Source organism: Anolis sagrei, chromosome 1 (genome assembly GCF_037176765.1).
Source record: "Anolis sagrei isolate rAnoSag1 chromosome 1, rAnoSag1.mat, whole genome shotgun sequence".
Taxonomy (NCBI): domain Eukaryota; kingdom Metazoa; phylum Chordata; class Lepidosauria; order Squamata; family Dactyloidae; genus Anolis; species Anolis sagrei.
In genome coordinates, this window is record NC_090021.1 from 290,617,890 (window position 1) to 290,689,978 (window position 72,089).

General features: G+C 41.6%; 1 protein-coding gene across 2 annotated transcripts; it reads left to right on the forward strand.

The window, feature by feature from the left end:
• The first annotated feature begins 2,823 nt into the window (after positions 1 to 2,823).
• On the forward strand, positions 2,824 to 39,465 carry BMF (Bcl2 modifying factor). Of its 2 annotated transcripts, none has more exons than XM_060760330.2 (4): positions 2,824 to 3,004; positions 13,335 to 13,654; positions 18,557 to 18,720; positions 37,454 to 39,465. In XM_060760330.2, the coding sequence occupies exons 2-4, from the start codon at positions 13,339 to 13,341 to the stop codon at positions 37,553 to 37,555; spliced, it is 582 nt and encodes a 193-aa protein (XP_060616313.2). In that variant the 5' UTR covers positions 2,824 to 3,004; positions 13,335 to 13,338; the 3' UTR covers positions 37,556 to 39,465. The 2 variants fall into 2 exon arrangements, with proteins under 2 accessions (XP_060616313.2, XP_067318955.1); XM_067462854.1 differs by lacking the exon at positions 2,824 to 3,004 and adding an exon at positions 9,152 to 9,270.
• Positions 39,466 to 72,089: the final 32,624 nt, after the last annotated feature.

A 72,089-nucleotide genomic window follows, 5' to 3' on the forward strand; every position in this document is an offset into this window, starting at 1 on the left:
GATTATTAGAACTGGGCAACGGCAACCATTCATAAACTGGGAGGCAAAAACCCGCAAAACAGCGAGTCCGCAAAAAGCAAACCATGTAGTAGTGAGGGAACACTGTTTTCAAACTTTGTGTGGTTTGTTTGCTTTTGAAATACATTACAACTGTACCCTTGGTTCGCTCCTGATACAATAAATAAATAGCTGCATTGGTCCAGAAGGGGAGGGAGGATCCAGAATGTGCAAGAATAAAAATAAACAAATCAAGGGAAGATAGATTTATGAATGCCTAGTGGTTACTATATTTATTTTGAGTTCTGCACTTTACTCTGGCCCTCATATGGTCTACCTCAACATGTTTTATGACAGTATTCCCCCCCCCCCCCCCCATCTACTGGTTTGCTGCACTTTTCTTGCGCTGCTGTAAAATGTATTGCACTTATTGAATCTGTACCTCAGCTATGTTCTTTTTTCTCGGCCATATTGCTCTTTGTTGTTTATAATTGTGTCGTATTGTTTTTATCTGATGTTTATAATATTTAAGTGTTTTACTTGTGTGTTTTAATTGTAATTTTGGGGCTTGTCCCTTGTAAGCCACCCTGAGTCCCCTAGGGGAGATGGCTGGCGGGGTATAAAAATAAAGGTATTATTATTATTATTATTATTATTATTATTATTATTATTTGAAACACAACAAGATGAGTCTACAGCAGACACTCTGCTGGCTGTTGTATTGGATCACACATCGGACACTTCCCAAGTGTCTAGGACTGTGTGATATATTGGCAAATAATGCTTGCAGATCCCAGTAAGGTGGCCTTCCGCAGCTGGCAGATGGTAATTTTGTCAGCGCCGATTGTGTTTAAGAGCCGTCGCAAACTAGGTTCCTGCGGAAGAAAACCTTGCTAGCATGTCCCTGACGTCATGAGCCTGCGCCTCTCTCCCCGCCCCTTTCTCCGCCCCTTTCTCTTTGCCAGCGTGGTTTTTCCTTTGCTAGGGCAGCATTGCCCGCATTTTCTCTCAGTTGAATTCTGCCAACTGAGAGAGTACGCTGGCAATGCTGCCCTAGGAAAGGAAAAACCACGCTGGCAAAGAGAAAGGGGCGGAGAAAGGGGCGGGGCAAGAGGCGGAGTCTCGTGACGTCAGGGACATGCTAGCAAGGTTTTCTCCCGCAGGAACCTAGTTTGCGACGGCTCTAAGTGCAGGCCAAGGTCTTTAGGCACTGCACCCAGTGTGCCAATCACCACTGGGACCACCTTTACTGAGTTGTGCTAGAGTCTTTGCAGTTCAATCTTTAAATCCTCATATCATGTCAGCTTTTCCTGTTATTTCTCTGCAATCCTGCTGTCACCTGGGAATGTGACATTGATGATGCATACTTTGTTTTTTAACACGATTGTGAGGTTAGGAGTCTGTCTGAATTCGGAAGTCCCAGAGAAGTTTGGTGTGTTCATTCTCTGTAACTTTTTCCAGTTTGTGATCCCACCAGTTCTTTGTTGCAGGCAGATGGTATTTGTGGCACAAGTTCCAATGAATCATCTGAGCAATGGTGTTATGCCTCTGCTTGTAGTCTGTTTGCACAATCTTCTTACAGCATCTGAGGATGTGATCTATTGTTTCATCTGCTTCCTTGCAGAGTCTACATTTGGGATCTGTCATCGACTTTTCAATTCTGGCTTTGATGGCATTTGTTTTAATGGCTTGTTCTTGGGCTGTCAGAATCAGGCCCTCCATCTCCTTTTTCAAAGTTCTATTTGTGAGCCACAGCCATGTTTTTTCTTTGCCAATTTGGCTCGCAATTTTCCCCAGGAGAGCTTTCTTTTGCCAGTTTTCTCTTCTGCTCTGGATTGTGTTTTTACGGTATTCACGCTTTGTCTTTTGCACTTGAAGCAGTTTACTACTATTAACTTCCCTCAATGTTGGTTCTTGACTGCCTTTCACATAATCTGCCTGTGCTTGTTTCTCTTCTTCTACCATTTTTTTTCACTTGCAGAAGCCCTCTGCCTCCTGATTTTCTGGGCAGGTAAAGTCTGTCGACATCACTATGTGTAGAGGATTGTCATCTGTTTTCTTGTTTTTCTGTCCAGATTATCCAGCTCTTCTTGTGTTCCGTTCACAATTCCAGTAGTGTATCTAATGACGGGGATGGCCCAGGTGTTGATAGCATTGATCGTATTTCCATCATTTAATTTGCTCTTCAAAACCTTTCTGATTCTTTGGATATATTCTTTGCTGACCACATTTTTCACATGCCCATGCTTATTATTATTATTATTAATGACACAAAAGCACAGTATGTCACAGATCTATACGCTGGATTTCATATCACAAAATCACAAGTTGAACACTTCCCAAGCGTCTAGGATTGTGTGATATATTTTCAAATGATGCGTGCATCCAAATAAGGTGGCCTTTTGCAGTTGACAAATTGTGATTTTGTTGATGTTTATTGTTTCCAAATGCTGGCTGAGATCTTTTGGCACGGCACCCAGTGTGCCAATGACCACTGGGACCACCTCTACTGGTTTATGCCCGAGCCTTTGCAGTTCGATTATTATTATTATTATTTGGAAGTGTTGCAAGGCACCTTTTAAGATTTTTTTAAAAACTCCAAAAAAGTAACTTTTGCCAGCTCTGGTGAGGAGCAAGTTACCCTCAAACTCAGAAGAGAAAGCCTGAGCTGGAGAAAAAGACACAGCCCCAGCCCCGCCTGCTCTGCACTGGAAGGCTCTCTACAAACCAGCCACGTTGTTGTCAGCCTCGAATGTGCCTCCTGCTCCTGATTGGTCCGCTCCACCCGCGGCGTCACCAGCGGGGCGTGGCCTCCATCAGCTGTTTGGGTCATGCCAGGAAGCAAGTGGGGTTTGGAAACAATGCCGTGTGGCGCGAGCGGCAGCGGCGGCGCCTGAGGTTGCAGCCCGGGGACTTTCCGGCTCCCGCGCTTTTTCCCCCCTCCCGCAGCAAAGCAGGACATTTCGGAGCGGATTTCGCGGCGTTGGCGTTGAAACCGGGGCAGCAGGTCAGTGGGTCCTGGATCGCGGGTTTTTTTTAAGCTTATGCTTCGTCGCCTCGAGTCGTCAGAATAAAGGGAGGTATAGGTTGCTGTGAGTTTTCCGGGCTGTCTGGCCATATTCTAGAAGCATTCTCTCCTGGCATTTCGCTCACATCTATGGCAAGCATCCTCAGAGGGTGTGGGGTCTGTTAGAAACTAGGCAAATGGGGTTTATATATCTGTGGAATAATGTCCAGGGTGGGAGAAAGAACTCTTGTCTGTTGGAGGTAGGTGTGAATGTAGCAATTGGACACCTTGTTTAGCATTTAATGGCCTAGCAGTTTCAAAGTCTGGCTTCTTACTGCCTGGGGGATCCTTTGTTGGGAGGTGATTAGCTGGCCCTGATTGTTTCTGTGGGGGAGGGACTATACTTTTAAAAGTAAAGGGGATATACCTTTAAAGCAAAAAAGTGAATTAATCCCTGGCGTGTGTCCACTTGGTGCATTTGTACAGCTGCGGGTGCATCTACGCTGTAGTAGTATTCCAGTTTGACACCACTTGTGACAGCCAGGGCTCAATGCTATGGGATCCTGGGGAGTTGTGATGTTAAAAGGTCTTTATCCTTCTCTGCTGGCTGTCTCGCCAAGCTACAACTCTCAGGATTCCATCACATTGAGTCCTGGCAGTCAAATCTGCATTAATTCTACAGTGTAGATGCCCCTGAGAGGAAGCATTGGGGTTTTCTTGATCAGCAGGAATGATGAGATCATCTGCCATCCTGTTGCTTATCTGCAGTTCTCAGAGTAGTTGGGGGAAGGAAGGAAGGGATTTTCCTAGCAACAGTGTGTTGCTATCCCTTTGGAAGCACAAGGGCTCAGTCTTGACTAGGCAATTGAGATGAATACAATGTATTGTCAAAGGCTTTCATGGCTGGAATTACTGGGTTTCTGTGAATTTTCCGGGCTGTGTGGCCATGTTCCAGAAGCATTCTCTCCTGACGTTTTGCCAACATCTATGGCAGGCATCCTCAGAGTTGTGCGGTCTGTTGGAAACTGAACAAGGCAGGTTTATATATCTGTGGAAGGTTCAGGGTGGGAGAAATAACTCTTGTCTGTTGGAGGCAAGTGTGAAAGTTGCAATTCATCACCTTGATTAGCATTGAAAAGCTTTTTGAGGTCTGTTGGAAAGTAGGCAAGTGAGGTTTATATATCTTTCTCCCATCATGGACATTCCACAGATATAAAAGCCCCACTTGCCTAGTTTCCAACAGACCTCACAACCTCAGAGGATGCCTGCCTTAAATGTGGGCCAAACGCCAGGAGAGAATGCTTCTGGAACATGGCCATACAGCTCGGAAAACTCACAGCAACCCGAGATGCATACAGTTTACAGAAGGCCTATTTCTGACCCTTGGCAATCCAATCACTTGCTTATCTTGGGCTGAGAGGTTGTCCAAGGGGTTTGCATAGTTGAGTGGAGATTTGAACCCTGGTCTCCAGAGTCATGAGGTGCATCTACACTGTGGAATTGTTTCAATTTGACACAACTTGAACCACCAGTGCTGCATACTATGGAATCCTGGGAGTTGTAGTGTTACCAGGTCGTCGGCTTTTTCCAAAGAGGGCTGGAGCCTCGCCAAACTGTAAATCCCAGGATTCCATTGCATAGAGTCATGGCAGTCAAAATGGTGCCAAACTGCATTAATTCCACAGTATAGATCAGGCATAGGCAAACTTTGGCCCTCCAGGTGTTTTGGACTTCAACTCCCACAATTCCTAACAGCCGGTAGGTTGTTAGGAATTGTGGGAGTTGAAGTCCAAAACACCTGGAGGGCCAAAGTTTGCCCATGCCAGGTGTAGATGTGTTCACTATCTAATGCACAAACCATTACACCAAACTGACTTATTCTATGGATCAGTCCAGCTGGACTTCCTTGGAAGCTAGATCACTATAGCAAACACTTCTGAATTTATCTGGTGAATTTTACTCTTGCACTAGGAAACAACATCTTTATGAAATTAGGACCAAACTGAAAGAAAAGTGAAAACAGAAATTATTACCACTGCAGGTGAGGTTTAGAGAAAAGATGCCTTTAACAGCCGCTTGGCAGACAGAAACTCCTGGGGAAATTTAACTCATCCCTTGAATGTATATTTGAGATGTAGCCATTCTGGTTTTCTGGGCAGACCTTCCTTGTGGGATGGATTACTAGTGGTACCAATTGGCAGTTCAACTGAATGGCTCGTAATTGTTTTGGTTGGTGGGGAGGGGGGTTCCTGGCGTGCCCTGAAGAATAGATTTCAAGACATCATTCATTCTCTCAAGAACTTGGTTTGGTCCCTTGAGGCAGGTCAGTAGTAAACAGATTGGGTACTCTTCCCACAAAGCAATAGATTTAAGTGCTTGCCCAAAAGAATGGTTTTGAACCTGCTGATTTGAATTAGTATTAAGGATCAGCAAGGAGTCATTCACTTGGGAGGTTTGGCCACTAATGTGCTGTGAGACAAGTACTTAAAGGATCAAATGACTTCATATACCCATCTCTGCTGTAAGGTCAAGTCAGCTGGAGTGTTGCTTCTTTTTGTTTGTGTGTCTGGTTTTTAAGGATTTGTTTTGACCTCATCTCGAGCTGAAATAATGCATTTAAGGGGAAAGGTACCACTGAGTCTGCAGCGCTTAAATGTAAGACAGGAGGAGAAGGGGAGAGACAAAAGATTGGAGAAGTCCTTCATTTAGCCCAGCTTGCAGCTTTGTTTGTGTTTCCTATGGACCTCCCTCTATCCATTCTTACTGCTCCATTTTTAAGCAAGCCATGTATGTAGAGGTGCACCCCCCCCCTTTTTTTTTTGTTGGAGAAGGCTGGAGGCAGATGGAAGAATGTAGGCATTGTGTGGTTCCCAACAGGTGTTTCCAGGGAGAATGGACAGAAGTATTTTCACTTTATTGTGATTTATTGTAACTGTCATTATTATGTTGGAACGTGCCGGCAGAGGTGACTTCCTTCTTTCAAGAAGATATGGTTGTGGTTTGTTTTGCTTGTTTCAGCATTTCAGGTATTATTTACACAGGACTTCAGGCAGCCTATCTTATCCTGATTCTGGCTAGAGTGGGATTTGCTAAAAGTCATCTACTATCTAACAACATTATTTATTTATGTATTTATTTATTTATTTACTGCATTTGTATACTGCTGTTCTGATCCAGAGGTGACTCAAGACTGTTTCCATAGAGCAGGATTTCTCAACCTGGGAGTCATGATGGGGGGCTGGGGGGGAGGGTGTCTAAGACCCAGCGTTCACATTTGGGCATATTGAGTCTTCGTGCCAAGTTTGGTCCTGATCTATTATTGTTTGAATCCAGAGTGCTCTCTGGATGTAGGTGAACTACAACTCCAAAACTCAAGGTCAATGTTCACCAAACCCCTTCCAGTATTTCTGTTCATCATGGGAGTTCTGTGTGCCAAGTTTGGTTCCATTCCATCATTTGTGGAGTTCAGAATGCTCTTTGAATGTAGGTAAACTATAAATCCCAGCAACTACAATTCCCAAATGACAAAATCAAGCCTCCCCAACCTCACAAGTATTCAAATTTGGGCATTTGAGCCAAATTTGGTCCAGTGAATGAAAACACATCCTGCATATCACATATTTACATGACACTTCATAACAGTAGCAAAATTACAGTAATGAAGTAGCAACAAAAATATTTTTGTGGTTGGGGGTCACCAAAACAAGAGGAACTTTATTAAGGGGTTGTGGCATTAGGAAGGTTGAGAAACACTGCCATAGAGGAATATTTGTTTCTGCTGTAAATGCTCTCTGTAAGGATTTCCTGATTTTACAAAAGCCTTCCTCTTGAAAAAAACCTTGTTTATTTCCTGGTAAGGGATCTCAGACTTCTAGGGATAGCAGACCTCATAGCTGTGTCTGAAGCTTCATAGAGGAGGAGGCACTTGAACCTGTTTTTTATAGTAGCTGAGCCCAATGCAAAAAAAACCACACACTCTTAGCTGGGAGTGAGTCACAGTGAACTATGAACACAGTGGGACTTTCTTCAGAGTAAACATGCACAAGACAGTGCTGTAGGTAAATGTTTGGCGTGAGATCTGTGTCACTGAATGTGTTTCTATTGATCTCTACTAGCTTGTTGTTTATGGTCACTATGAGCGTATTTGAACTACATTACATCACACCAGGGTAACTGTGTTCAAAGAGATAGCTGTAATAACCTGTTTGGGCATAAAAAAGCATAAAGGAATCTAGTAGCGCTTTTGAGACCAACTGGGAAGAAGACATCTTTAGCATAGGCTTTCACAGCCACATCTGTTGTACTTGATATAGCAGACGGTTATTTAGGAAAGCTTATGCTAGAAATTTCTTCATACTACTTAATATCCAAGGTATGTCTGGATTCCTTGACATTTTTTATTTTATCCTGTACCATTATAGCCATTTGGCACTGGTCATGGCTACAATCACAGCATCCTGGAATTTGTAGTTTGGTGAGGCAGTTCAACTTGAGATCCCGAGGTTTTGCAGAAAGTGGAGTTGAAGTAGCATCAGACCATTATGTAGATTCACCTGAAATATATAGAGACTACCTCGAAGTCTGTAGCAGTGATTAAATGGACACTGGGTGCCTGTAGACCACAGATAAGGAAACTTTCTTGGCTAGTGGCTCGCATTCTAATTTGGGAAGGGTTGTGGGGCAGAGGGAGGTATTCCATAATAGGTACATCTTACTTACTTCGTTGGCCAAGTAGGATAGTCTTCCAGGATCAACATTCTGGTGGGTTCGCAGGTGACTGTGTCCATAGGTACATCACAGTGGTTCCCAACCTTTGGTTCTCCAGGTGTTTTGGACTTCAATTCTCACAATTCCTAACAGCTGGTAAAATGACTGGGATTTATGGGAGTTGAAGTCCAAAACAACTGGAGGACCAAAGGTTGGAAACCACTGATAGGGGCAAGGTGTGGATGTAGTTGAAAGCCAAATGAGTGAGATCAGATATTTTCTCACCAAACATACAAACACAGCTCAATTTGATACATGTGAACTCAGAAATAAGTCCCAGTCCCACTGTCATAACTTCGGTATTTAGAGGGTTCACCTTGTTAGATAACATGGGGCAAAGCTGGCAGCTTCCGTCCTGTTCCTTTGGTAATTCAGCATTTCACTGGTTGTGTGCTCCTATCATCTTCTGCCAGTTGTAACTTAGGCTTATCAAAATATGTAGCAAAATTAGAATCCCGAAGTATCAAGCTCTGAGTGCTCCTGCATCTCACAAAGTTTTTCAAAATACAAGAATCATGGAATGAGCTTATCTCTCCCAAGTAGATGCTGAAATACTGTCAAAGCAGAGCAGAGATGCTTTTTTGGACATCAGCTCCCACAATCCTCAAACTAGATTGGACAGTACTGGCTGAGGCTATGCTTCTTAAATTATCTGATATGGGGAACTGGCATTCCCTCCGCCCCCCGGTGTTCCAAGGATTGGCATCATATCTAAAACCACCTTCCTTTCCTGGAAATGGGTTGTGGACTAGCAGCTAATACAGTAGGCCCTTTACATTCACTGGGGTAGGGGGCACAGGAGCTCCACAAAAGTGGAAGAACCACAGCTAACCCCCCCCCCCCTATTTTTTTGAACCCAAGTGAAAATTGTTAATAATTTGTTATTATTGCCTTTTGTGCGACTGTCTTATTGTTGAATGTTTTGTATTAATTTATTGTTGTATTTTTATGACATTAAATGTTTACCTTTTATGCTGTGAGCCACCCTATGTCCCCTTGGGGAGATGGAGTGGGATAGAAATAAAGTTTTACTTACTTATTTCTCTAGTAATCCACTTCTTCCAGTATGATTTTGTGGTCAGCCTCTGTAGGAAGAAGCTACAGTACCTAGAAAAGTTTTCTTTCTAGGAATCTTTAGACTTTCCAGTGCAATTCTGTGGTCAATTTCTGGCAGAAACTGATTACAGTGTCATGGTGGAGGACCTTGATATTTCTGGAAAAAACATAATAATCAAAACCATGAATTATCAAATCCACAAAAGGTAAACCTGCAAAAGTGGAAGGCCAGCCGGACAATGCAAACAAGCAATGCCACATTACTGCTACATTGAGTAATACTGAGACAGGGATTGTGAGAACTAGCTCCCCCTCCCCCAAACAAGCTTTCCCATTGCTATGGTAGTTTCAGATGAGCCAAGAGCCATTGGACATGGCAGTAACCAGGACCAAGGAACGGATCTGAATCAAGAATGCAGGAAGACATCAAGATGTAATGTCTTGTAAGTGAAGTAAGGCTATATTGGAATAGGAAAGCCATTAGAGTTTGGGTTGTTGTAGGTTTTTCTGCCTTTATGGCCATGTTCTTGAAAAATTCTAGAATGCAGTTCAAGATACAGAGAAGTCTCCTAATAGCAACAAAGCAGCATCAAAAATGAAAAAATACAGCCAGAAAAACCTATAACAACCCAGTGATTCCAGCCATGAAAGCCTTCGACAATACCATTAGAGTTTGTCCCAGGGCCTAATAGTCTTTCACTTAAATTCAGTTGTTCACCACACGGAGGAGCTGCATATAGATCCAGAAAATCTTGACACATAAGCAGTGTTATTGATTTCTTACACAGCGAGTGTTTCCCAAAAATAATATCTCCTGTAGTCTTAAATGGAAGAGTTTTTTTCTACCACCTCGTCCTGCTGCAGATTTGAGAATGGTAGTGCTGAACATGTGTCTGTTAGGAGATCAATGTTCTTCTCCTTCAGTATAGTTAGGTACTGTCTGTATAACAAATCCTAGGCTCTGTAGGAGTTCAGAGGCTCCTACTATTTCTATTGCATTTCGGAGTTGTTCAAGACTTACCTGTTTCCTCTGATTGACTTTCACATTGAAAACAGAGTAAAACCATGTGGCCCAATTCTCAAGGGCAGGAAAAAATATCCCCTTAGAACAGTGGTTCTCACCCTGCGGGTCCCCAGGTGTTTTGGCCTACCACTCCCAGAAATCCCAGCCAGTTTACCAGCTGTTAGGATTTCTGGGAGTTGAAGTACAAAACATCTGTGGACCCACAGGTTGAGGACCACTGCCTTAGAAGCAATGTGTATATCCATATATTGTCCCACTATGACTGGGAGATAAGGCATGAGATGCTGGGCCAAGCCTGGGCCAGCAAAATATTATGACCTGGAATGTTTCAGTAAATTGGAGACATTCACTCTTAGTCTATCATATGAATCTTCCATCCTTTTCATCTCCTAACCACCAGTGCTGTAGATAGTGTGAATTCCCCCTCACCTTGGGAATCACAACTATTATAGCATAATATTGCACATGCATATTTTGCAAATGTTTTGCACCTATTTTCATTGCCTAAATCAGCCAGTGGGTCTCAAACTTGTTCTCACAAGTTGTTGGTCTTAATTTTCCCAAAGCCCTGGCCCACATGGCAAATCATCAGGGATTCAGAGAACTGACCTCCAATAACATTTGGGAACCCAAGTTTAAGAGCCACCATTTGAAGGCATCATCCTAGGCTGCTTTCCACTTTTGTTCTCCCAAAACATATGGAGACAGGGTTTCTTAATGAAAAGAACAGTGTTGTCTGTTGCCTGATCTTCACCTGGATTAAAAATCCTCTTCATGGTGAGATAAATCATAAATAATACACCTCTTGTAGATCTCTAAATATGACAAGTTCAGGCATGTTAGGACTGGTCCAACACTTTAGCTGTCTAAGGCAAAGGACTTGCTAGCATTTCTTCCTCCCTTTCCTCCTAGTTTTCCATGTGGGGGAGGGGGAGGGGGAGGACATGTTTTCCCTCACATATAAGGACAGAAAGATAGATAATGTAGCATATGGCTCTGTCCTCCAGCATTTTCCCATCACTTTGCATATGCCGGCTCACCTTTTCTTATGGCAAAGCCAGTCCTCTAGTGCGTTGCTGATGAAATGAACCAAAGAAGCCTAACAGGTTGTGTTATTTCAAACTTGGGACAGATGACTATTATATAGAATTGGTTCCAGATTTACAGCCATGTCTAATCAGAGGGGAGTTTCTCCAGTTTCAATGAGATTTAGTCCCAACTAAGTATTATCACAGGTTGCAATAGTCAAAGCCCTTGATAAATTAAAGCAGGTTGTATTGCGCAAACCTCAGCAAAATAGATGACCCAAAGATTGAATTTCACTTCCTTGTTTGGGGACTGGGATATACTTGACTGTGTCCTCAGCTTAAACTAGCTTTACAGAAAATAATGAGCGTTAACTGCTGCCTTTAAGGAGATACGAAAACCTGTTCTTGTAATCTGTGACCCGGTGATATGACTGGACAATTGTGGCTCATATCTTCAAGGATGTATGGGTATAATTACAAGAAGTAAATGAACCTTTTAAAATCTCTACCTGGTGGAGAGACAGGAAAGAAGGAATCCTATTGGTGACTTCCACTGTTATCAGTATCCATCCTTTTTCAGTGGTAGTGTAGAAAGGGACAGCAACAACAGTCATCGCCATCAGGAGCATTTACATCACACAGTTATAGAGCTATGATTCCACTTTAACTGCCATGATGGAGTCCTCGGTGGTGCAAAGGGTTAAACCTTTGTGCTGGCAGGGCTGAAGACTGACAGGTCATGGGTTTGAATCTGGGAAGAGAACAGATGAGCTCCCTCTATCAGCTCCAGCTCCCCATGCAGGAATGTGAGAGAAGCCTCCCATAAGGATGGTTGCCCAAGGTGTCCCCTGGGCAATGTCCTTGCAGATGGCCAATTCTCCCACATCAGAAGTGACTTGCAGTTTCTCAAGTCGCTCCTGACATGAAAAAAAACTTGCCATAATTGCAATTAAAGTTAGGTAAGGCATTACTGGGGAGCCCTCGGTGGTGCAGTGGGTTAAAGCGCTGAGCTGCTGAACTTGCTGACCAAAAGGTTGCAGGTTTGAGTCCGGAGAGCGGGGTGAGCTCCCGCTTTTAGCCCCAGCTTCTGCCCACCTAGCAGTTTCTGTTTTTTCCTCAGATCTTCATCAGCTATTTTACCCTCTTTCTAGATGGTCATCTAGCATTCCCAACAAGTAAAACTCCAGTGTCATCTTAAGTTTAACTTTAATAATATCTTCCAGCACCAGATGTCTTTGAGTCCAATATTTCTGGACCTTCCCGCAAGACCACCACATGTGATATACTCTCCTAACACATTTTTACTATTTGTTACAAATGCCCATATACATCCTAAAAAGTGTCTCTGGTTTTAAATACCATCATCTTATTTTTTTTTCCTTTCAGTTCACTAAAATAAACTTCAAACTCTTTCATCTACAGTCTCTACACCTTCTCTCGCTATTCCAACAGCACATATACTTTGAGCCCATTCAATCAGACATTTTTTTACTTTCACTAAAAGATGCTGTTAAAAACCCAGGATTCCATAGTGGAACCCTGGCAGTTAAAGTGGAATAATAGTGCTATAATTATGTAATTTGGAAGCCTTCCCCAGCGATTAAAGCTGCCCTATTGCCCCCTGAGCTGCTCAAACAGCTTTATTTCCTGGTGGCAATAGTAGCATCCTTGGTCACTTTTCCTGGGTTGCTGTGCCTACTCATCTTTCCATTGAAAGAACTCCAGGTCTGGTGCTATCAAAGGAAAGTGTTTAAGGTGGAATATTTGGACACTGTTCACATATGTTTTTCCAGCAATGATCTGGATTCTAAGAAGATCTTGAGGTTTTCTTTGGAACCCAAAATATCTTGACTCAGTCCTGTTTCAATTTCAGGAAGCTCAGTGGTATCTTATCCATTAAATCTTAGTATTCAGTTCTGTCTTTCAGATATGAGACTAGACTAATGCCTTCGAACATTTTTGTGATTGCAGAATCAGGAAATTGTTTGAGAACTCTGAGGCCCCTTCTACACTGCCATATAATCCAGATCATCTAAACAGATTTTCTGCTTTGAACTGGATTATATGAGTCTACACTGCCATAGCAGATAATCTGGATTTTGTCTGCCTGTGGAGAAGGGGCCTAAATTCCATAGATTAGAATCAAAGATCCTTGCCAGTTGACATGGTTGTGATGAGCTAGTTCGGTTTCTTTTCAGTTTAGATTCTAATATATTCGCTTCTTTTGAAGCTTTTAATTGTGTGTGTAATTGAATTTTATTCATGATACTTCCCTTCAACATTTGTCATTAAGCAGATCAATTGGACAGTATGACTTATTCTTTCTCATCACCCCCAGATCTTTTATGCAAGCTGATCTATGAAGAAGATGCAAGGAGAAAAGAAGCAGGGTCTCTTCTTGAAGCTACCATTCAATAAAAGCTTCATAATATGTGTGTGCCTGTTATTTTTGCAGTAAAATGGATCCTCCCACCTACTTGGATGATGACTTCTCCACTTTGGATGGGCTGGAGGATGATGTGTTCCATGCGGAAGACTGTGGACTCGCCAGTCAACCCAGTGAGATGACCTTTCCTGGCATTTTCACTCAGAGCAAATCCTACAACTGTCTTCTGGGGAGGTTCCAGCTCTTCCCACTTACACACTGTTGTGGCCCTGGCAGTAGGCAGGCTAAGCAGCAAGACAAAGCAACACAAACACTCAACCCATCCTCTTCCAGCCAGGATGTGATGTTACCTTGTGGTGTCACAGAAGAACCCCAGAGACTCTTCTATGGTAAGAATGCTCAAAGGCTACGTATTTCTTTGTTTGATGGCAAACAAACCTGTATCTTATGTATCTGTGGTAAGGAGTGGGGAAACTTCAGTCCACAGGTTTCATGTGTCCCCAACCTCATTTTGTGCACCTTCTAATGTGTCTATGTGCCTTCAAGTCACTTATCAATTTATGGAGACTCCATGAATTTCATAGGGTTTTCTTAGATGAGGGATACTCAGAGATGGGTTTTACAGTTCCTTCCTCTGAATTATATCTGACAGCACTTTGTATTCATTGATAGTTTCCCATCCAAGTACTAACCAAGACTGAGTGTGCTTAACTGTCAAAGTCATATGACTTACATGAATGACTTATGGTTCCTTACATGAAGAAACAATCTCATTTTTTACACTAGAGATTCCTTCAACTTTGTGGATTGTTATGGAATCAAATTGCTGCCAATTTGTAAGCCACCCCGAGTTGCCTTTGGGCTTGAGAAAGGCGAGATAGAAATATCATAAATAAATAAACTTTCAGCAGTGACTTTTTAGGACAGTGGAAAATTGCTGCCATCTAAGAATACAGTGATCAACTAACAGATATCAGTGTAAGAATATAAATACTGATAAATAATCTGACAAATACGATAGACAAAATAAGTACTTGAGAAACTTGAAAAAACTTATTAAATTCATGTGTGAGACATGTGAGCTTCTTTTTATAAAAATACAGTACAACCTCTCAATCAATGGAATTAGTATCAGTTTTTCATTTATCCATGCCTGATCAAACATGTCCCTTCTCAACATTTTCAAGGTCCTCCATTGTGACTCTAAAGTATTTTTCGGCACACATTCTTCATTGTCTGTAATTTTGTTTATTGCTATAAAGTCCAACAACTTCTCTCCCATGGATAAAGTAGTTGTGTTGCACTAAGCAATTCTTCCAGAGGCATTTTTCATTCTGCAGAAATGCACTCTCAATTAATCCTCCAAACCTGAGCCCATGAACTGTTAAGTCCCCAGTCCTCAAATTCCCCTTAAGCCTGCATAATACATTGATTCGCCTTTTCCTTACCCCACTGGCATTTACCCTAGATGGCTGAAATCTAAGCAAAAAATGAAAGTGGAAAGGATGTCACCTCCTGTTTGGTTGGAAATGCATCCTGCTGAGGGGCTGTTGGCGTAGAAATTGGCATATAAACAATTGCCTAGCCTTAATCTGTGACAATAGCAAGGGTCTCTGAAGTTTGTAGGCTGAATTACATTCTCATATCCAAAGGGAGGGAGGAGCATGAAGCAAACAGAAAGGACCAAACATATCACTATGTTTTAGCACAGTGGTTCTCAACCTGTGGGTCCCCAGGTGCTCTGACCGACAACTCCCAGAAATCCCAGACAGTTTACCTGCCATTAGGATTTCTGGGAGTTAAAGGCCAAAACATCTGGGAACCCACAGGTTGAGAACCACTAGTTTAACATGAAGTGTTTACTGCCTTAAATTTCATAGAATCATAAAGTGGGAAGGCCCATCTAGTCTAATGCTTTGCCATGAAAAACTAGCACACTTCATAAGAGATGCCCATCCAACCACTGTATAAAAGGCCTCCAAAGAAGGATAGTCCACCCCAACCAATGCCAAGTTCACTACAGTGGCATTAGAATTATATGAAAACTGTGTACGATAGCCAATAAACAACTAAATAATAATTATATAATAAGGAAAGTGGGATTGCAAACCTGGGATTTCTGAAGGGACTCTAGAAGGGCTGGGACTTGATTCTGTGGCTCTTCTGAAGAAACATGGTATACCCGAAGAATTTAAAAATCTTTATGGTCAGTAGTTCAATATGAAATATTAAATCAACTATACTAACAAATTCTCTCTTCAAAATTATGATTTTTTTTTTTTTTGCATTTTTGTTCTTTTAAATTATATGTTTCTCCTCTTGGAAAGCTTCAGCCAGGAACTATATATTTTAGGACTCTTTTGTGTCCCCCAAATCTATTCACCAGTACTGAATCCTGTTATATTAAAATATTGGCACAACTTTCAGGGGAAAATCACCCTCAGAAATGCAATCAAAGCTCCACAATGCATGCATACATACAAAACCCTTCTTTAGCAATCACAGATCCCCTCAGAACCCCCAACTCCTCTCAAATGCCTGGTTTTTCCATGTTTCCGCTCCAAAGTAGTGTCAGGAAATGACAGAATATCCCTTGCAGTTAGCATTTTGAAGGGGAAACAAGAGGAAAAAGCAAAGTATTTTGGCACACTTTGGTGGGGGTGCATCTCAATAAATAGTATGACTCTCATATCCAGGGCTTCATTTATCCACATCCAACAAAATGTCCCCTCTCTAGGCATTTTTCAGGTCCTCCAGTATGACCCTATAAAATTCTTGTGATATAAGTCCTTCAGTTCAATAAAGTTTATTATTGTCATTCATAGTTTTGCATATTCATGCAAAGTCTAGGAATATATGCTCCATGCATATGGGGGCATGCTGTAGTGGCTCAACTCCCTTCTAGAGACATGCATAAAATGTGTTCTGAAGAACAGTTTGTGTTTCTCTGCTCAGAAGTTTGTTCCACTGAGTTCAATTGAATTTTCCAGGTAAATGTGTATAGAATTTCAGTATGCAAAATATTTTGCTTTGTTTGCATACATCTTTTAAAAATTGTTATTATCTTTAATAGAAGGAGACAGAGCGCATGTTGACATAGACATCTTTCCCATAAAGAAAAGAGGCGATAATACATTTTAAAAATCATATGTCCAGTTGATTAGTTTTTTTGTTTTAAAAAATGGCAGTTTCTCCTATATATTCCCAACCCACTAAGCAAACATGAAGTTATTGAAGGCTTTCATGGTCAGAATCAATGGAGTGTTAAGTGGTTTCTGGGCTTTATGGCTGTGTTCTAGCAGCATCTGTGGCTGGATAATCTGAAGATGCCAGGCAAGGATGCAGACGAAATGTCATGAGAAAATGCTGCTAAAACAACTATACAGCTCAGAAACCATACAACACTCAAGTATGAAGTTGCACGGATAAATATAATCTTACAATTGGGGAGATTCAAACTCCAGTAGTTTAGTGGTTTGAATGTTGATCTACAACTTTGGAGGCCAGTGTTCAAATTCTTGCTCAGACATGACAACTCATGGGGTGACTATGGGCAAGTCACACACTCTCAACTACAGCCAGAAGCAAAGCCAGGCCCCTTCTGAACAAATCTTGCCAAGAAAACCCTATGATATACTTGCTTTATAGTCTCCATACATCAGAAATGACTTGAAGGTACACAGCAACCACAGCAATTCAAAGTCCAGTATTATTTCCATCATGATTATTTCTTGGTTCTTTACAGAACAGTGATGCAGCAGTCATGGAGTGGGTTTTGTGTTGTTCTAAGGCAGCAACATGCAATATCCATGGATCTGAGAGTAATTTTCCTTGTGGGGAGTTCAACTATCCTGATTTGGCAACTTTGGTCATCCCACCTTTTCATCTGCTTTTAAAACGTCCCAGTTTCTCTCTGTTCTTCCCACTTACCCTTAGTCCTCAACATACTTCCATTTCTACAAACTGGGTAAAAAAAAGTGCAAAGGTAGATCACCGTCAAATCACTCAGGAAGGGAAAGGGTCAGGACCTTGCTCTTTCCAGTAGACTCCAGCAAAAGCAGACTGCTATATTCTCTGCTAGCTTGAGTGTTCCCATTCCTTAATAACTTCTACCATTGTGGCCACTCTCTGATGTTGTTTGGCCTCTACACATGTCCCCATTTTCACCTTTAAATATTGGAGAGTATAACTGTTTCTATACTGTAGCACTGAATTTTTGCTGTTCGTATTTGTTGTGAACCGCTGTGAGTCACCTTCGGGCTGAGAACAGCAGTATATAAGTAAGGTAAATAAATAAATACTGGTGTTCTGGAAAGCCAGTAGTGTGCATTTTCTTTTTTGGGGGGAGGTGACTTTTAATTGCATTTCAATTTTAATACCAAGTATGCAGGATAAAAGGGCTGTGTTGGCACAGCAGGTTAAACTGGTAAGCTCCAGAACTTGCTGATCGGAAGGTCGGCGGTTCAAATCCGGGGAGATGAGTAACCTCCCGCTGTTAGCCCCAGCTTTTGCTAACCTAGCAGTTTGAAAACATTCAAATGTGAGTAAATCAATAGGTACCGCTTTGATAAGAGGACTCCATGCAGTCATGCCGGCCACATGATTTTGGAGGTGTCTATAGACAATGCCGACTCTTCAGCTTAGAAATGGAGATGAGCACACCCCCCCCCCCCCGAGTCAGATTCGACTTGACTTAACATCAAAGGGAAACCTTTACCTTTACTATGTAGGAAATATACATTTCAAGAGGACTTGCAGGTATATGAAATATGCCTTAAAGCGAGATATATTCTTCCTTCTTTTAAAAATATAGTCCACCCCATCACTAAATTTCATTTGCAAAATCAGTGTGACAGAAAAGGATAGGGGAGTTCATGAAACCTATGAGCTATGTGTTCTAAAACGATTTAAGGAGATAGTTTGACATTTTTTTCCATGCTGCAAAAAGGGAATGCTGCAGAAAAACCTCTTTCAACTTCCCACCTAAATTACACTGCTTTATCACCTGTCAGTGTGTAGAAAGCAAAATCTTGTACAACCTGTCAGGGAATTGGTATAACAGCTTCAGATGTCAGCTTGCTAAAGATAATTGGAAATTAGCTATGATCATTGCTCTGTTTAATTCAACTTTTTTTCCTCCAAGGTGTAAGTTAATAAGAATCAATGACTAGTTATCTTGGTTAACTCTTTGTCAAAGTATGCTATCTTATGTTGTGCTTTTTATGGCAAAAAGACTGTGTATTTCATACTAAGAGATTGTAAGTCCTTGATTCTTCTGTGAAATTTGACAGGGAATGCTGGGTACCGTTTACACGTCAGCCCAATTGGTTTCTCATTGAATCCACACTTCCAGGAGGAGCCTCAGGAGAGTCCACAAGAACTGCGTACTGAAGTTCAGATTGCACGGAAGTTGCAGTGCATTGCAGACCAGTTCCACAGGCTTCACCTACAGAGGGTAGGCTTTTTGGGGTAGTGTGGGGCGAGGGTGCGACAAGGGGGTTATTGTGCATTGGCTTGGGTGCCTTGCAAATACATTGGCTGATCAGCTGTTTTATCTTTTCCTTACACTATCTAACTAGCATTGCTTTGTATGTTATTTTTCATAATATACAGGGTTAGTCAAAATGCATAGGCCAATAAGCCATTCAATTGAATGGCTTATTGGCCTATGCATTTTGACTAACCCTGTACATTTGGGTAAAAACTGGGAAGTACTGGTGCTTTTTTAAAAACGTGTTTAATATAGAACCAATACTCTTTTTTATTCATTTTGCCTGCTTTACTTCTTTGTCTTATGATCACATAGTAGTGGGGAAGAAGGTGGGTTTCAATCAGAGGGAAGGGGAAATATATAGTACAGTATGATCACTATATTATATAGTACAGTATGATCACTATAGGGAGCTCCAGGTGGTGCAGCGGATTATACCACTGAGCTGCTGAACTTGCTGACCAAAAGGTGTGACTTCCCACTGTTAGCCCCAGCTTCTGCCAACCTAGCAGTTCAAAAACATGCCAATGTGAGTAGATCAATAGGTACTCCTTCTCCGGAAAGGTAATGGCGCTCCATGCAGACATGCCAGCCACATGACTTTGGAGGCATCTACAGACAATGCTGGCTCTTTGGCTTAGAAATGGAGATGAGCCCCCAAGAGTGAGACACGACTAGACTTAATGTCAGGGGAAGCCTTTACCTTTTATGATTGCTATATCTGCAGAACAAGTATCCATGGTGTTATTTCTCCATATCCAATTAAATATGCAATCTCTAGGCATTTTCTAGGTACTCCAGCATGGCTTTATGGCCTTCTTGGATCAGAAGCATTTCACTAGAGTTTGCTATTATCAGCAGTTTTATATATCTACACAAAGTCTGGGAATGTATCACCTACGGATACAAGGACTATACTATACATCAACATAAGTCAACCATATTTCCAAACCACATTTTCTTGAAATCGACAGCCATAAATTATCTATTCATGAATAGCTGAAGTAGTGGGATCTTCTGATGATTGAACAACAGATGGCCAACTTTGGAGCACAGCTATACCACAATTAACAAAATAGATGTATTCCTTGCCATTGTTTGTTTAACTAAAAATTGGGACCAGAGGCAGAAAAAACATGAAAAGAATAGGGATAAGTTCTGCACCGCAAAAAGAAGAATATTTCAATGTGGGTCAGCAAACTCTTTATCCAAAACTAACATTACACACATGCAAAATGAAACAATCAGATTAAACATTGCGTAAATAAACAAAAACACTTTGAATTTTCGAAAACCACTTGGAAGCTTCTTTCAAAGAGCACTCAGGAAGAACACTTTTTAAAAACCAGCTTCCACTTTTGTTATTGTTTCTATGTTGATGTAAAACTTAAAGATTTTGGCTTTTTAACATGTTAGGAGAGGTGGGTAGCTGGTGAGGTTCTGTTTTGCTGCTCAGTAAGGTATTTGGGAGATGATTACCATTGTCCTTGTCTGTTATAGGGTGGGAATGTACAGGGTGGGACAAAGAACTCTTTTCTGTTGGAGCTAGGTGTGAATGTTTCAACTGGTCCCCTTTGTCCCACTCTGTACATTCCACAGATATATAAACCCAATTTTCCTAGTTCCAACAGACCTCACAACCTCTGAAGGTGCTTGCCATAGATACAGGCGAAACGTCAGGAGAGAATGCCTCTAGAACATGGCCATACAGCCCGAAAAAACCTACAACAACGCAGTGATTCCAGCCATGAAAGCCTTTGACAATACAAGATCATTTTTGTCTCTGGCTTAAGGTTTATTGCATTGTTTACTGCAGCCATGGCACTGCAACACAACACTCAAAATGTGTAATTCTCCTTTCCTCCTTCCTCATCCAGGTAGTGCAAAAGTGAGGGGGGACTTTTAGTTAGAGTGCAAGGAGGAAGAGGGGTTTAAAAAGACTAAAAAAAAGAGATCTTCTTTATCAGGAGCTATATTAACTGAGATATGCCTATCCAGGCCATTTTGCAACAGTAAGGACACACAGAATCCACACTTGAGTTGTATTTCACAGGAATAGAAATTAAAAGAACAACATGCCTTTAAATGCCAATATTTTTATCTGGCATGCAATATATATGCTGTAATGAGATGACACACTGGAGCATGCGACACAGAGAAGCATTTTCTGAATTACATCACCCAACATGTAGTTGAGAAAAATAGTTTTTCTATAAAGCACAATGATGCCCGGCATATCCAAAACGTCGTTTTTTTTAATTAACCATATAAGGTTTCAGGTCTAGAGAACTTTTCAAATATGTCAGCCAATTGTTTAGCTCACCCTAACTCATACCGGTTAGTTGTATCATTTAATTTGGTGTCTCAGAAACAGCCCTACCCTTGGCTGAGAGGCTGGCCAATCACGGCAGGAGGAGGGCTTTTGGTAGGAGGATTCCCTGTCTGTTTCCAAAAAGGAAGAGAAGGATAGAGAGAGAGATCTTCAGCCTCCTCTGCCAAAGAGGTTCCTAGGATATCAGAAATATGTGTTTTCTGATGGTCTTTGGCGACCCCACTGAAAACCTCCTCGTAACCCCCCCCCCCGGGGTCCCGACCCCCAGGTTGAGAAATGCTGGTGTAGAGGCCAAACTGTAAAGTACTGAAGGTGTCGATTTTGTAGTCTGGGATGATGTGAGGACATCTTAGGAACAATATGTTTTCTGTGTTGTGAGGTTTTCTCCTCGTCCATGTGGAACATTCTCCAACAGATATTTTAGTGCTGTAACAAAAGTAAAAGAACCCCCAAAATTCCTTAGGGGAGAACCAGGACCACTAAAACCAGTTTTAAGACACTCCCCAGGGTCCTATCTTGACTTAGCTGAGAAGAATTACACACTGATACTTATCACTGCTGTGGGTCCTGCCTCATTTTGAAAGACGAGTATGTTGTGCCACGAGGCCAAGTGTTTGGTCAGAGGCCAGAGAGTTCTGCAACTTTCTCAAAAGGAAACCATTGCTTTTATGACTGAGAATGTATTTCGGGAAGATAAGCTCTTCAAAGCACAAAAGTTCTCTTGCCTCACTTTGGCTATTTCCAGCTGTACAGTAGTAACAGCACATGACTTTTTCAGGAAGCTGTTGTGGGTTTGGGTCATATGAGGAATGTGCCTGGTCAGTGGCTTCAGGGTGCTCTAGCTTATAGTGCTTTCTGAAACTTTCTGAGGTTTCTGTAGCAATTCTGTGTCCACTCTCAAGTTTTGTGTAGGATCAACACAGAATAAAGGACAGACAGGCACATTCACTGTAGATGTCATCCCATGTTTTACCAGAGGTCCAGATTTCAGTGGTCCCATTGCCCGTCAGTGGGGTCAATAATACCATGCAACACAGTTTTTGTTCCTGGGTTATAAATATTATTTCCTAATTGGTTCTATTATAAAAACATCAAAAAAGTTTGATAAACTGCACAATCTTTGTTTTTGTGGGACATCCTGCAGTACATTTTGCTATAGTTTTTCAGTGAATATCTCTCACCGAGTCTCAACCAATTCAACATATTATTATTATTATTATTATTATTATTATTATTTAGAACATTTGTATTCCGTCCTATTCTCGTCCTCTCAAGAGAGAATCAGGGCGGCTCCCAACAATCTAAAAACACCAATAAAATACACAATTACATAAAATGATAATAAATATACATTTAAAAACAATTCGTCAAGTTTAAAATGTGCTCCAAATCAGTCCAAAAGATGTGGCCCATACAATCTCATCTAAACCAATAAAATAAAAAAATAGTTTGTGGCAGCCACAAAAATGAAGTTTCTGGAGCATAACAATTACTTTCAAAGTAAGTACCACACATTTAAACAGGAAATAAAACTTTCAAATCAGGAGCAGATTTTTTCCCCAAATTTTGTTACACAGTGTAATGAGGGAACTCCCAGTGGTGCAGCAGGTTAAACTGCTGAGCTGCTGCACTTGCTGGCTGGAAGGTCAGCAGTTCGAATCCGGAGAGCGGGGTGAGGTCCCGTTGTTAGACCCAGTTTCTACCAACCTAGCAGTTCGAAAACATGCAAATGTGAGCATATCAATAGGTACTGCTCCAGTGGGAAGGTAACGGCACACCATGCTGTTATGCTAGCCACATGACCTTGGAGGCGTCTATGGACAACATCGGCTCTTTAGCTTAGAAAGGGAAATGAGCACCACCCACCCAGAGTCGGACACAACTAGACTGACCTTTACCTTTACCTTTTTAGTATAATGAGATCCAGTGTGGCATAGTAGACAACCAGGGGCCTATTCACATTACAGAATTATAGTGCTATTATTCCACTTTGACTGCCATGATTCTGTCCTATGGATATGCAATTTAGGGAGGGGCGTGTAAAATGCTCAGCCCAGAGAGCTTGGCCTCTCCTAGGATTCCATGGTGGGTCAAGTGAAATGATTGCAGTATAATTCTGTAGTGTGAATGGGCCCCAGGAGAGAGTGTGATAGAAACCTATCACACACTCTCAGCTTGACCTGCTTCACAGGGTTGTTGTTGGAAGGAGGAGAGACATGTACAGCGTCCTTGAGTTCTCTGGAAAAAGAGGAAATATAAATTTAACTAATAAACAAGAATGCATTGTCGAAGGCTTTCATGGCTGGAATCACTAGGTTCTTGTGAGTTTTTTCGGGCTATAGGGCCATGTTCTAGAGGCATTTCTCCAGACGTTTTGCCTGCATCTATGGCAAGCATCCTCAGAGGTAGTGAGGTCTGGCTACCAGTATTAAAAAACTCTAAAATTACAACAGCAAAACAGCAGAGAGGAAACAACCAGGCACATCTTAACACCTCTCAACAGAAGATTTTCCCAGGCTCAGCCAGGCCTTCAAATGCTAATGAAGGTGGTCAGTTGAAACATTCACACCTAGCTCCAGCAGAGAAGAGCTCTTTGCCCCACCCCAGCCATTCCACAGATATATAAACCCACTGTCCTAATTCCAACAGACCTCACTACCTCTGAGGATGCTTGCCATAGATGCAGGCGAAACGTCAGGAGAAATGCCTCTAGAACATGGCCCTGTAGCCCGAAAAAAAACTCCCAAGAACCTAAGAATGCATTGTTGCTTGCTTCTTATCATATCTCTCCCCCCCCCCCATTGCTTCCTTTTTACAATTGATAGCATTGTTGCTCTGTTATTAGTCAAAGATGGAAAGGTTTACGCAAAACCAAAAAAAATGCAGCCTCTGCAATTCATTTAACCTTGTGAAGCAGTTTTGCCAATGGCAGTGGGAGCAAAGGGTTAATTGGTGCAGCATCTGACTGCTTGTATGATGTCCACCTGTTGGATGGGTGAGGATTTTTTTAAAAATGCCTTTTCCTTTGGACATGATATATCTTCCTCTTAGGTCCCTTCGACTCTCCCTGTCCCTTAGGTCGTTTCTGGAACAGCTGACTTTGCCCAGTGTAGCAAAGGTTAACAGGGGTTTGTTTTTCTGTGCTTTCTGCCCCCCCCCTTCTCTCCCCCCCCCCCCCCCCCCCTCTGTCAGGAGTCCTGAAGGGAAGCTGTAGAACTGGTTGTAACCTGACCCTTTCCATCTGGGGAGTGTAGCTCTCCAATGTCTTTGTCTGGGAAATGTGTCCGAGAATGCCCCAGGGGAAGGGGGGAAAAATAAGCTGTAACCAAAAAAAGAAACTGGGGGCCTGTCCCCTCCCTTTTCTCTGGGCAAGAAGTGTGTGTTGCCATGGCTCCAGTGAGCCAGTGAGGAAGCGGAGCAAAAGTAGTGAATCCTGCCTACGCCAAGCATGTGGGAGAGTTAGTAAACAAAAGCATCCCTCTTTACTACGAGCTCACTGCGGCCAAGAAGGGAGGAGTCCCCTCTTTCTTTCTTTCCTCTCTGTCCCCGCTTTCAGCTGAAATAACAAAGTGCTGCAAAGGGAAGAGAGTGTATCTTTTCCCCCCTTTTCTTTTCAAAAGAGGAAAACAGAAACAAACCCTGGCGGGGTGGGGAAATGGCCGATGGATCTCCACTGCGGGCAGACATTGACAACTAAGCTTAAGGGATTCTTTTCTAAGAGGCAAGCATCTTTGCACGGGGCTATGTTTGAGACCACTGAAAGTTTTATTTATTGCTCAGCTTAGGCTAATACCTCCTTTTCCTTCCCTGCCTCACTCCTGGCCAATTTTCCCCCCTCTGGTTGTTGGCCAAGATAGGAGAAGGCGGTCCAAGAGCTATTTGAGCGATCATCCACGGCCAGGAAAAACGGTGACTTCTCCTTGGGTTGCCTCTGACAGGTTCGCTGGATCCGTATTGCTCTACATAAGACTGGACGTGGATGAAAGCAATATTTATAGACCAATCCTATGGGTTTTGATTTCCTATCAACTAAATTTATGGATAAAAGCAGTGTTTGAAGTGAGATGCCTTCTCTGATGTTTTTAGGGAACATAATACGCCACTGTGGATTCTATCATCTCAAGGAGAAACGTTCCTCCCAATGTCAGTGGAAAAGGGAATGCAACCCCATGAATTTCAAAGGGTTTTCTTAGGCAAAGAATAGTCAGAGGTGATTTTGCCAGTTCCTTCCTCTGAAATATCGCCAATAGCACCTGGGATTCGTAGGAATGGCCCTGTTTGGACAGGATCTGGTGCCTTTAGTAAGCTGTCTTCATTTCTAATAGACAGGGAATCTATTAGGAACAGGGTAGCTTATTTTTTCAGTTACAAGAGCTGCACAACTGTCAATAAAATTCAGGAGACCTGAGTCCAGTCCCCTGCTCTGGCCTCCAGATCTTGCTGAGATAATGCTTCGGGGCTTCAGGGACCTTCATGTTGAAAATGAGCTGTAATTGAGAGCTGTATATATTGACCAATAAAAGTTTATGGCAGTGGGGCAAGAAAGGGGGAAACACAAGCTGTAAATTCTTCCCTGCTTCTGCAGAAGCTACACCGGGGAGGCAAGCATGTCATATCCATTCATAGGTGTACTTGTCAATACAACTAAATGGAGTAATGCTCAGTACGCATGCCCAGTGTGAAACACATCTCACCATGCTAACAGTGGATGTGGCTCTTAATGAGACATGCTGCATTATCACAAGATGTCTACACCCTACACCACTGGAGCAATTATACTGTTTAGCTGGAATTGCACCACCTGACGCCTGTCGGGAAGTAGCAGCCAATAATCAAAGGACCAGGGCAGTGACATCTTTAGTTCATCCTCATAATCTTAAATAGTTTTCTAAGGTCTACAGAGATACCCGCAGGAACACCTCAGTAAGCGAGAGTCCAAAAATAGAAGGCAAAAATCCGGAACGTCAAGCCATGGCTGATACCAAATGAGAGACTCCGTCCTGGGCACACAGAAGACTGGGCAACTTACTGCACTCTGGCACCATGAGATGCAGAGCCAACCTTAAGAAATGGGGCCACAAAATGGAGTCCATGACATGAGAGTTTGGAGGAGAGCAAACCACAGACCACCTATTAAAATCTGAGCTCTGCCACATGCACAATGGAGGACCTCCTTAGAGCAACACCAGAGGCACTCCAAATAGCCAGCAGCTACTAGTCAAAAACTTTGTGTTTTTTAAATACATTACAAGTGTAGCCTTGGTTTGCTTCTGATACAATAAATAAATAAATGGAGCAATGTAGAAAGATTTACAGTTGACCTTCTGTATCCATAGATTAATGCAGCCACAGCTTGAAAATATTCCTCCTCCTCCAAAACAAACCTTGATTTCGCTATCTTATATAAGGGACATCATTTTACTATGCCGTATAATGGGAATTGAGTATCCACAGATTTTTGTATCCATGAGAGCTTCTTCTCCCAAACCACAGCAGATTCCTTTCCCTTCTCTGCTATAGAATCTTGTAGAATGTGGTTTGCCTTGCTTTTATTGATATTGATTGCTTTTTGTGTTGCATTATAACCCAGGCAATGATGAGGATCTTTTTCTCTATGATACAACAACACACAAAACCTTCCAAGCCCAGAACTGTCCCTTTGGACTTCTTGTAAATTTGTTGTTTTTAAATCAGACATAGTAAGCAAAAAAAAAAAAAAATCCCAACATGGTGCATGTGACTGACTCTGCGTGAGAGACACAGAAGTTGGGCAGTGCATTTGCTCTGAGCCAGCCCTCCTTAAATCGCTCTCTATATTTAGTGTCTGAGTCATCACAACTGCTGACAAGGGGCAGAACTGAGCTGAGACTTTGGTGCTGCACCTGACTGCTGGCCTTTGTGTGCTTTCAGTGAAGTTGGAGTGTGCTCTATCTAAAGTGTTTTTTCCCTTTAAAGTAGCTTCCACCACCTGATTTGAATGTTCCACTTTGTCTTTTAAGTTTTATGTAGATGTCAATCCCTCTGTTCAGGGACAACTCCTGAGCAGTAAAGAGAGTGTTTTGTTTTCACTTGGGTTGATTTTGGGGTTCTTATGACCAAATATGTGTGAGTTTGGAGTTTTTTATTTAATATAATTGGAAGGGACAACAAGAGACATGCAGTTCAACATCTTGCCATACAGGAATATATAACTAAAGCACTCATACTCCAGGAAATAAAGCCGACTGCTCACTGGAGTGAAGGATATTAGAGGCAAAGATGAAGTGCTTTGGCCACATAATGAGAAGACAGGAAAGCTTGGAGAAGACAATGATGCTGGGGAAAATGGAAGGAAAAAGGAAGAGGGGCCAACCAAGGGCAGGATGGGTGGATGGTATCCTTGAAGTGACTGGCTTGACTTTGAAGGAACTGGGGATGGCCACGGCCAACAGGAAGCTCTGGTATGAAGAGTCGGAAGCGACTGAACAAATAAACAAAATTTTAAAACTCCCAGAGATTAGAAGTCTGCTACTTCTAAGGCGGTCTGTATCTAACTCTTTAACAGTTCTTACAATCAATAAGTTTTTCCAAATGTTCAGATAGAATCTCTTTCCTGGCAATCTGAATCCATTGGATCATGTTCTAGTCTCCGAAGCAGCCACAAACACTTTAGCCATCTTCTATGTTAAATTCCAACATACATTTAAGGGCGATTATAATAGAACCTATCAGCCTTCTCTTCTCCAAGCTTAAAATACCCAGTTTCCTAACTCCATAAGGCTTGGTTGTGAGATCTTTCAAAATGTTCCAGCTTGTTCCTATTCTTCTTGAGCTCTGAGGCCCAGAAATAGATACAATATTCCAGATGAAGTCTAAGCAAGTCAGAATTTCTTCCCGCAATCTCAACACTGTTGATTTGTTTGTTTTTGCATAGGTTGCAAAATGATTCAGTACATGCTATATAAAGTTATTCCATCAGAATGGGTTGGTCTTCACAAAGTTTCTTGGCTGATAGAAATCTAGATCTAGGAGTTTTCTGCCAGAGTGCCAATTCAAACATTTCACACTCAGTTAATTATAGGTCACTGCATGGTTTTAACTGCTGTAATGATTTGTGAGGCTTTCTGTCTTCTGGAAAAACTAGATGGAAAGAACGAGAGCATCCTAGTTAGTTTCTTTTCAGTAGAACAGCCGCTTTGATCTACATCTTGAGGAAGAAGAGGATGGGAGGAGTGCCCTGCCATTTTTATATGATTGTGAAAATAGGAAGTTATTTATACATTGTATTATTTTATATACTACCCTTGTTAATATGAAACCCAGTGTTATTTATAACACAGATGGGTGTGGAGTGGTAGCGGAAATCTCTGAAACTCTTGTGGGAATGACCACAAAATAGCATCCTGCCTAATCACAAATGACAAGTCACACGCTTAAGAAGCTGAGTAAAAGAGCGGGATGGTTTCAACCCCAAATATAAAACCACATATTTTCCTTTACGTGGCACAAAAATATAATTTCATAGACTGGAAACTGTAAAGGGAAACCAGTGAGGACCAGGGTACTTGAAGATTGTGGCTATTAGCATTTCCAGTGAAAAAGTTTTGTGTATCTGTTTGATCCATTGTTTTTGTTTTCTTTTGTTTTTGGAAAGAACAGTATTGGTGTGAAGAAAAAAAGACAGAAGCAGTAGTGAGTTGTCTCAGGATGGTTACATTTGGAAGATCTTGGAACACCTTGTAAAATTGCATGAATGAGGTTGCCACAGAGACACACTTGCACAAATCACAGCTCTCAATACCAAGCCATATACATTTTCCCACAAAACATGGATGCCATTTAATAGAGGGGAAAGTTACTAATGTTTAGAGGAACTTTCTTTCTACCACCCCAGCTTTGGACATATAGGACAAGCACATGAAATGCGCACAGACAGGCCACTAGCCAGCCCAAAAATCCACATAAAGAGAGACAAGGAGGCTTCCATCTGCCCTCACTCCCCAGTATTTTCCTTCATCTCTAAAAATGGAGCCCCCCGGTGACAAAATGGGTTAAACCCTTGTGTCGGCAGGACTGTTGACCAATAGATCAGTGGTTAGAATCCGGGGAGAGTGGGTTGAGCTTCCTCTGTCAGCTCCAGTTCCCCATGCGGGGACATGAGAGAAGCCTCCCACAAGGATGGTAAAACATCAAAACATCTGGGCGTCCCATGAGCAATGTCTTTGCAGATGGGAAATTCTCTCACACCAGAGGCAACTTGCAGTTTCTCAAGTCGCTCCTGGCACACAAAAAATTTCTAAAGACTATCCCTGGGTCTCACATGAAACCCAAAGGTATTCTGAGAAAATAAAAGAAGAGAGTTGGGAAGCTAGAGCTTTGCTTTCCAGCCACTAAAGGTTAAAATTAGAAAATAAATAAACTGCCAATTGTAATTGAATTAAATGAAATAGGGAGAGAGACTTTGAGGGTGTCTTGGTAAATGCCTTAAGATGCACAACTGGAAACCACATTGCTATCACACATTTATTATGACAGATGATTTGCCATAAGGTATTGAGTCATAGCAACATTCTAGAGTGAGGAAAAGTTGGGTTTTGTTTTTTTGGAGTCCAGGCAGTCCCCAAGTTATGAACAAGATAGGTTCTGTGGGTTTGTTCTTGAGTTGAATTAGTATGTAAGTCAGACAAGTACATTTTAAGTGTAACTTCAGCCAAATATATATTTGCCTTCAAGCCAGCTGTTAGCTTATGGCAAACCCATAAGTATTAATAACATTGTTAATTTTAGAAACCACTGTACTATTCAGTTGCCTGGATTCATGTTTACCTTCCTTAGAAAATAATTTTGTTTCAATGTTTTTCATTTTAAAGGATTTTTATATGTTTCTAAAAGCTTTTGGTTTAGCCTTTTAAAGCACACACACACAGAGAGAGAGTAAGAAATAACTGCTAGTTCCTTTCTTTTACTCTGTTTTCCTGTCTAAACCTTTTAGGATGATCATACACATTTTTTTCTCAATTTGGAACATTTTTTAAACCAAAACCTAATTTTAGATTGCCAAACAATTCTAATTCCAAAGCAACTGAGCTGGGAGATAGAGACAGTAGTCTGCAACAGGGTCACACAAAATTCTTACTTCCTTTTTTGTTTGCTTCAAATGGAACAAGGAACTAAACAAACAATTTCAGTTGTGCAAGACTATGGGCCTGCAGAAATGGTGTCCTGCAGTTGCCCTTTCGGACTTAAGAACCAAGTTGCCACTCTGTCCTGCTCCCACTTCCTGCAAGTTCCATCTAGAAAGAAAAGTACAGAGCTAGCTACTGTTTATTTGGAATGAAAAGCACTTCAAGGAATTGCTCATTTGCCAACCGATTCTCCCAGTGCTGTAATTTGTAAACAGCTTCCTAAAATATTCTCTGTATTCGCACACACACATACATACACACACCTGCATGCTTCTGCAATATATACACATGGAGTCTCTACTGACAGATCCCGTGTCAACCTTTTTGTTACATACATGGCAGGATTTCTTGTTGACAGTCCCACTTGCCTTTGAGCTAAGCCATGTAGCCCTGAAATGCTGGTAGCATTCTTTCTGAAACAGTTCTGTGTTTTAATTGGCAGTTACATTTCCCCCTACTTTCCGAGTTTTACTTTTTCTGTGAGAGGGTCTTGGTTCCATAATATTTGAAGTATAGCACCTTCCCTTCTAAGATTTAAAAATCAGACAATTCCTGGCACAGCAAAGTGCTCACTTAACAATCAAACCTATATTCTTCCTAATTCCCCATCTTTCTATAACTAGAAAAGATGGATTGCACCACGAGGTATGTCCAGATCTTGAAAGGTCACTTTTGTGACTTATAATGCTTCCCCTTTATTTTACCCATTGCCCATCAATTTCCTTCTCCAGCTGGATCATGTTCCTGACCTCTTTTGCCCTGGGGAACAAGAACCATTTCCTTGTTTTACCTAATGTCTAATCCGTTTGGTGACAGCACAATATGGGTCCACCTGGCTGGGAAAACAACTGTTAAGTGACTCGGCTTCTAGCAGCTGTGCATTCCGTACTCTTTTTAAAAAAGTATCTTAGACTTCTTAGTTTGTTCTCTGGTTAGTCATTTTGATTTCCTGCTCTGATTTTGAGAAGGAATGGCTTTTGTGGAACCATCATCTGAACTACCACCAGCTTCATCTGAGAAGTTTACATGTGTTTTGTAGCTGTGAGATCAGTCCAATCCAAAGGCAGATTGATTAGCCTGCATGGGTTGGGTAAACTGGATCATTCATCATGTCACCCCAGTATTGGAACCTAGACTCACGGTATGCCTTAATTCCTACCACTGTAACCAGTTAAGTAGTGGCCTCTTCTTCTTCCAACATTATGGTGTCTGCGTGGGATAATGTAAAGCAAATTATTTTTGTCATAGTCACTGTGCCGACAGTTCCTTTGGACTGTTGTAGGGTTTGCTGTCACTCTGGAAGTAGCCATAGCATGACATTTGAAGACTCATACTACTTCATTACACTAGAGCAGTGGTTCTCAACCTGGGGTCCCCAGATGTTTTTGGCCTACAATTCCCAGAAATCCTAACAGCTGGTAAACTGGCTGGGATTTCTGGGAGTTGTAGTCCAAAAACATCTGGGGACCCAAGGTTGAGAAGCACTGCACTAGAGAATGAATCCACTTTAATCTGGTTTCTGCCTTTTGCAGAATTCTGGGGTTTGTAGTTTAGTGATGCTGTTAAAGGCTCCTCCCTAAACTACAAACCCCAGAATACTGCAGGAGGTAGCAACCAGATTTAAAGTGGATTCATTCTCTAGTGTGATGAGGTCCATAAAGTGGGCCAAACTGATTTGTGCCATCTGTGTCATAACTAAAAGTTTATTTGCATAAAAGGCTGATGTACTTTCTAATTTATTGTGCCAGATATCCAAGCTTGTAACTGTGTGGTGGAACAATGACATATATTTAGGCTAACATCCATTTTGGTTAAATGGCACACTCTTCCAATGGTATTATACTCAGTCTTCTGACACACACATCTCCCAGCTGTTTTTGTCAAGAGACACCAAGTTGTTCATGCCTGGCTCTTCTTGGTCCTCTGAAAGGGTGGCTTAGGAAATCGCTTTTGCCTGCTCAACATGAGTATTATTTACTTTATTTCTAAACCGCTTTTCTCAGCCCTTAGGTGACTCAAAGCGGTTTACACATTTGTTTGTTACACATTTACACCCTGCCCTTCTCAACCCAAGGGGGACTCAGAACAGCCTCACACTTTGGCAACAATTCAATGCCACAAAAACAACATACAATTAAACATTTACATTAAAAACCAAAGAATCAAAACACCTAAATCAATTACATCAATTATTAAAATCGCACAATCTAGGGTTGTAATCCACAGCCATTCCAGTTTGGTCCTATAGGATTCTGGCCTTAGACATTTCCAATGGGGAATCATTGTATTAGTCTGTTGTAGAAGGAATAACAACAAAGAGTCTTGTGGCACCATGGGATTTTATTTGGCATAAGCTTTCCAGCAAGCTTCATTAGATGAATTGTTTTAAGGAATTTAGACAACTGGGAGAATAACTCCCTTGGTGAGCAAATGAGTCATCCACCATTATCATTCCCTGTAGTCCTTATCTTCTATTCATCACCATCTTCTGAAAGCATTTTGAAAAGTTGTTGAATGCAAAAGCTCCAGTCATCTGAAAAGGAAAAATGGCAGGCAATATATATCATAATAGTTCAGGACTAAGTTGATCATATACATTTTATGCCAAAAAGGGCTTTAAAATGTAGCTGTTGGGCAAAAGTAGGACAAATCCTTGTATGAACTGCAAATTTTGTTTATTGTGAACTCTTCCTCTTATGTGGTATTATTGCTTTCATCATATTAACAACAGTGTATGTGCCAAGGTCATGCTTCACCCCATTCTTCCTTGAAGTGATATCTGCGGAGAAACTGAGTTACAGTTCTCTTTGTGGACCCCTAAGAACAGTGAACACTAGCCGTGACCTTAATGCAAGTAGTTATTTTTGTTTTTTGCGGCTCCATTGGTCACTCCTACTCAACATCTCACACATTATGATTGTACCCATATAAATATCAATATATGCTGTTATGAAGAAAGGTGGAATTACAAAAACCAAACCATGATAATCTGTTCCCAAAAATATTATTATTATTATTATTATTATTATTATTATTATTATTATTGGACAGGCAACAAGATTAGCACACAGCCAACAAGATCACTATGCTGGCTTTTGTATTCGATCACACGTCAGATACTTCCCAAGTGTCTAGGACTGTGAGATGCATCAGTGAATAATGCATGTAGATCGGAGTAGGGTGGCCTTTTGCAACTGACAGATGGTAATTTTGTCAGCGCCAATTGTATTTAAGTGCAGGACAAGGTCTTTAGGTACACCCAGTGTACCGATCACCATTGGGACCACCTTTACTGGCTTGTGCCAGAGTCTTTGCAGTTCAATCTTTAAATTCTCATATCGTGTAAGTTTTCCAGTTGCTTCTCATCAATTCGGCTGTCACCTGGGATTGCAACATCATCGATCCATACTTCATTTCCTCCACAATTGTGAGGTCAGGAGTATTGTGTCAATCTGAATTTGGAAGTCCCAGAATAGTTTGATGTGTTCATTTTCTGTAACCTTTTAGGCTTGTGATCCCATCAGTTCTTTGTCACATGCAGATGGTATTTGTGGCACAAGTTCCACAAATAATAATAATAATAATAATAATAATAATAATAATAATAATGTTTATTTATACCCCACTTTTTCTCCCTATAAAGGAGACACAAAGCGGCTTACATTAAAAGCATTTTGATACAATTTAAAATATACAAATACACAAACATTAAAACAGAATTAAATATCAATGGTATTAAAAATTCACAGTTAAAATCCATTAGCCCTAGGGTCCCATACTGGGGTAAACTAAATCAATCAATCAAATAAATAAACTACACTGTGCCAAGTAGTGGGTAAATCTTTAACACAGAAATAGGATCTGTGCTATATTACATGATAAATTGTGGGAACATACCAACAATGTAGGCCTAAATATCCTAAAGGCATCTCCTATCTGATCTTGAAAATCAGCAGGGATGTCCTTGTATAGTAGTACTTAAATGGGAAAATACCTAGAAAAAGCAGGTGCTGCAACCTATATTTCAGAAGAACTGACTGTTTCTATAAAATTAACAGGGTCACCATAAGTTGACTGACAACTTGAAGGTACAAAATTGCACACATTATTCCTCGCAGCATTTAGCAAGATTGCACATTTACTCATCCCATGAAAAATTATGGTAATGTCAGCAGCATATCCTAGTGGTTTTATAGACTAACCATGACACAGGACCCATGATGTGGGAAACAAAAAGAACATGGAGAAGAGTTCTGTAATGAAGTATATGTTCTCAACAGAAGGGCAGTAAACTTAAGCTTGAAATTTAGTTATATTTATTATGAAAGAAGGCTCGACCAAGATATTCAAGCAAACATTTGAGGTATCGGTGACATCATGATTTCAAGCAGGATAGTACAAGATCTCTCAGAAGATTTGTCTCAGATTATAAAGCTGAATTATGTACTTTTGCGACAAGAGTAGGCAACTGTGGTTCTCTAGATGTTATTGCTCTCGAACTATTATCGACCCAATTTAGCATAGTCAATATTGAAGGATTATAATAGCTGCAAAACCACATGAATGCCACAATTGCCCCACCATTGCTCCAAAATCAGATAGTAGAACTGCTTGAATCTTGAAGTGAGTTGGGAGGTCATCCTTGCTCACCAGAAACCAGCCTTCCAATTTTTTTGGCCAGTTGGAAATACGTATTTTAGAAGAGAGGACAGGTAACTTGTGAACAAAGGTTATGGAGGAGGTTAGGTAAACTCGTGAAGGGCGAGAGATCGAAGGGAATCAGAATTGTTGTCTGGCGTGTAGGAAGTGGAAACAGACTTGAAGTTGCCAGATATTAAATATTTTAAGGAACTGTCTCCCTTGTTGCCAATATGTAAAGCCGCTTTGAGTCCCCCTAAGGGTTGAGAAGGGTGGGGTACAAATATAGGAAATAAACAAATAAGGCATTGTTGTGGTGTTAAACACAAGACAGGTACCATGTTTCAGCCAAATACAACTTTGGAGAACAATTGCAGTAGTTTGGATCCAAAAGCACCCTTTCACAATCCATCAGAGAATATGTTCATCCTTTCTTCTATATCACTAAGGTTTTCTAAGTCCCTCCTATGGTATTTTGGATGTTCTTCCAACTTTGTACAACAGATGAGAACCAATCTGATGTAATTGTGAAGACACTGGACCTAGGAAATCCAGGTTCCTAGGAAATCTGCTAAGCTGTAAAGTTCCAGATATGAACTTCAGCAAATCATGGACCCCCAGCCTGATCAACTTATGACTTCATCAGACAGGGCTGGTTTTGGTGGCATACGCTGTTTCTGCTGTAGTTTAGCCCATCTGTTCCCATCCTACGACGTACAGCTACTTCTGACAGGACTCCATGACGAAACAACAGTGGAAACGGTGTATGCCACTATGGTGGCAACACAGGAAGCTTCCCATGTTGCACCAGCAACCATGGGGGAAGCCATGTGGTGGACCCCCATGGAATGGGGTTTTGGGTAAGTTGGGCAATATAGGGCATGGAGCAACAGGTTCCTCATGCCCCCCACCTCAACGGGCACTGCTGGATTCACCACGATAAGTTGTGATTCCAGCAGCCATTATGATGAGGGCCTTAATAGGGGTGTTATGAGACTGAAGTGGAAAGGAAGAGAAGAAAGGGGAAAAAAGGGATAGAAATAAAGTGAACAAAACAGGTAAGCAAGGCAGTAAGAAGAAAGTTGGATCAATGAATATCACTTCTAAGAAAACATTACTCACAGGTTCTCTGGGTCTAGCTTTATGGCAGAGATACTGTGTGGTTTCCAGAGATCTGGAAAGACAAAGGCTGCTCCTATACCCTGGACTGTATACAGCCACTGCCTGGCCACAGGGCTTTTCCTAGCAATCCTCAGCTGCTCTATACAGCCAGAGGGAAAGTCCTGCATTAAAGAGATACTGGAATTATCTCTTCCAATAGTATTTGTGTATCTGGAGATTATGTGTTTGTGGCTTTTGGCTTAGAGTAACTTCATGACTTTCATAGAGTTGTCTTAGGCAAGGAATACCCAGAGGTGATTTTGCCGGTTCCTGCTTCTGAATTATAGCCTACAGAAGCAAGCTGGCATTTGTTGATGGTCACCCATACAAGTATTAACCAAGGCTAACCAGTTTAGCTTTCAAAATCAGACAGAATCTGGTACCCTAGGATATTTAGTTACAGCAGCAGAAATCAAGAGGATTCCAGCTTATGTCTCTAAAATGCCCCTCCCCTTTGAAATTGTGAAGGAAGTAACTTTCAAAGCAAAGATTGTGACATTTGTCAAGAGATGAGTGACCAGCAGTCCTCTCCAAAGGCTTCAAAACAGGATTTTATGTGTCTCCCCCCCCCCCCCCCAGCCTCCCAAGTTTCTAAAATTGCTGCTTGATAATGGGACCTGAAATAACCCCTAGGTTTTTGTTTTTGTTTTCAAGTGTGTTCTTGCTTAAGGTTTAATTGGCTCCAGTCAGTAGGAAAGGGCTCCAGGACTGATTATTTATGGCTTACTGTCAAAAGGAGCTATAAAAAAGGGCAGTATTATCTTGGAGATGCTGGGAAGCAAAGTGTGGGGAGGGAGGAGAGAGTGTGTGCATAGGAGTGTGTTTTCTTGTACTGGATAAAATCAGTTTTGCTGTCTCAGCAGTGTGGTTTAAATTGAAGATTAACCCTTTGACCTTCACAGTGTCAAATCACTTACAGATGGATCACCAGCTACACTTCTCTTCTTCCCCCTCCTCCTTCTCTCCTAAGTTTTGGGGGAGAGGGGGGCATTCTCCTTAAGAAAAAAAGAGGGGGAAAGGAGTTGTTTGTTCTTGCAGCTGGGGCTTTGAGTGGCTCAGAAGCCAATCTGATTAAAAACAGCACTTGGCTAAACTTTGCAGAATCCTGCAAAAAAGAAAGAAAGGGGGGAACCTTAATCCTTTTGTGCACAATACATAAAGGATCTGCTTTTTTCTTTCTATAATGTTGGAGCCAGAATTATTCCTCGAGAAACTACCTCTCTCTCTCTTTCTCCCTTCCCTCCCTCTTTCCCCCCCTCTCTTTAGACGTGTTGTACTGCTGGGATTAAAGTGTCTGTTCTTGAAAATGTAACATAGTTTTTATTGGGATAAGATAAGCTTTTGGGTTGTGGTTTCAAAAAAAAGTGAGTAATCTTGTTTAGACCATTTTCCATTTCTACAGCACCAGCAGAACAGAAACCAGGTCTGGTGGCAGATCTTCTTCTTCCTCCATAACGTGGCCTTGAACATGGAGGCAAACAGACATCGCGCTGGCCGTAGGTGAGACCTGTCCCACCTCTTCCTGGTTCCATCCAGCCTACTGGGAACACTGAATCAATCCAGGGCAGAGATGTGCATGCCGCTGGATGAAACATGGGGTTCCCATTATACAGAGGACTCTTCTTGTTGTACAAAAGACTTGTTTTAAAAGGACTTGCTCTGTCTCTCCTCGTGGCTTGCCATCTTCTGAGGTAGGGAGCTTGGGTCCAACACTGTGGAAGCAAAATTCTCCTCCAAAGACAATCAAGATTCATCTGCACAAGAGGAGAGCTCATATTGGTTTTCTTTGGTAATGGCCTTGTGCATTTTGTAAAGTTGGCTGCTGGTGATATCCTAGGACTGATAAGTTGAAATGCATTTTGGCTGACTTCCAAATGAGACACACTGGCTTCCTGATGGGAAAATTTAGAAAAGAATCTGTTCAGAAGCTATTATGAAATATAGCATGTATATACAACTGGGCAGCCAGTAATTGGATATTTGCCTTTTAATTATTGCAGGCACTGGTGTAAAAAGGGAGCAAGACTTGAGTAGTTAGGTAAAATCTCTGGAATTTATGAAGCCATGAGGTCCCATTCACATATACCCTGGGTCCCATTCATTCCCAATCCCAATCTTCAAAAATTAAAAATGCATGGGGGAATTGAAATTAATATAATGCTTCGTGCTCATATATAAACCATATCATACAACACATGATTTTTCATCTCCCTTTTACATGTAGATGCAACGTCACGAGTCTTCTGATGTGGTTGTATAAAGATCCACCACTGACTTTCTCTGATGAGAGCTTTAATATTGGAAGTGACAAAAAGAGGTGTTCTAAATGCATTAGATGGATTTTCCTTAGAGCCCTTCCGTTTATCCCATGTGGCCTTGGAACAACATCCAAACGATACCAACCCTGGAGTTTCTCTCCCATTGGGGTCAATAGGGTTGGGAAATAAAATAGCAGTAGAAAAGAAAAGAAGGGGGTTTCTATTACAATACACAATTATAATGTTATATTCTACTTTAATTACAATAGCAGTATCCTATGGAATCGTGGGATTTTCAGTTTAGGAAGAGATTTGGATTTCCCAACCATATACCTCAAGTGCCTCATCAAACTACAAATCCTAGAATTCCACAGGATGATACTATGGCAATTAAAGTAAAAGACATTGCTATACTTGTCTAGCGTGAAGGGTTTCAGAGAGACAGAATTTCCAAATAGAAAGAAAAATAGCTGTGGACAAACATACTTTCAGAACCAAGAAGGCATTGGAAAAAGCCATTTCCCCCCTTTTCTCCTTTCCTTCCCTCATAAAACTGCTCTGCTAAACATGAACTGTATTGTGTGTAACCTGACAGATACAATTGAATTTTGTGATATAATGAGAAAATACAAATGCCTTTATTTTAATCAAGGCCTCATTTTACAGCTATATTCAGTGTAAGAAATGAAGCTGCAAACTTTTGCCCCTAAAGTTACCTATCTTTGTTTTTGCCATGAGGAAAATAGGGATCAGACTGAAATGTTGTGGTGGTGAAGAATGGCAACAATTGTGTAAAAGAAAAAAGAATTATTATCTAGAGTTAGATAGAATGGCCTCAATCCAAAGAACAATGAAACTCGCTCTGCGCCCTTGAGGGGACTTTAGGTTTATTGAGCCCCAACCTTGACACAAGCAAGGAGAGGCAGAGGCTCTGTGTTGAGACATGGTGCTACAGGACCAACACTTTTGGTAGATTACACTCCTTGAACCCCTGAGTACTTTTCCTATTCTTCAACATTTAGCAAAATTTCCCCAACACGTAGGAGTGACCTTTGTTTGATAATCCAGCCGAAAGTAATAACAATGATATCAGCACTAAATTATTATCTTTTATATCTTGGATCTAAGAAAATAAATAAAAACACAATCAAGTGACTGTACCAGTATCGTTTTTTCAAACAATGCTTTTCACTTGTGGTTTTGAAACAAAAAATAATTAAGAACAGATTATTTTACTGCAAATTTTCCCTAAATTTGTATATTCAGATTTCTGGTTTAGAAGACAAAAAGGTGGCGAAAGAAGAGTTTTTCTTTCATTTGACTTTTGCAATCACCAGTTGGAGATCTTTGTGTCCTTACTCTAGAATTCTTTTGTTTCTCCTGTGAAACAAAACTTGCTAGAAATTTTGATGAGAGTATTTCTTCACATTTTCCATGATGAGTTAGAAGCTTAATGCTCTAAACCCTGGGTTGAATCCAGAATTTGTCTCCAATTAATAGAAAGGCTCCTTCCATCCGTGGAAGGCTTCTGACCCACTGCCAATTACTTCCTTGCCCTGCAACCCCAACATGCCACTAGAAACCCTGCTCTTGGGGGATATATATATATATATATATATATATATATATATATATATATCACAATATATATAATAATGTGGGAAATGATGTTGAAGGCTGCCAAGAAAGGGGATAATTGACAAAAATGCTTTGCTCTCTGGTTCTACCTGCCAGAATGTGGAAATGTGCTCAGGGAGAGCTCTCGCTGGCAGAAACAAATCCTGGATCCATGCCTCTTTTTGTTTCCTGTTGGAAAGAGCCTTCCCTGTACCAAACCCAGACACCTGAGAGTTTATAATTGTCAATCCAGATGTTAGAATGGACATCCCAAGAGGTGCAGCAGTGACAGATTGGTCAGCCAACTTTGGAAGGTCAAGTTTGGTCCCTCAGCCGTGTCCATTCATTCATATGCCACTTCTTTCTTATAGTATGCCTCTCTGAATTATACAACCTGTGTAATGATCTATGGACTCTGGGTGGGAGGAGATTTACTCTAAAGTAGCTTCCCCCCCCCCTGCTGTTCCAGATTAATAAAGCAATGCTTACCTAAGAAATGAAGAAAACTAATTGATACTTAAGTCCCGTCATGATCTCCCCATTAGTGAGCAATATTGGCAATCAATGTAGATGAACACTGAGTTCTTAGCCCTGTCCACAAATTCTGGTACTTGTGAGCTAAAGCAGTGTTTCTTAACCTTCCTAATGCTACGACCCCTTAATACAGCTGTAGTGACACCCAACCATAAAATTATTTTCATTGCGACTTCATAACTGTAATTTTGCTACTGTTATGAATTGTAATGTAAATATCAGACATGCAGGATGTATTTTCATTCACTGGACCAAATTTGGCACAAATACCCCAAATTAACCTACAATCAAAGAGCATTCTGAACTCCATCAATGATGGAATTTAACTTGCATGAGCCTCCCTCCAGCCTCACATGCTCTCCCTTGCCCACATGTGCGCACCATGCTGCCATTTGCTGAGCACACCTGCTCTTCTCTCCCCATTTGGAATCTCAGAAACAGCCCTCCCCTTGGCTTAGAGGCCGGCTGAGAGGCCAGCCAATCACAGGGGAGGATGGCTTTTGCTGGGAGACTTGACTGTCTGTTTCTAAAAAGGAAGAGAAGGACAGGCAGAGAGATCTTTGGTGTTTTCTGCCAAAGGTGTCGCCAAAGACCATCAGAAAACAAATATTTCTGATGGCCTTTGACGACCCCTGTGAAACCCTCCCATGATTCCCCAGGGGTCTCAACCCCCAGATTGAGAAACACTGGACTAAAGGGAGATGAAGGATATTTGGCTGGTTTTCTTCCTTCTGTTCTATGCTATCAACTAGTCCCATCAATCCCAAATGTTAGAGGAAAGACGTCTGATGCCAGGGGTCTGCTTTGCACATGTAGGCTCCTTGCATGCTTTAAAGTCCTCATCACAAGATGGTCTGAAAGTGATAGAACCAGCAAAAAGGGATTCAACATTGACAGGAGGGAATAGGAAAATGTTTCACAGGGCCGTGTTTCAGTTTGGAATCTGTATATTTCATATTACTAGAGTGAGCTGGAAATCTAAAAAAGCTAGGGAAGAAGGGGGTGGAATGCCTGCCTGGGGTTAATTGCTGTTAGGTGCCTCCAAGTTAACACTTGACTAATGGCAATTCTAGTCAGGTTTTTCATGGCATGTTTTATTAAGAGAATGTTTGCCCTTGCTCTCTTCTAAAACCAAAAATGCATGACTTGATCAAGATCACCAGTGGGTTTCCATAGGGATTCCAGTAGGGATTCAAATTCTGGTCCCCTAGAATCTTAATCCAACACTCAAACCATGGTTAATATAGATACATTACTGTTGAATAGCCTGTAATGTTGATGATGATGATGATTATTATTATTATTGTTATCAACACAGTCTGTGAACACTGAAGCATTTAAATGATAATATACATGCATTTCAATGTAAGGCTGCGGCACAGAATCCACAGAGGATCATTGCTGAAGGAAGATGGGGGAAGCCCACAAGAAATAATGGCTTTCAATTTCCTTGAAAAGAAGAACAAAGCTCTTATTTTAGAAAGGTGGGAAATGTGTAGACCTCTGGTTGTTGGACTGCATTGCAGTTTAACAATATACTTTGCCCACAAATGATGTCAGAAAAAAATGAGAACTTTAGAATTTCTTATCTCTTCTGCCCTTCTTATGAACTTTTAGAATGTATTGTATGAATAGTGAGTATATCCTAACATAGGTTTTGGCTAAGATTGCACTGCAACTCCAATCATTCCTCACTATTAGGTAGGCTGACTGGGGCTGGTTAGAGTTGTGAGCTAAAATATGCTAGAGGTATCCACACATGTGCCACAGTATGCAGCTGCATTGGATCTTGCTTGAATACTTTCTAGCTCTTCTGAAATTTCTGCTATGTTGTCTCTGGAAAAATGCATGTATTTTATGTCTCTGTACACCTATTTAACCATTGTGGATACCTTTGTTGTTAATTGTCATCAAATGGACCTTGACCTATGGCATCCCTATGAATGAGAGACCTCCAAATCACCCTGTTACTTATTTACTTGGGTGATCCCTCATTGTCCGAGTATGATGGCCTTCCAAGGGTAGTGTCCTGGCAGTGGATACGTAGGTGACTATGGAGCCCTATTCTTGACCTGTATGTTCTTCCACAGTGAGGATAAGTGGAAGGTGGTTCTGGTCAGAGTTGGCCTGATGCACCTTCCTCTTGGCACGTTCCTCCGTTTTGCCCGCCATTTGTGCCTCTTTAAATTCCATAGCACTGCTGGTCACAGCTGATCTCCAGAGTGCTCAAGGGCCAGGGCTTCCCAGTTCACGGTGTCTATGCCACAGTTTTTAATGTTAGCTTTAAGCCCACCTTTAAATCTCTTTTCCTGTCCACCAACATTTCATTTTCCACTCTTGAGTTGGGAGTATAGTAACTGCTTTAGGAGACAGTGATCAGGCATTCGGCCAGTCCAGCGGAGTTGATGGCGTAGGAGCATCACTTCAATGCTGGTGGTCTTTGCTTCTTCCAGCATGCTGACATTTGTCCAGCTGTCTTCCCAAGAGATTTGCAGAATTTTTCAGAGGCAATGCTGATGGAATCGTTCCAGGAGTTGAGTGTGATGTCTGTAGACATCTATGTTTTACAGGCGTATAACAGGGTTGGAAGGACAATAGCTTTATAAACAAGCACCTTGGTATCCCTATGGATGTCCTATTCCTCAAACGCACCCTGTTAACAACAGCTCTGCTCTGGGCTTGCAAATTCAGGGATGTGGCTTCCTTGATGGAATCTATTTACCTGGAATGCCATCTTCCTCTTTTCCTACTGCCATTGTTTATGAAATGGTTCTAGTTGGGCATGCTGAACTTACCTTCTTTGGGGACCCTTATACACTAAACAATTACAGTGCTATGATTTCACTTTAATTTTCATGATTTCCCCCCATGTAGTAGTAGTAGTAGTAGTAGTAGTAGTAGTAGTAGTAATAATAATAATAATAATAATAATAATAATAATATAACACTTTATTTGTTCCCCGCTACCATCTCCCCAAGGGACTCGGTGCGGCTTACATGAGGCTGAGCCCAAATACAACAATACGAGCAATAAAACAACAATACAAGTAATTAAAATAAAAAAGACATAGACAATAAAATATACAACATTATCAATAAGACAGCACACAATTAAAAACAGTGGGAAGGCCAAATGTAAAATTAAAATTGGAAGTGATGCTGGGACATGGACGAAAAGGTGATAGTGGTGTTTGTGGAAGGGCATACGAGCAGACCTAAAAAAAAAAGTAAAGTGCTTGGGAGGACAAAGTGCTAAGGGATCATTATTCCAGGAAGGCACACTGGAACAGCCACGTCTTCAAGCTCCTCCTGAAGACTGCCAGAGTTGGGGCCTGTCTGATGTCTTTAGGGAATGAGTTCCAGAGTCGAGGGGCCACTAGGGTTTGTAGTTTGGTAAAGACTAGAGCAATTTGGCTGTGGATTGTAAATGCCCTTCCCAGAATTCCATAGAACCATGGAAATCAATACAGAAACATAGTGCTATATTTGTGACCAAAATTTTCCCAACTCCTAAAATTGCAACTTTGAATGAGAGTGAGTGCCTTTGTATGTTCCTAGAGGTAATGAACTTCTCCAGATCTTGTCAAATTACAACACTCGTTATACACAATAATTGCCTGGAACTGATGGGGATTTGAATGCAACACAATCTAGAGGTCCAGAACCTCCTCTCCCTTGTTCTATCTAAGGTATCGTGCAATATGCAACATCTACATTTGTCCACTGCAGCTGCCAAGACATCCCGGAGGTGGAGGCCTCTCACAGAAGAGTGCTCTTTCCTGTGAGAAACAATAGCACATACTTTGTTTGTGCCTGAGAAATGTCAGTGCTTTGTCAGTGTGTTTTAGGACTTCTGAGCTTTCACTCAAGAAATGCCTTTCAGAAAAGCAGATCTGCTAGGGATGTTTATGATTGCTCTTTCACACTACACAATGAGAACTCTGTGATTCCATATTGACTGCCATAGTTTCATCCCATGGAAACAGTACTATGCAGTTGTACAATTGGCCCTCTGATATTGGGGTTTGGTTCCATGACCCTCAAGGATACCAAAATCAGTTCCATTATATACTGTGAAGTCATGAAGTGGTGTCCCTCACATAAAATGGCAAAATAAAGATTTGCATTTTGATTTCTTAAAAATATTTTTTTCAGGTAATTGATGGATACAGAACCTGTGAATACAGATTGCCGAGCGTACCTCAACAAAGCCTTTCATAATAAATCTTTTTACAAAGCCCCTTTACCCATGCCCAGCCTCTTCTTTGCCTCTACCCCAGAAGACAGGAGCAGAATTCAAAACGATCCAACCAGGTTAGAAAGATGAGCCAAAACTAACAAAATGAAGTTCAACAGGGTCAATGCAAGATACTCCACTTAGGCAGGAAAAAAATGAAATGCAAAGATACAGAATGGGAGACACCTGGCTCAATAGCAGAACGTGTGAAAAAGAGCTTGGAGTCCTCATGGACAACAAGTTAAACATGAGCCAACAATGTGATGCGGTAGCAAAAAAAGCCAATTGGATTTTGGCATGCATAAATTGGAGTACAGTGTCTAGATCTAGGAAGTCATGCTACCCCTCTGCCTTGGTTAGACCACACCTGGAATACTGTGTCCAATTCTGGGCATCACAATTTAAGGGATATTTTGATAAGCTGGAATGTGTCCAGAGGAGAGTGACTAAAATGATCAAGGGTCTGGAGGAATCTCCTTTCCTGTAGTTTGAAGCCATTGCTCCGTGTCCTAGCCTCCAGGGCAGCAGAAAACAAGTTTGCTCCCTCCTTCCTATGACTTCTCACATATAAATGGCCATCATGTCTCCTCTCAGCCTTCTCTTCTGCAGGCTAAACATGTCCTGCTCTTTAAGCCGTTCCTCATAGGGCTTGTTCTCCAGACCCTTAATCATTTTAGTCGTCGTCCTGTGGACACATCTCAGCTTGTCAATATCTCTCTTCAGTTGTGGTGCCCAGAATTGGACAGAGTATTCAGGTGTGGTTTAACCAAGGCAGAATAGATGGGTAGCATGACTTCCCTGGATCTAGACACTATACTGTGTTTTATCTCTTCATCATGTTATTTTGTAACTGTTTATTTTAGTTTGTTACTTCATGTATTTTATTTTGATGTTATTTTTGCTTCTTTGTATTTTATTTTGCTGTATTGTATTTTTGGGCTTGGCCTCATGTTAGTCGCCCAGAGTCCCCTTTGGGGAGATGGTGGTGGGGTAGAAATAAAGATTATTATTATTATTATTATTATTAGTAGTAGTAGTAGTGATAGTAGTAGTATTCTCCTATTTATGCAGGCCAAAATCCCATCGGCTTTTTTAGCTGCAGCATCACACTGTTGGCTCATGTTTAACTTGTTGTCCACAATGACACCAAGGTCTTTTTCACATGTACTGGCGTCGAGCCAGCGTCTCCCATTCTGTATCGGCTCTCCCTCCCAATGTGGTGTTGTCTGCAAACTTGATGATCATAAACATTCCATTTTGTAGTTTAGTCTCCTCCAGATCTGTTGCTCTATGGATATAAAAGATGACAACTCTCATCCTTCCACCACATCTCATAGCTTGGGATGAAATACAGGTTGTAGTTGATCATAGCTAAAAGATTCATAGGTTGGGGGGGACTGCAACATAGTCCTTTCATCAGCATATTTGCCAAAGTCCCTGGCACAGAGATGAGAGTCTCTCAAACAGAATTTTCATTTAGTTTTGTTCTCTCTCACACACTTTCTCTGTTCTTTTTTTCTTGGTCCCTTTTAGAAACCAAATGTTCCCTGGACGCATTAAAGCCAGCAGTAGTGCTTTTGCTGCAGTTCTTGGAAACTGAGACAGCAATCATAACAAAACTATACGGCCTGAAGTAGCTCTTGGCTGCCAATAATTGGGCCAAGGTAGAGGGGGAGGCGAGGTACGACCCTCAGATAAAAAGAACAGCCTCTGGGGATATGGACAATTTCACAGTGTCACCATTCTCTGGGCTGGCAATGCTCTGTTTTGTAACCTTTGTGGCTACAGAAACTCTGCTACTGTTTTTTCTTTGGAGTGAATTTCCCCCCTTATATTCTGCAACTTTTGATTTTCTTGTTGCACCACATCTGCCTGTTTTCTTTTGCCAAGTTAAGCAGCAACTTCTTGTCAGTGTTCCCCAAGGCTGGAGCTCTCGTTCTTGGACACATGCCCTCCAGTCAGGCTTTTCCACTACACCAGCTTCTCTGCTCCTTGCCAGCTTTTGTTTGTGTCAACTGGAATAATGCACTAGGTAGAGAAACGCAGTGTCCTTGTGGAAAGCCCTCTCACCAACTCCACTGTCTTCTGATTGGCTGCTAGTGTTGTTTTCCTCCATGTGGAGTTTGAATCGGCCTCTTCTGGCATGGCGATAATGCCTTAGTTAGACTCAGCCGCCATTCCCATGAAATGGCAAGCTTGTATCGATTCGCGTTAATGAGTACTTAGTACAAAAGAGCACACAATCAATTTGCAGGAACCGTTGTGTTCCAACACACCCTTTGGCTGTCATCTGGGTATACCATTAATCACCCTTTCTGTTAGACAGAGCAGAGTTAAATTGTGCCTTGTGGAATATGAAGGCTGGGAGCCACTATAGCATGAGGTTCATGGTAACAAGGGACTGGAAAATGCCTGTTGTAATGCTTAACATAAATCACGCACAGTTTTTCAGCAAAGTGGTCAGTAACAGGGAGAGATTACAGTAATACGAGCAGAATCTGCAGAGAGGATGACATACCGTTAAATACTGCAATCAAAATAATGCTTTTATAATGTGTGAAAAAAATCTTGGAGTTCTCATGGACAACAAGTTAAACATGAGCCAACAATGTCATGCGGTGGCTAAAAATGCCAATGGGATTTTGGCCTGTATAAATAGGAGTATAGTGTCCAGAAAACCCTAAACAGTGGGGGGACATGAGAGAAGCCTCCTCGCAGCATTGCAAGACATCCGAGCATCCCCTGGGCAATGTCTTCGTAGACTGCTGATTCTCTCACTCCAGAAGTGACTTGCAGCATGCAAGCAAGCAAGCAAGTACCCTAAACGGTTCTGGTCCAACTTACATGTCCGAATGCATCTCCCCTCAGGAACCATCTAGGACCTTAAGATCATCTGGGCAGGCCCTCCTCTCATTACCGGCTTTGTCACAAGTACGTTTGGTGGAGATGAGAGACAGGGCCTTCTCAGCGGTGGTCCCTCGTCTGTGGAACACCCTCCCTATAGATATTAGATCAGCCACCTCCCTTTTAACATTCTGGAAAAAAGTCAAGACGTGGCTTTTTGAACAAGCATTTGCAAATGCAGAGTAACTGACATAGGAAAATGGAATGACTAGACAATGAGCCCGGACAACGTTTTTAACAAGGAGACACTATAAATTTATATTTTATTGATTTGTTTAGTTTTTATTATATGTTATCTTTTTAATTGTATTTATGACATTGTAAGCATTGAATTTTGCCCTGTTAACCGCCTTGAGTCGCTTACGGGCTGAAAAAGGTGGTATACAAATACAGTAAATAAATAAAATAAATATAAGGAAGTCATGCTACCCCTCTATCCTGCCTTGGTCAGACCACACCTGGAATACTTTGTCCAGCTCTGGGCACTGCAATTGAAAGGCAAATAAAATGATCAAGAGTCTGGAGAACAAGCCCTATGAGGAGCGGCTTAAAGTGCTGGGCATGTTTAGCCTGTAGAAGAGAAGGCTGAGAGAAGAAATGATGGCCATTTATATGTGAGGGGAAGTCATAGGGAGGAGGGAGCAAGTTTGTTTTCTGCTGTCCTGGAGACTAGGAAGCGGGACAATGGCTTCGAACTACAGGAGATTCCATCTGAACATGAGGAAAAACTTCCTAACCATGAGAGCTGTTCAGCAGTGGAACACTGCCCAGGAGGCTCCTTCTTTGTCTGGATGTGTGTGTGTGTGCTTTGAATGCGATTTTCCTGCTTCTTGGCAGGGGGTTGGACTGGATAGCCCAGGAGGTCTCTTCAAGGTCTATGATTCTATGAATGTTACATTCAAGCAACTAAGTTACAACTTAAAATATAGGCAACTGCTTTGTACCAACTAAAATCCATGGTCCATCTAGATCAGGGCTGGACAAAGTCATAGAATTGGAAGAGCGCACAAGGGCCACCCAATCCAACCCCAGGGAAATAAAAATGGCTAGGATTTAGGTGTGCAAATGTGTTTGAAATTCTGCATTGACTTCCTCCATTAAAAAAATAACTTGCAACATAATCCAAATGTCATGGTAGTATATAAAAGATACATTTCTACACATTGACTTTTTGAATGAGGGAAAAATGACACTCTCTCAACACTGTAGCTTAACATCACTAGCAATTGCTGAAATACAATTTGTTTGTTCACTTTATCTCGTGCTTTGCCTCAAGTAACAAAATGCCTTAGGTTAGTCCTCCGCTGCTGCTTTGTCTCTTGATGTAACAGAGGAGTTCATGGTACTGGGCATATTTCTGGGTAACAACCTGGCAACCGAATAATTTACTTTTTCTGGCAGAAGTTTTAATCATCTTGTCCGAACGAGCATATTAGTGATGAAAATGTGAAGATGACTACATTGACATCTCATCTGGCTCCTAATTGTTCTTTTTCATGCTGAAAGCAGATACTCTTGTGGTTCTTTTAACACATTACATCATATTTTACATGCATGGCTCTGGATATTCAGTTCTATGTAAGAGATACACTCAGTGTTGGAGACAGCAACATATAAAAGCAAGCCAGGGAATAGTTGAGCTGCAGGGATATCAATCATTGGCAATTATCTGTCACTAGTTAGTGTAATATAATGTAAGTGGGGTGGGGCTCTGTTGGTGATCACTGTGTCTAAATTACTCATCAGAGATTGAAATTTGTTCTTGCCTAAAGCCGAACATTAATAAACCAAAGACACAATCCTATGTACCCTTGAGAATAAATGATATTATACTAAGTGGGTCCTGCCTCTGAGTCAGTCTGCATAGGATCATTCTATAAGTCACTCAAAGGTCTTTCTGACTAGCTCTCAAGGTTTAAATGAAACTTCAGAAATACATCTCAGAAAATACAGGTATGTTTTCCAGGTGCAATTTTGTAAATTGTTTTCATCGTGAGAGATTTCATTTCTCCACCCAGAACTTCATGTACCTGCTTCATAACTGGTCTGTTTTATAGCTTGTAAGAAAAGTTTGACAAGATCTCTAACCTTTTGGTTTGTAACCATTATTAAAAACTATATGATCTGCAGATTTTAGCAGATGGTAATTGGCTGCAACCAGTTTAGCTAGAAGGGATCAAATTCAAAGCACCTAGGTGTGGAACCAACCCAGGGCTTTTCTTCATGCTAGCAAAAGGTTTTTGTGATGATTTCAGTGTTGTGTTAGGTTGCCTGCTAACTTATGGTGGAACCCTATGAATTTCATAGAAGTTTCTTAGGTAAGGAATGCTCAGAGGTGATTTTTCAAATTTCCAACAGAAAATGCTGGAAGGGTTTGGTGGGCATTGGCCATAAGTTTTAGAGTTGTAGTTCACCTACATCCAGAGAGTGCTGTGGACTCACACAATGATGGATCTGGACCAAATCCTCCATATGCCCAAATATGAACACTGGTGGAATTTGGGGAAAACAGACCTTGATATTTGGGAGTTGTTGGTACTGGGATTTATAATTCACCTACAATCAAATAGCATTCTGAACCCCAAGAATGACAGAATTGGGGCAACCCCATGACCAACAGAAAATACTTAAGGCTATCCAGTCCAACTCCCTTCACCAGGGCAAGAAAATGTAATCAAAGCCTTCCTGTCAAAGAGCCATCCGGCCATAGATATAGATAGGTATATCTGATTCATACACAGAGAGATATAGTTTCCTACATTTGAAAGGGACCCCTAAAGAAGGACAATTATATGTTTCAAGTTCCAGAGAAGACAAACCAGACAATCTCCCCATCAACACTGACAAAGAAACAACAAGAAATAGTGTTTCCTCACAAGCTTAAGGAAATTACATATATTAGAAACCAACACTTTCTCATTACTTTATTTTTCAGATTACCAGACTGGGCCACAGCAATGCAAGGCAGGGGATGGCTAGTATTCAATAAATTCATGAGCTAGGGGAGAATTTTAATGTGGGTTTAAATAATGCATAAGTAGTCAAAGAAGTTCACTCATTTTCAACTTATTTAAAAAGCTGACTACTGTGTTTCCCCAATAATAAGACACTGTCTTATATTTATTTATCCCCAAGAAGACCCACTATGGCTTATTTCCAGGGGATGTCTTATTTTTTATCAATTATTTATACTGTTGAAGGTCGGTGTTTGGGAGCAGTACCTGTGGTCCTCACAGCTGGCTATGGCCTGAAAGAGGCTGGGAAGGCAATGAGATGGAGGCTAGAGCGGAAGAGGGGCGGTGGTGCCTGCCTTGTGGAAGGGGAGAGAGAAGCTGCCTACAAGAAGGTAAGAGGCTACCCAGCCCTAGTGGGGCTGTAGAGGCAGTGGCAGTCCCACAAACCCCAAGGAGCCCCCTGCTGGTTGCCTCCAATGAGGGAGAGTGAGGGCAGAGGACGCTGTAGTGAAAGTGGAAGAGGTGGCGGCAGTGGAGCATGCTCCAAGGAGGGCCCCCCCCCCCCACCATTTGCCTTCAATGGGGAGACTGCTGGGGGGGCTGAGGAGGTGGCGGCTGTGGAACTGCACGCTGTATCCCAAGAAAGAGGGAGCTGGGAAGAAAGAAACCCAGGGGAGCAATGCAAGGAGCCAAGGATTGTCCCCCACTCCCAGCCCCAGCTCAAAACCCTTTATTAGGATCTGGTCTCATCTCCTGGGGTAGGCCTGGTGGGCAGAGACACAGCAGCCATCCTTACTCTAGTGCCTATCACGATGTCTTATTTACAGGGTATGGCTTAGATTGCGCAAATGCTTAAAAATCCTGCTATGGCTTATTTTACAGGTATGTCTTATTTTCAGGGAAACACGGTAGGCAGGTGTCAGTACAGCACAATGAACATTGATGACAGTACTTCCCTTTGATTCTAAATTAAGTACAGTACTGGCACATTTAACAAGCATTATGATGATAAACAATTCTGCTGTGAAAAGACCAAGCCCATCTTTACTCAACTGGAAGAAATAGATGCTATCTCAGGTTGTGCTCATATGAGCACAGACAAGTGTTGTTGGGTGTTTTTTAAAAAAAAGTTAAGTACTACTCAGTAAAACCTGAGACAATCAGATAAGCAAACCGCAGCCTGTTCTCTATAGGCTACAGTACTATCAATGAGGCAAATGTCAAGTATGAAAAAGCCTTTTATTTTGAAAGGATTGCTTTTCAAACAAACTCAAGTAAAGGTTGTTCCAGTCTCTTCTTCACCTACAAATGCAATTGAAACCTAAATGCATGTCAACATTCAGAGCAATTGCTTTGTCTGCCGCCATTCTTCCTTCTGTTTACAATTGAGGATGAAAAATTATACTCAGCACCTTGAGGTGGCATGGATGTCACGGTTTTATGGAACTGTTTTGATCTCATGCTCTTTCACAATCAAGCTTTAAGCATGAAAAACAAAAGCTTTCTACCATTTCTCTTAGGGTTAAATACTTGTTTGAAGCTTTTTAGCGCACTAGTGGATTTGTCTCTTATCACTGTACAATCCTTTGTACACCTGCTCTGGAGTAAGTCCCGTTGAACTCAAAGAGACATGTTTGTTGTTTATTCATTCTGTCACTTCTGGCTCTTCGTAACCTCATGGACCAGCCCACGCCAGAGCTCCCTGTCAGCCGTCACCACCTCCAGCTCCTTCAAGGTCAAGCCAGTCACTTCAAGGACACCATCCATCCATCTTGCCCTTGGTCAACCCCTCTTCCCTTTTCCTTCAATTTTCCCCATCATCATTGTCTTTTTTAAGCTTTCCTGTCTTCTCATGATGTGGCCAAAGTATTTCATCTTTGCCTCTAATATCCTTCTGTCCAATGAGCAGTCGGGCTTTATTTCTTGGTTGAATAAATAAATTTCCTGGTTGGATCTTCTCATGGTCCAAGGCACTCTCAGAACTTTCCTCCAACACCACAGTTCAAAAGCATCTATCTTCCTTCGCTCAGCTTTCCCTATGGTCCAGCTCTCACATTCATAGGTTACTATGGGGAATACAATTGGTTTAACAATGTGGATTTTCATTGAAGGAGACATACTTCCAAGTAAATGGATCTCAGTTGCAATGAACCACCCTGAGTCCCCTTCGGGATTGAGAAGGGTGGCATATAAATATTGCAAATAAATAAATAATAAATAATGATCTGAATCCCTGTTCAGCCACAGTAACCCACTGGCTGTCCTTGGGTCAATCACACTTTCTCAACCTTTGAAAATACTTTGAAAGAGTGGCCAAATCTTCTTTATTAGGCTGATGTGTAGTGACTTGACATAGTTGTAGGAATTCAAATCCTCACTGAGTCATGCTCTTGGGACAGTCTCTCAGATTAAGAGGAAGGTGATGGAAAAGCTCCCCTGAATAAATCTGTTCATATCACAGGGTCGCCTTGTCATACATTGAAAATTAGTTTAAGACACTGAGCAAAATAGGCACTGGATTATGATGTTAAAATAGGCAATTTGGTGTGATAAAGTCCAGAGTTTTTGTATGATGCAGTCATAGAAGTGAAAGTGGAAGCAGTGTGCTATAATTTAAAGTATGAAAGAAACCTACATCTCCCCTAGTCTTGGACCATTGTCCATTCTTTCCAAAATTTATGGGAATCATACTTCAAAATATGCACCCAGGACTGGTTACAGGACTGGCTCTCCTATTGTGCAGAGTGAGGCTGCTGCCTTGAATAGCAGATGTTGACCTCAATTACCCAAGTAATTTCCCCTGACTGTTTCTATCATTTGCCTTTTTTAAAGGTCAATTACCTGATGTCCTTTGTGCCAGTCATCAAATGTCCAAAGAACCAGGCAACTGGAATGTAAGCACTGTCAAGGAGCTAGTTCAGTCCAGATCAATCACAGGTTATCCAACAGTATAAAAGGAGAAGCAACTGAGTGGGTTCTTGCCAGTCCAAAAGTTGTTCAGTAAGTCAGTAGCCCAGATAAACAAAGCCAGCAAGAAGTAAAACAGAGTCATACATTATAACAACTCCAAGTTCAAGAACACATTAAATAAAAAGAGGGTTGAAAGTGTTAGAATTTGAAAAAAGGATGCCATGATATGGTGGGTTAACTGGAGGAGAGAGATGTGTCAGCAGCCGATTGGCTGAGTGTGCCAGGGACCAGGGTTCTGATTGGCTGGTGTCTCTGGCTACCTGCTGAAGTCAACGGTTCTAACTGTCATTCTGCCATTTTTCTCTCTCTTTGGACAGTGAATAGATATTGCTGGCTGCCAACCATATTAAGGGCTGATCATTTTAAGGCATGAGGCTTATTTCAAAGACTATTCTCTGCCTGTATTCAAAGAAACCGATGTATACATTGTTACTATGTTTGGGCTTTTGAACTAAAGTAAAGATACTGTTATTTGTTTCACAAGCCTGAGTGACATTTTATTATACAGCAGGCTATACCTTAGTTTAAATACTGTGGTAAAGCTTTTGCTTATTCTGCTTATACACATTTACCAAGCCTCACAGAAAGCAGCAAAACTCCAGGGAGTGGCTGGGAGATTTATAAGTAGGTAATTAGACATCAAGTGTCTAATTGCTATCTCTGAGTATTCTTTGCCTATAAAAATGTACAGGGTCATCATAAGTTGACAGGCAACTTGAAGACACACACACACCTACAGCTCTGAGCAAAAATGCACTCTCATTTTCAACATGTGCATATCCTCCAGCTTTTCAAATTTGTTCTTCGGTTTTTTCAGCTGCTTTAAAAATTGGGTGTGTGGTTTCCGGGCTGTATGGCCATGCTCTAGCAGCATTTTCTCCTGATGTTTCACCTGCATCTGTGGCTGGCATCTTCAGAGAATCTTTAAAAATGTCTTAATTTTGCTATCCTTTCTCTGTTTCTCCTCAGTTTATGCTAGTTAAATTAAAAGTTTGCACTCAGCTGAAGAGAAGGAGAGTAGAGTAGGGGTAGGAACTTACCCTTCCCAGTAGACTCAAGCAAAAGCAAACATCTGCAACTTCTCCTTCATTATTTTTACCCCCACCCTAACTACGCGCTGATGTTTTGTTATGGCCAGAGGCATTCAAAACTCAGTGGCTCCTTGGCCTTCTAGAAACTGCTGTGCCATTTACGTCCGCTTTCTTCCATAAGCCGAATCAGAATGAAAGAAAGTCCAATTATTTTTCACCTTTACCTTCATTTCCCTTTCTGCTTGATGAATTATTAACTGTCATGCACAAAGTAAAACAAGGACATCCAACACTGTATACAAAGTTATTTTTTAAATTAGGTACCTTGCTCATTAAGATACATTTAAATTTAATATATGTTATCCTAATGAAAGGTTGTGAAACTGATTTCATGTGCCAAAATTCAGTCTTATTTCCCCCATGTACACCAAGAGAGAGCTATATTTTCTTCCTTGCCCTGTTTCGCCTCAGGCTCTTCAATGCATACAAAAGGCTCTGTGTCTGCTGCCCCTTGGTGTCACATGCTTTCAGCCTGCCCTTAACAGAATCCAAACTAAATGCCATCCTTCTATAGCTAGAGAGAGACCTTGTTTGCATCTGACAATCAGTCCCAAACAACAGTCCTGGGAGAAAACGACAACCCTACATTCAGCTGAAATAATTGGCTTTCAGTAAGTAGGTCAAGTAGAAATGGAGGGGCACACCCACCACAAAACACAAAAAAAGAAGGGGGTTCTTCCCTCTTTTTTCCCCTGTGCCTTTCAAAAAACTGGCAATATATATTTTTATTTCTGCACCACTTAGTGCAGTTTCAAGAGTAGAAGGGGAATCTGACAGAAACAGCAACTGACTTTTTCATCAGTAAATTCAACACTTATGTTTTGTAGTTCTGATAGGGAAAAAGGTGGAATGTTTTATTTTTAATCTCACACTGTTAACCAGCTCACTACTGGAAGGGTATTTGTATGTGTATGTGTGTGGGGGTGGGGGGTTGGGGGTGGGGGGTGGGTTGTGCAATGGTTATCGAACCCAAAAGACACCCCCCCCCCCCCAGAAAACTATTGATTTGTGATTAGAACAACATTGAACCTGCAGCGGAGCATTCTGCAGGTCCACACCTCTTCAACCATTGTAACAAATTTTTGCCAGCAATCCCCAGTCTGGAGGGCCCAGCAGCAGCCACCAGCACCCAGGAGAACTACCTAACCCCTAACCTTATGTCTTAAAAAAAAGAGTCAAACCTTTCCATGTCTCCTTTTCCTTTCCTGCCACCTTTTTTAAACTACGTCGGCATTCCTGGCAACAGCTGATGAAACATGGGACTAATGGCCATCCTGGGCCTGGGACGGAGTCTACATCTCACAAGATCCCATCTACACACATCTATAAGCCCCTATTTACCTGATCATGCCCCCCACCAGTCCCAAGAACTGCACCCCTTTAAACCGCGGATACTGAAACCCATAGTTACTCCCCCAGTATCTTTTGCCCCAAGCTCTCTTTGGGCCCCCTGAGCCCTCCAGCCGAATTCACAACCCTCTAGAGGTGCCAGATCTCCCAGAAAGCCCACATTAAACCCTATACCAGGGGTCCTCAAACTTTTTAAACAGAGAGCCAGGTCACAGTTCCTCAGACTGTTGGAGGGCCAGATTATAATTTGAAAAAGCATGAATGAATTCCTATGCACACTGCACATATTTATAGTGCACAAAAACCCCCACATAAAATACAATAATTAAAATGAAGAACAATTTTAACAAATATAAATTTATTAGTATTTCAATGGGAAGTGTGGGCCTGCATTTGGCTGATGAGATAGGATTGTTGTTGTTGTTGTTGTTGTTGTTGTTGTTGTTGTGTGCTTTCAAGTCATTAGAGACAGGTTGACCCTAAGCGAGGGCTGGTTAAATGACCTTGGAGGGCCGGATTCGGCCTTCGGGCCTTAGTTTGAGGACCCCTGCCCTATACCTTTCCCTCTTCCCCTATTAACTAACTGACCCATAATCTCATCCCTTGTGCCGAGACCTAAATCCCATAACTCATGTCTAACCCTAACCCTGACAGGTCTGGGGACCATAGAGATTCCATAAAATCCCACTAATACCATGTGCATTGTTGTTTATTCGTTCAGTTGCTTCTACCTCTTCGTGACCTGATGGACCAGCCTACGCCAGAGATCCCTGTTGGCCGTCACCGCCCCCAGCTCCTTCAAGGTCAATCCAGTCACTTCAAGGATACCATCCATCCATCTTGCCCGTGGTTGGCCCCTCTTCCTTTTTCCTTCCATTTTCCCCAGCATAATTGTCTTCTCTAAGCTTTCCTTTCTTCTCATGATGTGGCCAAAGTACTTTATCATTGTCTCTAATATCCTTCCCTCCAATGAGCAGTCGGGCCCATGTGTATGTTTCCCCTAAACCGTGGGTCCTGGCTTATCCACTGCAGGATTCCTCTTTATCCATAGGATTGCTATGTACACGTTTGCCCTCCTTTATGCTTCTCTTCCCTCTTTTTCCTTTTATTTTTCTCCCCCACAAAACCCAGGGGAGATTGAAGCTCCCCACAAGCCTCGCGTGCACCGGTCTGTATGTGGACCCATAACCCATGAGAATCAGGCCTCCAGTTAAGGTATATCCCATAACCATGGCTACTTATGTATTTATATGTTTAATCTTGTCTGTACTTTTATATTTATATCTCCTTATAAAATTATTGGAAAAGCTGCCAGCTCAGTCTTGGGGTGACTTCTGCCTACATTCCTTGCCCTGGAGAGGCTTGACAAAGTCTTGCTGGGCTTCATTTACATGAAACTGGGTTTAATCGGCTACCTACATGTAACCCATAAGCTCAGGCGATATCAAAGACTACCGGAGCCTTGAGGATCAACTGTCCTTTGTATTGCTGCTTAGACAATAGATGACATTTACCATTTGGTATGGAGTTTGCAGTCACGAGAAACCATGGCACCATCTCTCCAAAATAGAGTTATTTCCCCTTTTTTTATTCCCAGCAACTGAACATTTATTTCCTCCAAAGATGAACAATACTTTCTGCATAAGCTTAAATGGACTCCAGTGTCATGGACACTCAATCAAGATTACCATCTAAATGACAATAAAGGTTTATTGTCAAGATAACCATCTAAGTGACAATAAAGGTTCTGGGAACATATTAGGTCCATTGTATTTCTCATGACAAGGATATTTAATTCCATCACAAGTTATTTCTTCACCCATTGTTCAGGGACCCGCCAGCCCCTCTCCAACCATTTGAAAGAGGGAAATCTGCATTGGAAGTGGTCAGCGCTCTCCCATTGGCTGAGGTGCACTGAATTCCTGTCTCCGCAGGGAGTCCCCACTGATGTCATATCGGCTCAGCCAATTACAGTGAAGCCAGGTCCAGCTTTTTTTGGGGGGGGGGGGGGGCTTTGAATCTGAAATGTATAAAAATGCTTGTTTTGCTTTACAATGTATCTCAGATTATTTTTGGTGGATTACTACATGTTGTCATCACTTCCTCTGACTTGGATCTCACTCTCTGTGGCTGCGCCAAATTGCTCCATTTCACATGTGCACATACCAGTCCTAAAATTGCCCGTTGGCTTATGTGCATGCCATTAATTTCATGGGATTTTTAAAAGCAAGAAATAATTATTCACACAAGATTAATACTTTGGGAAAGTCACACTCTCTCAATCTCAGAGGAATGTAAAAGCAACCCTCCTGAACAAATCTGACCATGAAAATCCTGTGATACATATGGCCTTAAGGTCACTATGGTATTAAGAAATCAGACACCCAAATTATGAAATGCACAATTAAATGTACAAAAGTATGAAATACAAGATATTACTCTGCCAGACTCAGCAAGCACACACCTGTGAGATGGTCATCATCCCAGAGTATCTATTGTGTAAACTAACCCTATTGTGCTAACCAGAGCTGACCCATTATGTCCATCAAAGACTCATTGCATATTGCTACAATGCATTATTTTTGGTTCGCACCTGTCTCAGAGGTGGATCATTAAATGAACTGACACCTCAAATGCTCCAATGACAGTTTATTGAATTTCCCACCACCACAAAGAGCAACCAGTGATGACATCTGACAAAGTCCAGAGCCACTCAGGATGCAAATCCTAGCCGGACACTTTTTCAACCAATTAGGATCTGGCACAGGTTTCTTGAATAACTTTCAAATGAAATAAAATACTCTATATTTGCAATTGAGGTGTGCCAGTGCTTTCGCTGCTGACATTATCTCTGGCCATTGAGAATAAACCTCTGTTTACCCATCTGTGTCTGATTTGGTCTTTTGGGAAGCTAGACATGTCGGGGGCTCCAAACCTGCAGTTTTAGCCAAGCCGAAATCACTCAACAACTATATAATGGCTTTAGTGTCACCATATGCTGGAAATTACTTCAGGGCAAAGAAGAAGGTGCATCCTATCTTATCAAGTGCACATTTGCTAAAATAGCATGAATGTGGGGCAGCAATAAGGGGCTCCCTAACTCCTCTCCTGCTATTCTTGCTTTCATCTCCAGCCTACTAACCCCTCCCCAAGCCTATTTTTTCAAAGCTGGGTGCTTTCTAACTTTGATGATTGACTTAAAGAGAAAATGAAATTAGTGTCGGGAAAGGATCAAGCACTATCCTTTCCTCAGCATTGTCTCACATTTCCCTGTTTGCATTGCAAAGTCAATACAGTTTTGTGAACTCTGTATTTGCTTGGCAGTATGCAGTTCCATTCTTTTTTGTGGTTTCACAAAGCAATGCTTCAGATAAGCACCATTCATTATGATGGCCATGTGCAAAAAGGCACTGTAGAGTGAACATTGGCAAGGGTAGCTACAGTAAGATGCAAGAGGAAATGTCTCATCTATTCATGACTCACTGCGTTTGCTGAATGTGTGAGAGTAGCTGTCTCCTTTGTATTTGAGCATCCTACCATCTCCAAATATATGAGCAGCAAACTTCTCAGGTGACTGCATTCATTCTTCAACTGTCCTAATAACAGTATTTGACATGTAGTGATATGAATTATGACAGCACCCAGAATAAGCCATTGTGTACCAGCAATGACTCAGAAATGCATGCGAAGGAAGGGCTAGAATGAAACCAAATAGCCCTTTGTTTTGTGCCCAAATAATAAAGTCCACAAGGAGGTGGGGAGAGTCCTGCTGAATCAAACCAAAGGCTAACACAAGCCTGTTTCCTACAGTGGCGAATCACATGCCTCTGAGAATGCTGCAAGACAGACCATGAAGGTAATTAAATAAAGCATGGATGAAGAACCTTTGAATCTCCAAGTGTTTTGGTTCAAAACTCTGACAAACTTTTATCACTGGCTGTACTGAGTGGGGGTGATATTGACTCAAACATTTGGATGGCCAAGGATTCCCCATTTCCCCTGCAAAACTTTTGACTGATATATAAAATATTACTAAGCTGTATATATTTCTCATATTATTAACTGTGTTTATTGATGCTTATTTCCAAACTGGAACAGTAGGGTGGAATAAGATTGCCAGAGTAAAACCTAGGAAGGGCTCCAGTACCTTTAATGGCTGTGTAAAAACAGGAATTTCAGCAGGGGCTGCATAACAAGCAATTCCCTCTTCCATACAACCATTAAAAGCAAAGGACCCCTCACCCATTTTTAGCCTGGTAACCCAAGGCTATCAAGTTCAGGAATACAAGTACTGTTATCCCTACACATTTGTGATTTTGACTTTTGCAGATTTGATTATCCATAGCTTTGAATTACAATGTTCTCTCTAGGAATCTCTAGGCCACTGTGATTATATATAATACTAGCTGTCACCTGCCATGCGTTGCTGTGGGCCAGTCTCTGTATATGTGTTTTGCGTGTGTATATGTGTGTGTATATTTGTGTATATATGTGTGTTTGTGTGTATGTATATGTGATTTTGTGAATGCATTGTAATGTATTTTTTTTGGCCTTTAAAGTCTCTTCTGCTGTATTTATCAGTGTTTTTATGAGTGATGGTCACTCATTGGCCTGATACATGTATTGTGTCCAAATTTGGTGTCAATTCGTCCAGTGGCTTTTGAGTTAAGTTAATCCCATAAACAATCATTACATTTGTATTTATATAGATAAATCCCCCAGTGTGATTATAGGATCAGCTTCCTCCAGTCATGCTGGCAGATCTAGAGATTTCTAGTGAGAGAACAACTCTGTAGGAATCTCATGGTTCTCCAATGTGATTCTGTGGTCAGCTTCCAGTAGAAATTGACCTCAGAATTGTGCTGAAAGACTTAGAAAAATATCAGGGAGGTGTTCTCTTAAGTTTAAAAACTTTTTTGTATTTGTGGGTTTTCATTTTCACCGAAGTCCTGTCCTTAACCTTAGTGAACATAGAGGGCTGGTTCTTTGGCACTGTGATGGTGATCTATGCAGTAGAACTGTAGAAGTATGAGTCAGTGTGGAAGCAAATCCTATTCCAGCTTCTTCAGACTCCTTTTTCCCAATAATTCTTCTTTGGAAGTGTCTGCGAATGTTTTCTTGTCCTCTAGTGAAAAGGGGATGTTATCTTATCATCTGCTGTAAGGCCACTTTGTTCTTCCTTGTTCTCTTCCACGTACATATGTAACGATGGGGGTGGCCCCTGCTTTCCTGTTGATTTGGGCAGGAAGCCAGTCACCACTTCCCATCTTACAGCAGGACCCCTGTGAATGGGGACCGCAGCGATGGAGAAGGGGGCAGCATTACTGTCAGATAAAAATTACACCTCATTGAGGATACCAGATCTCAAGGTATAAGCTCACCATCAGGTTATGTTTATAAATTGCATTTTACCAGAAATCTTCATGTGGGAGATGAAAGTGCAAAATCTAAAGTTGTGGTGTGCTCTGGTCCAAGATGTGTGCAAACCTTCAGTTAACCTAGCACAGCAGCAATATGCCACAATTTGCAAGACTTAATTTATCACTTGCTGCAACATGCAAAGACTTTCCAGGGGAACTATAGATTTAATGGGATGTTATGTAGCCACCACCCCCAAGAAAGCCTGGACTTTTGGAGAGGGACTGGGGACTCAAACCCATGCCAAAAAGTGTTATTTAAACCCGCTTCAGCACAGATTTTAGTCCTGTTTGGAAGAGCCCTCCGTTCCAAATTTTGGCCCAGTATAAGGGCACACTAGCAAGGTTGGCTGTTTTCCTGGTCAGCCTGCAAACTTGTAAGTGGGTTTAATTCAGTAACGAAAGGAGGAGAGACTAGCCAGCAGAACTAGGGGAAGCTCTCACTATCCTCCCTATCTTGACTAGGAGAGAAGGTAGTGAGCCATATATAAGGAGATCTAAGAAGGCATGAGTTTGCCTGTAGAAAAGAAACTGCTCAACATGTATTAATCTTGCATTGAGAAGTAAATAAATAAATACATGGATTCTTTGTTATGTCAGTTCCTCTGATGTGTAAAACATAATGTCTTGTGCCTTGAAAATCATAAGTTCTAAATGTGGGCTTGATTTCAAGGGTTTTGTTTCCTGTGCTGGCGATGGTTTAATTCACTGGCAGCGCAAAGTCCTCCTTCACCTTGCCAAAAACTGATTAAGTAGCCGAATGCAGGTTCAGCAGTTTCCTGTATATTTAACAGAAATGACAGAGGTGCTCATGCAGTTATATAGCTTGATTATTCCTTTAAATACCATATTTTATCCATCCATTTCCATTCACTTTGAAAAACAAAACAAAATGTTCATAGCTTTGTCACAAACTATTCCAGATGAATCACCAGCTTTGTCCCTTCCAGGATACCTCTTCCAGTATATTTATGTCAAATATACACGTTGCTTATGACACTTTGGATCCCACAAGCTGTTTTCCCTATGCCTTTCAACAGTCTTCTGAAAGTAGTCTCCCAGGAGTTCCCTTTGGCCAACAAATCTAAATTGCAAAGGCATGCAACAGGTGTTCTGGGTGGCCACTCCCCAGCTTTGGCATTTCCTTCTAACCTCCAGAAAACCTAAGTCTAAAAAGAAACTTAAGCTGACAAGGGCAAAAACATGAAGGACATATGCAGTGCAGTCATATACTCAGAAGGAAGTTCTGCTGTATTCAGTGGAGCTCACTCTTACAGCCCAATTCTCTTTATGCTTACCTGGAGCCCAATGCTTGTGTTCCCTTTCCCTGCTCCATGCAATGAGGGTCATGTGAGTAGGACTATGTTTGCTGCCCTTATTTCTAAGAGGGCCTTAGACTGGGTTTTCCCAATAATGGAGAGAGACAATCCCATCATGGCTCAGTACAACTATTATACAGAAATGACAGTGCAATAAACCCCAACCAATGGACCTTTTACCTTACCAGCTGTGCCCAAATCTTGGGAGGTCTGCCATGGTCATGGTGGTCCACGCTCTGGTATATCACAAATAGATTACTGCAATGCACTCTATATGGGGTTACCTCTGACGACTGCTCGGAAGCTTCAGCTAGTCCAACATTTGGCGGTCAGGTTAATCACTGTGTGGAAGGGCCCTGGGGTGCTTAAGATCCCTTTGCATACTCCTCTGAAGAAGTCTTACCAAGGAAGGCTCACTTTCAAATTGCCATAAATTGGAACTTACTTGAAAGGAAAAGAAACCACAACAAGTGGAAGATGATAGGTCTCTATACACCACTTGCTGGGGATTGGGAGTGTTATTGTGTTCAAGTCTTGCTTTTGGTTTTGCAGACAGCTTCTCAATAACAGCTATGGAAACAATGCTGGGCTTTAGAATCATTATGGCATCAGTACAGCTATTGTTATATCCTTCAATATTAAATTATAGTTAGCCTTATGTTGAATTTGTAAGCATATAAAAGGACTAAGCAAACATGTCTGTCTGTCTGTCTGTCTGTCTGTCTGTCTGTCTTTCTTTCTTTCTTTCTTTCTTTCTTTCTTTCTTTCTTTCTTTCTCCTGTTGTACCACAGCCCATTTTCCTTTTACCGAGCCTCCGGTGTGCTTTCCATTCTCTGAAATTCTGCCAAGATTCTGTCTAGAGGCTATCTGAGGGAACCTGACAGAGGCCAAACTGCCACGAAGTTAATGCGAAGCCTCTTCCTTCTCCCCCTTCCCCACAAAAAAACCTTTAGCCTCATGGAAATTGTCTCCTTCTCTTAAAGCTAGAAGATTAAGAAGAAGGCTCTCTGTCATGGTTACCCAAGGAGCCATTTCATTCTTGTCAACAGCTGCTGCTGAACTCCCTGTTCAATGCATTGTCTATCTTCATCTTTACTCACTCTCCTGGGACCCTCCCCACCTCCACGTGCTCAATAAAGCAGAAGTAGAGAGCTTTGTGCATATTGGGGGGGGGGGGGGGGGGAGAATGGAAAGTTAGTAAGGAAATATTTTTAAGAATGTACATTAATGTTTTAATAAGACTATTTTCTTCAAATGCATTCAAACATATTGAATGATTATCTTTCAAATTGGTTTTACTGACAATAATTTAGTAGCATTTTCATGCTGATCTTTTGTTTTTCTTAGCTCTGTTGCACTGGTTTTAACTTGTAAGCTATTATGAGTTTTGCTTTAGAAGGAAACGTGAGATATTAATAAAAGCAGCAGAGGAAGACAAACCACTTCTGAGTATTCCTTGCCTAAGAAAACCCCATGAAACCCATGCAGTCTCCATAAGTCGACAGACAACTGGAAGGTACGTATGTACATATAATAAAAGAAATGTTGATGTTGATGATGATGACAGTGACTGGCTCTTTATTCACAATTAAATCAAAGCATGGCCAACACAGACAAGCAGTAAGAAGGGCCCTGGGGTGCTTAAGATCCCTTTGCATACTCTTCTGAAGAACCTCTTCTGAAGAACCTTAAAACAGACCTTAAAACAGCTAGGCCATTAAATGCTAATCTAGGTGACCAATTGCAACATTCACACTTACCTCCAACAGACAAGAATTCTTTCTCCCACCCTGGACATTCCACAGATACATAAACCCCATTTTACTATTTCCAACAGACCTCACAACCTCTTAGGATGTGTGCCATATATGTAGGTGAAACGTCAGGAGAGAATGCTTCTGGAACATGGCCATACAGCCCAGAAAACACATAACAACCCACAGACAAGCATATTTTACAGCCTGGGTTTTGCTTGTCAAATTGTTGAATCTGAAGCCACAATTTCACCTACTTTCCTTACCTTGGTACCTTCCGAATGTGCTATACCGCAAATCCTAACACACACATCCCAAATCCAATCTCAAGTGAGATTAAGATGATGGAAATTTTGCCAGAATGTCTGTGGAAAAGTGTAAAGTTTAGGAAAGCAGAATTAGGGTAATGGTAAGGGTGGAAGAAAATAGGTGAGGGATGAGCAACTGTGGCAGTGGGAAAGCCACTTTTCTTTTGGAACTTTCTGGGGGCTGCCAAAAATGTAAGGAAAACCAATGTACAAATTATCAAATCCAGAGCATGCCAATAATAAATTTTTGAATTTTAGAAAATGGAATTGTTGAATATTTAATTGACAGTCTATCTAAAAAGTGGATCTCCACTCTTTCAAGACTGACAATTCACCCCTTTTTGAGTGGTCAGAAAAAGGACAGTCCTGGATAGAGCAGCGGTTCCCAAACTTTTAAAGTCATAGAACCTTTCAGAAGACATTTTTTTCCTGCTGAACCCCAACTCTGTCCTTAAGTACTGTGAACCCACAAAGTTCTTCCTTTTTCCCCATCTACTCTTATTGCCTGGGTATTTGGTCCATATACTGTAGTATGTTGGGAAATAAAAATGTTCAAGTTTCATTTTTAAAAAGCAGAGTTACATTGAATGTCAATAAGATCTTCATTGTCTGCCATGGGATTTTTAAAAAGTTTTTAAAAATTGTTAAAAGATTTTTAATGGGATCCCTATGATGTTTATGTGGAACCCTGGGGTTCCATGGAACACAGTTTGGGAACTGCTGGTCAAGAGAGGGTGAAGGTCACAAAAACATCCTTGGAGAGCTGTATATGTGTATCAGCTGGTCTTTAAAACAGTCTTTGAACCATTTCTGAGTTAGGTCACTGATACTAGGCAGATGGGTTTTGGAGTACTTGTTATTTATTTATTTATTTCAGGCATTTATATCTCATCCTTCTTACCAGTGGGGGTGGGGGATTCATGGTGGCTCACAACCAGCAACCACTAGATGTCAAACAAACAATATCAACAAAATCACCATTTGTTGTTAAAAACAACAAATTATAAATATCCATTTAAAAGTTAAACAAATCCAAACCCAGAGTCATAATCAAATGTCTGTCCATTGTCAGTCATTTAAGTCATTAGCATTATTATCTGCTGCTCGAATGCTTGGTCCTACAACTATGATTTAAGCTTTTTCCTAAAGGATCTGAGAGGGGGGGGGGCGACCCAATTTCATTAGGGAATGTGTTCCACAGATGGGGGACCACTACTGAGAAGGCCCTGTCTCTTGTCCCCATATTGGTTTTTTGTTTGTTTGTTTTTGTTTTGCATTAACATGGTGGTTTGAAGTGGGAAAAGATTTGAAGCCTGAAAATAGAAGGGGGAGTTAATTTTCCTTTATTACTACCTGGTTGCACCATTCCCATAGATATGCACACCTTAGTACAGCCCAATCCAAGAGCTCCCCATTTAGCTGGCCATGGTTAATTGGATTGCTTGGCAGGGATCATCTGCATAGGATTAGTTGGTCAGGGCTCACTTCTATCACTGGGGAATGTTACGCCCTTTGATCAAAAATGTTGGAATGCTCCTCTGTTCTATACCATGTTGCATCATTTGCCACCAATAAGATTTATCTTATAGAAGTAATATGTGTCGGTGTTGGGTACCAAATGAAGTCTGGGAAAAACCCGGGACTACGCATAGCTCCTGAACAGAACTCACCAGAACAGACTGACAAGCAAAGCTGCAGGTTGAATTTTGGTTCAGGCTGTCCGTCTATCTTCTTGCTCAAACTCTCCCCCTTCCTCTCGCTACTGCTTTCACTGCCACCATCTGGAAAAAATCAACACCTTGTCTTAGACACTTGTCTACTTTGTTAATTTTATTCACTCCAAACATTGAAAGGTAGAGGATGCCATAGCAGCAATTGAGAAAGAATGGGATCAGGTGGGCTATGACTTAAAATACAGAGCTTTTTAAAAAGCCCTTGTTTCGGACTGTGACTCTCACACATGTCCCCACCCCCAGCAATTCTTCTAAGCTCTGCTTTTCACATCATCCCTCTATTGACCTCTGATGATGTATTCATACACAATGAGCTGCTCTTGTATTAGATTGCTCTTCTTTCTGCCAAAGAATATGTGAATGCCCCATATAGCACATAAGAAGCACCTTCTTCTTAGCCTCAATGCACTGGCAAAGATCCACCAGCAGTCTGCTGTATCTCATGGCTAGGGTTGCCTGGCCTCAGGGAGAAAGAGAGGAGTCAAGGTGTGAGAGCTGCTTTGAAAGTATGTCTTTACTTCGCTTATTAGACTTGGTGTTGTGTAAAAAGGTAAAGGTAGTCCCCTGACATTAAGTCCAGTCATGTCTGACTCTGGGGTGTGGTGCTCATCTCCATTTCTAAGCCAGCGTTGTCCGTAGACACCTCCAAGGTCATGTGGCCGGCATGACTGCATGGAGCGCCGTTACCTTCCCGCCGGAGCGGTACCTATTGATCTACTCACATTTGCATGTTTTCGAACTGCTAGGTTGGCAGAAGCTAGGGCTGACAGCGGAAGCTCACGCCGCTCCCCGGAATCGAACCTGTGACCTTTCGATCAACAAGCTCAGCAGCTCAGTGCTTTAACCCACTGCGCCACCGGGGGCCCCTTTGGTGTTGTGTACTCTTTTTAAATTTTTCAGTGTTTTTTTTTTATTTTATTACATATAACTCTATCTCATGCTTAATGCTTTGAAGACAGCTCGGAAGCTCCAACTAGTCCAACGCTTGGCAGCCATGATTTTAACAGGAGCGGAGCGCAAGGAGCATACAACCCCCCTGTTGCGCCAACTCCACTGGCTACCGATCTGCTACCGGGCTCAATTCAAAGTGCTGGCGTTGGCCTTTAAAGCCCTAAACGGTTCCGGCCCAAGCTACCTATCCGACCGCATCTCTGCCTATGAACCCACCAGGATCTTCCGGGGAGGCCCTGCTCTCGATCCCGCCTGCTTCTCAAGCACGGCTGGCGGGGACGAGGGATAGGGCCTACTCGGTGGTGACTCCTCGGCTGTGGAATGCCCTTCCTACGGACATTAGACTAGCACTATCTCTAATGGTATTCCGCAGGAAAGTGAAGACCTGGCTGTTTGAGCAGGCGTTCGAATAATTAGTGCAATGATTGGTTAATGAACACTGGAATGGAACAATGGATGACGAATCTAGAACATGTTTTTGATGACGAGACGACAGTGAATGGGTATTGTAGTGACTGTTTATTAATTGTGTAATGTGTTGGGTTGTTGGCTGTTTTTATACTGTAGCACTGAATTTTTGCTGTTCGTATTTGTTGTGAACTGCTGTGAGTCGCCTTCGGGCTGAGAACAGTGGTATATAAGTAAGGTAAATAAATAAATAATGCATCATGCTCAATAACATAATCAGTGGATGCCTCTATAACTGGGGCTTGCGTTGAGTGACACTACAAGGGTTCACCCCTAGGTCTTGGCCCAAGAATTTCAAGGATTTTCTTGACCTGGCAACATTATGTCACTAGTGAAGCGGATTCTTGCCCCCAAAAGGGAATTTCCTATTATGGTTTATCTTTATGATGCCATGAGAAGATTCCCTGTTTCTTCTGAGAATCTGAAGAAGATACTATGGCACAACCTAACTGTAGTAATGATCACCTTTAGATACCACATTTCGGCTTCCTATGTAAATGTTTTGTCCACCTCCTTGCAGCTATCTTGGAGAAATTATTTTTTGTGAACTACAACTTTATACCTGAACTTTATAAACTGAAAACACAAGTGGTCCAACTCCCATGGCTATGCTTACTGAAGAATTCTGGGAGTTGCAGTCCAAAAGAAAACAGTAAATTATCCAAGCTTCATGTAGAAGAGAAAAACACAAATGACCTTGATGGTTTAGGCCAAAGTTCTATCTAGTCCAAGGGTGTGTTGTCCATCAGCAGTGCAGCAGAATTTGAAGAAGCATGAATGGAGGGAGAAAGGGAGAAACGTGCCAAGAGGAAGGCATGTCAAGCCAACCTGGACCAGAACCGCCTTCCACCTGGAAACCAATGCCCTCGCTGTGGAAGAACATGTGGATCAAGAATAGGACTCTACAGTCACCTATGAATCCACCACCAAGACCCTACCCTTGGAAGGCCATCATACTCAGCCAATGAAGGATCTCTTAAGCACAATCTTTTAAGTCACCTGCCATAAATTCCACCCTACTCAGCCATAGGTGTGTTCTTTCTACCTGCAGTTAGTATAACTTTTTACAATTAGTTAATGGATGTGCAAAAGCTGAAGGGGGAACCACCCCACTCATCTCGAATTATTCCAGTTCTACCCCAGTTCCGTGCAAACCAGAGTATACCTTATTGCTCAATACCCTCTGCAGCCTAGAACATACAGTACCAAAATAAACAGTAAGGACCAGCTTAGGGAAATGTAAGCCTTTTGCACAGCAGGAAAAAGTGCCAGAAGTGCCAGGACAGATCTATATGGAACAGGCTTTGGAGTGAGTTAACATTTTCGAACGAAATCAGGTACATGTGCAGCTAGCCGAAATATGAGAATAAAACAATATTAAAAACAAAGATTATAGAGTGGAAATTTCAGTCTAGAAATCTCCCTCTCTCGCTCAAGTTAATGTAACTGTAAGCAAGAAGCAAGTGCCAGAGGAAATGAGAATTTAAAAAAACTGGCAGAGTCTTGAAGTGAAATGCTTTAAATTTGGGAACCACTGCCCTAATAGGAGAAAATACACAAAGCAGGATCAAATATTAGCTGAGTACACGATTGCTCAAACCATCTCATGGTGAGTTAAATATCAAAGTAGGTGTTGAGTCAAAATGACAGGGTTAATCATGGATTAGAATTTTTGGGAAAGGAACTTTCTGTCAGTGATAATAGCATATCACTCTATGTAGAGCAGTTTTTCTCCATATTTTGTTACCTGAGCACACTGAAAAGAGTGTGTTGGATACTCAAAGCATATTTGCCATATTTGCTTTATATACAACATGCAAGGAGATAATCAATTGTTTAATCTGATAGGGTTGGGGGTTGGTACAATGACCCATATCATTTGTGGAATAATTTTCTCCCTTGTTATTGATTGGCTTCTGGTCCATGCTGTTTCAGGGACTTTTACATAGTTTACGTATTTCTATTGGTAAATTTAGGTTAAATGCAACCTGCTTGGTCTCAGGGGTAGGAAGCCAGGAAGCCTTGTTAATTTAGCAATCCAGCTTTGTGGGGCATAAAGTCCAGCATGCATCCAATGAAGCTGCTTCTTTTTGAAAGCATACCTCATCCTCACTACCAATATGTTTACCTGGTTGTTTGACAAACAACACTGAAGACTCCCTCTTCTACACAACCAGTAAAGTACGATCTAGGAATCCTACAACTAATGTATCAGGGATAGCAAAGTGCAGTTCTCCAGATATTGATGTCTGGAGCTCTCAGCATTCCTTAGGTGTAGCAGCTCTTTTCACACTTCTGCCCCAGGAATGCACAGCCAGTGGCGCTCCAGGTGTTTGGGATTCCAACTCCCAGAAGCCTTAGCCAACTTGTCCAATGGTCGGGATATTCTGGGAGCTGAAGTTCAAAACACCTGGAGGGCCTCAAGTTGTACAGGCCTGTGTCATACATTTTATATCCCACTGAGATCAACAACTGTAATACATGGCCAAACCAGATGTTGGAGCAGGGGAGGCGCAGAGAGATACGTTGGGGCTGGAGGGCAACAACCAATATAGTGAAGAGTTCTGGAAACTGAGTCCCATGAGGAATGGGTTTGGGAGCAGGGCATGCTTAGTTTGGAGTAGACTGGATAGTGACATGATTAGCTACTTACAGGTATGTGATGTAAAAGATGGAGTAATTTTTTTTCTGCTGCTCCAGAATCTGAGACATGAAATAATGAATTCAATGACAAGAAAAGAGATACCACTGAAACATTAGGAAAAAACTTCTTGTTTATAAGAACTATTCAGGAATGTAATAGATTGCCTTGAAGAGTCACAGATTCTCCTTAAAGAGAGGTTGGATGTGCATTACTCACAAATGCTTTGGTTGTGTGAATACAATTCTCATGAGTGCTTTAGTTGTGTGGGGTAGGGGTTGGACTAGATGGTCCTTACTTCTATCCACTCCAAGAGGCTATAATGCAGCACTGTGATGTGGATGAAATTGAACCTTTATTTTTTTGCTCCCTGCCCCATTTTTAATACATTTGAGGCCCACGCTCCTTCCATTCACAGTAGTACAAAGGCTGGCACTTTGCCAGTCCCAGTGGGCATTTCCTCCCATTGCAAACTCCAGGTATGTAGAGGGTGGTTCAGTTCAGTTCAGGCCCAGGCTGTGTTCTAGGACCTCCTGCCCCCACATCCAGCTCAGCCCCCACATCCAGTTCATCCCCTTATTCGATTGCAGATTTGCTTCCTGCCCCCTCCCCAACAGCCCTTCCTGGACAAGCCATGTTAATTGTTCCACAATCCAATGAAACATAAGACTCATTGGCAAATAATAACAGCATGTACAATGTTTTTGTTGTGTGTGGAATCATGGAAGTTGTAGTTTTACAACTTTTCTGCCAAAGAGTATAGATGCTTCGTCAAACTTCAAATCCCAGAATTCCATAGCCTTTTATCCATGGCAGCTCAAGTGGTGTCAAGCTGCATTTATTCTACAGTGTAAACACATCCACTGTTTCTGCGGAAAAAGAAGCTGAACATTTGGCGCTGTGGCAAGAAAGGTAACATCTAAAAGAGATGATTGCTCCCATCATCGGAATTACAACTACTTGGATAATGTCTGTGTTTTGTTTGGCTTGATATTCCATACATTATTTTAAAGGGTGCTCAGAAACAGAGAGAGTATCACAACAGTATCACAATGCTGAAAAAAACATGCATTTGGTGGGAACCTCAAACAAACAGGATTACCTGCCACTTGACACCTATTCCAGGACATGGATATGTAGGTATAGATTATGAATTTCCTCCCATCCTAAAAAACAATACCTTTGAAATATAAAAACTCTTTGGCATTATCAAGGGTGGATATTCCTTTCTTGGGAAGGGGAAGAGCATAGCCTGTGTCATTTAAAATAAAAGCCAAATATTACTCAAAGCTAAATCACAAGTCCTATTATCCTTAGTGGGAGCTAAATATTTATTTATTTATTTATTTGCTATACCCCTCTCAGCCCAGAGGCGACTCAAGGCAGTTTACATTTGGCAAACAATGCCCCTCAAGATAAAATACAGTAAATAAAACAATTACACATAGTATAAACCGTATAAAAACAATAAACAATAAACAATAAAATCAGATACAAGGGAGGCTCATTTAGAAATGGGGAAATGAATGGC

What these genes read in the sequence shown, in the direction of transcription:
- BMF (XM_067462854.1), top strand. Translation starts at nt 9,167, where the DNA reads ATGGTAGTTTCAGATGAGCCAAGAGCCATTGGACATGGCAGTAACCAG. An exon ending in ACATCAAGATGTAATGTCTT is followed by an intron (nt 9,271 to 13,334) that starts GTAAGTGAAGTA and finishes TTATTTTTGCAG; the next exon opens with TAAAATGGATCCTCCCACCT. An exon ending in ACCCCAGAGACTCTTCTATG is followed by an intron (nt 13,655 to 18,556) that starts GTAAGAATGCTC and finishes GAAATTTGACAG; the next exon opens with GGAATGCTGGGTACCGTTTA.